We start from the raw sequence: 72,089 nt of genomic DNA on the forward strand, positions 1-72,089 counted from the left end.
TGCAACTCTAGGGTCTGAAAGTAAGCTCAAGTGTAAATTTGTAAAGAATGTTCACTAAATTTGGAAGGTCTAAGCTCAGCAAAATAAAAAAAAATTATAATGGTTCTAATTATCTTGAAAAGAGTATTGTTATTTTTATTTTAATTAAGAAATACTCTATCCAATAATGATTACTGACACGATGATATAAGCTTATACAGGTACAGTTATCTCTTTATGATGATAGTAAAAATACAAAGAAAATCAAGGCCATCACTGCAGTTTGAAGGAGTTTTATGTTTGCTAAAATAGCAAAAACTTGTGACTGCCTAAAAATAAAAATATCTAAAATATAAGAAATGCTGTCACTATCACTTTAAACAATTATCAGTAAATTTCAGGCGAATAGTAAATATTTTTAATAAAATTCGCAAAGAAAATTAGAATTAAGAGAGTCTAATAATAAATGGTTAACCATATGAACTTTAGAAAGCCATATGGAATTAATTGGGGGGGTCCATTTTATTTAAACTATAGGTAATAGACAATTTTAATACCACAATAATATTTCATAATGTAAATTACAGCCAATGTTTTTAAGCCATAGAACCAGTGTGCTAATGACCTCTAACACGATGATTGCCAAGCTGGGCCAGACCTCTCCAGTCATGCTTTTATATTTAGCTGCTGAACATGAAGCATTTGTGTTTACTTACTCTACGAAACTGAACCAATAAGAAATAATCAGCCAAAGGCTGGTATTAAAAATGAAAGTTAGCACACTTGAGAAATAAATATAAAAAATAAACTCAAAATTCTTCTTTCTTTATTTATTTATTTATTTTGGCCAGGGCTGGGTTTGAACCCACCACCTCCAGTATATGGGGCCGGCGCCCTACTCCTTTGAGCCACAGGTGCTGCCCAAAATTCTTCTTTATTTATTTATTTTTTAAAATTTTTTATTAATTTTAAATCATAGCTGTGTACATTAATGCAATCATGGGGCACCATACACTGGTTTTATAGACCATTTGAAACATTTTCATCACACTGGTTAATATGGCCTTCCTGGCATTTTCTTAGTTATTGTGTTAAGACAGTTATATTCTACATTTACTAAGTTTCACATGTACCCTTGTAAGATGTACTGCAGGTGTAATCCCACCTATCACCCTCCCTCCGCCCATCCTCCCCGCTTTCCCCCAGTCCCCATTCCCCAAATTCTTAGGTTATAACTGGGTTATAACTTTCATATGAAAGCCAAAAAGTAGTTTCATAGTAGGGCTGAGTACATTGGATACTTTTTCTTCCATTCTTGAGATACTTTACTAAGAAGAATGTGTTCCAGCTCCATCCATGTAAACATGAACGAGGTGAAGTCTCCATCTTTCTTTAAGGCTGCATAATATTCCATGGTGTACATATACCACAATTTATTAATCCATTTGTGGATCAATGGGCACTGGGCTTTTTCCATGACTTAGCAATTGTGAATTGGGCTGCAATAAACATTCTGGTACAAATATCTTTGTTATGATGTGATTTTTGGTCTTCTGGGTATATACCTAGTAGAGGAATTATAGGATTGAATGGCAGATCTATTTTTAGATCTCTAAGTGTTCTCCACACATCTTTCCAAAAGGAATGTATTAATTTGCATTCCCACCAGTAGTGTAGAAGTGTTCCCTTTTAAAGCCTAGTGTCACAGACTTTTATTCTTTATTTTTAGTTAAACAAAACACCTGTGACATATAATTTCTGTCATGTCCATTTAAAAACATTGCTGTTAGTATAAAAAAATACATAGACTACACTGTAAATACATGTAAAACACGATTTTAAGCATTTTGTAGTATATTATCTCATTTATACTGTCACTCACAGTTAGATATCTGAATCTCCATTTTAGAGAATATAAAACATTGGTTAGTGATGTTCGATTTGTTTTTCAAATTCACCAAGCACACAGTCAGCCTGGAAGTTTATAAAGTTTTAGATGTTGTTACTACAGCTCCCAGGTTGTCAGGATTACACTATGACCCCCCTTAGATGATTCCATTCATCTAGTAATTTTGCCTGAGTTAATTATTTCATGCCACAGCAGAATACCTGGGACCGGGAAATGTGTAATGAACATAAATTTATTGGCTTAAGGTTCTAGAGGCTGGGTAGTGCAAGATTAAGGTGCCAGCAACTCTGTCATGCAGTGTCTCATATTGAGGAAGACAAAAGAGTGAGAAGGAGCAAGGGGGGACTCAGCCCTGTATAATGACACTAATCCCACCAGAGGGGAGGCCTCGTGGATTAACGGCCTCACGGAGGCCCCTCCTCTTAGTACTATCACAGTAGCAATTAGGTGTCGCTGTGAGGCTTGAAGGAGACAAACCTCTAAATGCTAGCATGTACTTATTTTTATAAATCTTCAATTGCAATAAAATACACATCATAATGTTGCAGTCCTCCAGTCCTTGTCCTAGCCATGGGAGTGAAAAAGCTTCCACGATGACAATGACTTTGCACTGAACAGTCTGCCTATATGCTGATGAGGGAGCCCAAAGCCAGAATCTCATGGCCATGTCACAGCCAGATTCCTGACCTGCAGATGATGTAAAAGTTAATAAACTGGCTCGGTGCCTGTAGCTCAGTGGTTAGGGTGCTGGCCACATGCTCCGGGGCTGGTGGGTTTGAACCCAGCCTGGGCCTGCTAAACAAACAAGCAAAAAAAAAGTTAATGAACTATTTCTGTTGTTTGAAGCCAGAAAATTATGGGGTGATTTGTTAGATAGCACTGGGAAGCTTCAGAAATCTCTCACGTAAGGTGGTCACGGGACAGTAATGCTTGTTTGAAAGACTGGGGAAGTCAGGGAACGATGAAATTCTCAAAAGCAGCTGAGCAAAACAAAAGCCATTCTAAGATCAGTGAGTTCTTCACGTCAATGAACTTCTCACAGTATTGTCTCTGCTCGTGTGTGTTTACTTCTCCATTTGAGAACCTCTGACACTTCATGTCGGGACAAACCAGAGCTATTGGGAATAAGAATGACCTGGCAGTGAAGTTACATTGAGAGAAGGCAGTGGTGATTGTTGAGTAAACCGAGCATCCTCTCACCCTGCGCTGTGTCAGAGTCATCAGCTCCCAGCCACAGGGCTGTCTGTGATATGGGATGGGACGACGCTCAGGCCTGAGACCAGTCCCCAGTCTGAGAGGGACTCCAGGGAGTGTTCCCAGTGCAACAAGTGGAGCAGATCCATTCGCATCTTCAGCTATGAAACTGAAGGGTACAGAACGCAGCGACCATGCCACGTTGGACAGCCTTAACCACACCACCTGGGACAGCCTGACCATGCCACCTGGGACAGCCTTGACCACACCACATAGGACAGCCTGACCATGCCACCTGGGACAGCCTTGACCATGCCACATGGGACAGCCTTGACCATGCCACCTGGGACATCCTTGACCATGCCACGTGGGACAGCTGGACAACACCACCTAGTGCATTCTTGACCATGCCACGTCGGACAGCCTTGACCATGCCACCTGGGACATCCTCGACCATGCCACCTGGGACAGCCTTGACCACACCACCTGGGACAGCCTTGACCACGCTACATGGGACAGTCTTGACCACGCCACCTGGGACAGCCTTGACCATGCCACGTGGGACAGTCTTGACCATGCCACCTGGGACAGCCTTGACCACACCATGTGGGACATCCTTGACCATGCCACCTGGGACAGCTTTGACCACGTCATGTGGGACAGTCTTGACCACACCACCTGGGACAGCCTTGACCACACCACCTGGGACAGCCTTGACCACGCCACGTGGGACAGTCTTGACCACGCCACCTGGGACAGCCTTGACCACGCCACATGGGACAGTCTTGACCATGCCACCTGGGACAGCCTTGACCACACCATGTGGGACATCCTTGACCATTCCACCTGGGACAGCCTTGACCACGTCACGTGGGACAGTCTTGACCACACCACCTGGGACAGTCTTGACCACGCCACGTGGGACAGCCTTGACCACACCACCTGGGACAGCCTTGACCATGCCAGCTGGGACAGCTTTGACCTTGCCACCTGGGACAGCCTTTTTGCCACTGTGGAGCGTGACTTATGGCCAAGGAACATCCAACTCTAAAATGAGCAATCTAGTCTGCAGAGTCAGAGATCCGTCCTTTCTTGGCTTAGCACGCACTCAACCAAGTCCCCTTTGTGGCTTCAGCACTACTATTACTTTTAATCAAGATTCTGAAATAAAACAAATAGCATCTATATGTGGGAATATTCCCACAAACCAATCTTTGTGAGAAGTGCTTTCATAAATGTAACCTCATTTAACCCCAGTGACAACTATTCGAAATAAGTTTTACTGTCACCTAGCAAATACTCTTAGATAGCTGGGTACACAGGACTAAACAGGATTAAGAAGCCAGCCACACATGCAGTACTTAGTCAAACCAGATTTAAGCATGGATAGCTCTGACATTGGTGTCCAAGATTTGAACATAATAATAGCGATTCTGCACAATAGATGAGGTCCCACCTGATTACCCTCCCTCCAACTATCTCCTCCTCCCTTGCCCTCATTTTCTCTCATTCTTTCTGGGCTGTAATTGTGTTTTATCTTTCATTTGAAAGCGTGGGTAATTATATATTGATTTCCTAATCGTATTGAGTACATTGGGTATTTTTTCCCACTCTTGAGATACTTTATTAAGAAGAATATATTGTGCATATTGCAAGCGTACATGACAAATATATTAATAGTAGAGTATAAATGTCTAAAACAACAATTAAATAAATGAGGTGAATGATACATAAACATTTGATGTAAACATTCCAAAATGTACATAAAATCAGCACATTGTACCCCATAAATGCAGTAATGTACACAGTTATGATCTAGTAAAATAAAATAAAAAATAATAGGATTCTGAGTGTGAAACAGGATAAAATTAATATTCTGGAAGTATAAATGAAGAACTGAAAGCTAAGTGGTGAAAGAACGCTTCATAAGCTGTGCACACAGGCAGAGTTTTTAAAGATCTGTTAGAGAGACTGGACATGCTTTGCACTCACCCACCAAGTAAATTCCACATGATACCCAAAGAAATTTCCAACGCAAGTTAACAGCTTACATACTAACACTTAGAAAACAGCACAAAGCTGTAAGGTCCTGCATGACCCAGGGCAAAAAGAAAATGGTGAAAATACAATTACTGGGGCTCACATGAATTAATAAAGTCGGTGGTTTCTGCAACACTCCTCTGCCTTCCAAAATATTTTCCTTTTTTGTACTTCATTACTGTATATTTTCTTAGCATTTTTACTACCATATCTCTACACCCAGAGAAACAAAAAGCCCTATTTTCTCTTACTTTATTCCTTTGCTTTTCCAACTCTCTACAACTTTTGTTGTAATAGTAAACCCTAATTTCAGGAAAATAATAGTACCCTAACTACAAGTTAAACTACACTAAATCAGGAAATGGTAGTAAGTTTGGGGAATATAGTAGCCTGATAAGGAAGTGGTCTTGAAGAAATGATGAGGATTTATCATTGTTCTTTCAATGAACAGTCTGACACTTGTTACCCTATTTTAGAGAAAATTTAAGAAATAAATAAAACTCAATCACCAAATTTTGCAAAATGGGACTGCGCTCTTCTTGAGATCAGAATCAACTTACCCTTTACTCCCCTGTGGGATTTATGTTTTCTGTTTATTTATTCTTTTATTTTTTCTCTCTTCACAAATCAGACATGCCAAAACACTGTTATAGTTTATTATCACTGTATCAGAGCAAATAAACTGTTTAGCAAGTGCTGAAAATGACGTTCTAAGACCTTCAAGTAAGTATTTGGCAAAACCTCTGCTCCTTTAATTTAGAAAATATCAGTATTTTAAGGAAATTTTAATGTTTCTTATTGATTTATGTTCAAACATTAAAAAGCAGTTTTTGTCAGAGCTGTTTGATATATTGAGCTCTCCATTAACTTTCTTTGAAGATTGTTTTTCATCTTGGAGTATTGTTTGACCCTTGAAGGGACAGGAAACAATACCGCACATTTTGTCAAGGACACCAAGCCTGAACATTCTGAGTTAGTTATAAACTAGTCAGACTCTGCTCTAAATCTTAACAGACTTATGAACAACAAGAGAAGGCCGTACACACAGCATAATGGCTCCAGAAAAATGAAAAGTATCTTAATATCAGAGAGTTTCTACCATTTAAAACTTTGCCTAACAGGAAGCTGTCTGTGCTGGTTACAATCTTTATTTAGCCAAGATTACAACTGGTAGTAATTTGAAAAGCTACTTCTGAAGTCATTTATGTAGCACGAACAAATCTCCATCTGCTGTCACCGCCAGTCTGATAAAATATTTTTTTTTTTTTTTTTTTTTATTGTTGGGGATTCATTGAGGGTACAATAAGCCAGTTACACTGATTGCAATTGTTAGGTAAAGTCCCTCTTGCAATCATGTCTTGCCCCCATAAAATGTGACACACACTAAGGCCCCACCCTCCTCCCTCCATCCCTCTTTCTGCTTCCCCCCCCATAACCTTAATTGTCATTAATTGTCCTCATATCAAGATTGAGTACATAGGATTCATGCTTCTCCATTTTTGTGATGCTTTACTAAGAATAATGTCTTCCACTTCCATCCAGGTTAATACGAAGGATGTAAAGTCTCCATTTTTTTTTAATGGCTGAATAGTATTCCATGGTATACATATACCACAGCTTGTTAATCCATTCCTGATGGCACAGGTACACAAACAGGGAAGCTTATACAAACACCCCTCACTCCTCAGCCCTGGCCAATCATTCATTTTCTTAAACTTGAAGAAAATTTTCTGTTGTTATTTTGTAGAATGAGTGTAAAATATTCCATCTCAGGTAGAAGTGTGAGTGGAGGTCTCCAAATTCCCAAAGAGCACATCCAGCCAAGCAAACAAGAAAATACTGTTTTTTTTTTTTTCTATCCCCGATAATTCTGATCCACCTGGGAGCCCAGCAGAAATTGAGCTATGAGTGGATTCTCACATTGATTATGACTCCAACCAGCAGTGAATTGAAACAATTATATTAAATGAACATATCTTTTTTATATTTTACCAAACAAATATTACCATTTTAAATAATTTTTAAAAAATTAAAGAGATAATTGAGTACACCCTCCGTAACCCGCAGGCAGGCGGTAAAGACAGTCCCATCTGTACAGGCAGGTGGGAGAGGAGACAGGTCACCTGATGGACACACAGCGCCCAGGAAGAGTCTGGGCATCTGGTCCTGGCTCACCTGCTACTAGGACTAGCTAAGGTCTAATGTAACCTGGTTAGTTAATAGCAGAGTTTTGCCAGAACCCAATTTTTTTTACTCCAAATCCAGTATATTATCTACTCTTTCATTGCAAGTTTTAATCAGAAATACCATAGTGTTGTAATATGTTGTAAGCTTGAGTAAAATTATTTTAGTCTCTTTTAGGTTCTAGTGCAGAGTTAACAATCATCTGAAAGACTTTGAGGAAAAAATATTTCAAAAGGTACTGATTAGGTCAAATTTTTATCTTTTAATTCTTTATTAAATCATAACTGTGTACATTAATTCATTTATGGGGTAAAATATGCTGATTTGATATACAATGTGGAATGCTTATATAGAACTTATTAACATAACTGTCTCCTTGCTTACTTAATTTGCTATGGTAAAAACATTCATACTCCATTCTTAATAGTTTAGAAATGTACCATTGCATTATACACATTAGGTTGGATCCCCCCCAAACCCTCCCTCCTCCCGGGGTCCCCCCTCCCCTCTCCTTCCTTTTCCCTCCTTTCTGGACTATAGTTAGGCTTTACCATTCCTATGATTGTGTAGGTGATTATATACTGATTTCATAGTAGTATTGAATACATCGGATACTTTTTTCTTTTCATTCTTGAGATATTTTACAAAGAAGAATATGTTCCAGCTCCATCCAGGTAAACATAAAAGATATGAAGTCTCCATCTTTTTTATGGCTGCAATAATATTCCATGGTATACATATACCACAATTTGTTAATCCATTCATGGGTCAATGGGCAGTCGGGCTTCTTCCATGACTTGGCTATTATGAATTGGGCTGCAATAAACATTCTGGTGCAAATGTCTTTGTTGTAAAATGATTTTTGATCATCTGGGTAAATACCTAGAAGATCATAATTTTAAGGGAGCTCCTTTGTCACCAGGTTTTTAAAATTTTATGCAAATAAATCTGCACTGCCTGAAACAATGGCACATAATTCAGAAAGTAATGTTTTGCCTATCATCATTATTTTACTTAATTGCTGTGGCAGTTTCTGTATGAATACAACTGACCAAGTTTGGATGCCACGACTTCCTCCTATAGCATATCATTCACAAAGTTTTACACTTAGTACCTCAATAGTGTAGGAATTGTGTTTGAAGGACTTAATATTTTCTGGGAAGAAAAGGGAGGATGGAATAAGGTTGCACATGAACTTCTGGTTCCTCTCCAAAACAAGGGAAAATAAAATAAACACCACAAATATCTTATAATTACCATAATAAGACATAAATGTAAACATTAAATAAAGAGAATATCAATGATATTTATGTGACTTCTGAAATGTTGTGAATAGAAAATTAATTTCTGTTCATAGTCACTAATTTACCAACAATATTTCAGTCTGTTTATGAATAGCTAGTGTTACTAAACTTATGGATAATATAGCATTTTTGATTAAGATAATAGGCCGTGACTCAGACCAGTTTGAAACCTAGATGCACTATTTACTACCTCCTATATATAACCTCAGGCAATTATTTGATTTTTTTAAGTTTTAGTTTTACCACTTGTCACGTAGAGATTACACGAATACTAACTCTTGGGTTACTGTGAGAATTTAACAGCAGTAAACTGTACTTTCAGTGAAGTACCTGATACGGGATAAGTGGCCTTACATCGTATAATCTTGTTATTGTTCACAAATTTATTTTCCTATATTTTTTCTTGAATATCTGGATGGCAAATTGGATAGAGAAAATAACAAAAGGATGTATGATGTCATTTATATCAAAGCAAATCTCTGAGACCCTGTCACACTGTGGAAATGACACATGGCAGAGAGCTCTTCTCATTAGAAGTTGAAGGGAGACAATAGTAATGATCATAAATGTAATGATCACAATAACTTTATAAGTAAAAATGACTAACAATTTACGAACAGATATACTGTATTCAGGTGTGATAAATTCCGTGCGAAAAGTGGCATTTCTATCAGGTTCACTGCTACACCTTGCAGGGTTGGCACTCAGTAAGTGTTCTCAGTAAGTTACTGAGTTTACACTTGGAAACTCTCTCAGTGAACGGGTGTTAAGTTTGATCGGGATTTATCTGTTTACAACACTAACCTTGTGACCGATTATTAATGGTTGTGTTCTGTCTTAAGAGATCAAGTTACCATAATAAAAATAACACAGACCAGAGTGATTGAAACAACAAGCATTTATTCCTTACAGTTCTGTAGTCTGGGAAGTCCAACATTAAGGTGCCAGCTGATGTGCTGCCTGGAGAGGGCTCTTTTCCAGGGTTGTAGATGGCAGCCTTCTCACTGTGTCCTCATGCGGTGGAGATGAGGGGAACAAACTCTCTGGTGTCTCTTCCTGTAATAGCACTAATATCATCATGATGACTTCACCCTCATACCTCATCCAAACCCCATTTCCTCCCCAGAGCTCTATTTCCAAACATCCTAACAAAATATTACAAACTGAGCTATTTAAGCAACAGAAATCTATTGTAAGGGTACAAGTCAAATCTACCAAATATAGAACGTAAATGTCCTAACACAATAATTAAGTAAATGAGGTGAAAGCTATGTTAATTAGGTGGATGTAACCATTCCAAATTGTATAAAAAAATCAACACATTGTACCTCACAAATGCATAAATGTATTCATGATCTGTGTGTTTATGACTTAATAAAAGGAAAAAAATAATAAAAGAAGAAGAAACTATTTTGTTTCGAGTCTACAGGTCAGAAGTGTAACCCCAAGGTGCTGGTGAGGCGAGTGTCTCCTGAGGCCTCTCCCCCTGGTTGCAGACAGGCCTGGTAGTTATGTCTTCTCCTGGTCTTTCCGCAGGGCATGCACATCCCTGGGAGCTCTGCCTCTTCCCATACGGGGCTCACTGTAACAGTCTTGTTTAAACTTAAGTAACCTCTTCAAACACCTTTATCTCTGAACATGATGTGGAATGAGGGTTGGATTTTAGTATATGAATTTTGGAGGACATGATTCAGACTATGACAGATGTAATTTCCATTTTTGGTTACTCCCCTACACGCAAATAATATAAATCCAGTACATGCAATTTCATTATACATAGAATTATTACAGTTTCCATATTTCTGTAAAATGTTCTGATCTGAAGAAAATATTTTATTTCTATATTATTTCTTCCAGTTTATTTGAATTGATGAGAAACTATTTTTGGAGGATTCTAATGAGTATCCCTAGCAGTCGTTCCACCACACACAAAAAGGTATTAAGTTCTTAATATATTCAAAGGATTATTCTAGGTGCTGAGTCTATGGCAATAGTCAAAAAGAAATAAGTCTTTATAAGTTTTTAGAATATGTATTACATTGGCTATTTAAAAATCCTGACTTTAAATTCATTATTCTAAATAATGTGAAATTGACATGAAAAAATAATTTAATTTCTTTAAGTCTTTGTTGCTTCTCAGTTATAAGTGGTATTATCATTTTCTGAATTACAAGGCTGGGATGATATTAAAGTGAAATGAAATAAAATGATAAATGTGAGATTATTATAATGCATGTAAATCTGTAGCCCAACCAATACATTATTTTCATTAGACCAGAGTCAGAAATGTTTTTCAAAGACATGATTCCAGTAAGGTCAGATAGCAACTGAAATTGCTTATTCCTTGGAGACATTTGTCTGTTCCTTTGGCTTTAGGAAGCCACATGTTTGAGGTACAGAAATCAAAATCTGATACTTAAGAAATACAGAAAATAAGCCGTAAAAGCTTTCGTGAATCTACAGCCAGTTGAAGAGCCAGGGGAGATAGACACATAGACTATATGAACTTGACCTTACTGGAGAAAAAAAGAAAAATAATCCCTAGAAATTGCTGGCCACAAGACTACTTTTGTACTACTCAATTCTTGGAGATAGAATTGAATTTAATTTTATTGTCCTATAAAAAAACAAAACAAAGTATTAAAGTGGTCCCAAGATAATAGCTATCTGGCAGACACAAACCTTCCTCTCTAGAGGAACATTTTCTATAGCCAGTTCTCAAATGATTCCCACAGATAAAGTTCCAAATAATGGGAACACACTATCTAAAGATCACAAATGACCAGGGCAACCAGCCACAATAAGCAAGTTAACAGGATTTTAAAAAGTGGTCAGATCAGATCAACTAAGACAGAAAATTTGAAATACTCAAGAATATAAAATAGACATGTTTAAGATGCTTCATCAAATTTAAGAGGGAAACAAAAACTATCACTAGAAAGAAAACACAAACTATCAAAAATAACCAGATTAGTTTGATATAGAAAGTAAGATTTATGAGATAAAGTTTATTAGATAAAAATTTTTTTTTTTTTTGGTAGAGACAGAGTCTCACTGTACCTCCCTCGGGTAGAGTGCCGTGGCCTCACACAGCTCACAGCAACCTCTAACTCTTGGGCTTACGCGATTCTCTTGCCTCAGCCTCCCGAGCAGCTGGGACTACAGGCGCCCGCCACAACGCCCGGCTATTTTTGTTGTTGTTGTTGCAGTTTGGCGGGGGCTGGGTTTGAACCTGCCACCCTCGGCATATGGGGCCGGCGCCCTACTCACTGAGCCACAGGCGTCGCCCCCAAAGAATCTTTTTTTTTTTTTTTTTTGTGGTTTTTTGGCCGGGGCTGGGTTTGAACCCGCCACCTCTGGCATATGGGACTAAATCAATGCAAGAGTTAATTGGCCAGTGAGACAATTATTGAGTTTGAAGATAGATTAGTAGATATTGTACAATAGAAAAATATAGGAAATGTAATAGATAGAAACAGGGTCTGGTATGATTGGAGTTCTAGGAGGAGAGACCAGAGACAAGGAAAAAGAGGCCATATGTGAAGCTTTTTAATGGAAGATTTTTTTCTGGAATTAACTGCAAAAATCTAAGAATTAGAAATCTCAAACATGATAAAAAGTTACTCAAAATATATAAATCAGACTAAACACAAATAAGAAAAATGATTTCTGTGAAACAGCCAGTTAGAAGAAAAAGTTACCATTAAAATAAGAACCTGGTTCTCAAAATTAACTGATAACCAAAATCAATTTCACAAATATTACCAGTAAAAGTTATATATCAAGAATCTGTACACTCTGAAATTGCTTCCAAAATAGCAATAAAAATGACAATTTTAGGTAAGCAGCAACTTACTATTTTTTTCTAATTTACCTTCATTCAAAATAATTCAAAGGGATATGTCAACAATAAATTGTAAAAGAAAATATTAGCACATAATATATAAACATTGTTTTATAAAAATAATGTATAGCTTATGGATTTAATATATATTTAATACTGACGTGCTAGACATCAATCCTTTTCACAGGTATGTCTGCCAGAGGATAATAAATTTTTTTAAATAACTTAAAATTTAAGGAAGGAGGTATGTAATAAATTAAATTTATTAATTTAAATATGTATTCACTGTTTTCAAAGTAAATGCTGAAAGGATAATGATAAAACATAAAACACCTAACCAATAGGAAAGTAAAATGGAATATTTTTTACAATAGTAAATCTGAGTGCAAACAAGAAAGATAAATACAAAATTTGAGAATTGGGGGAAAACACAAGCTAAAATTATACTAAAAAATCCAGATACATCCCTAATCACACTAACTGTAATAAAATAGGCAATTTCATTTCAAGTCATGAGAAATGATTTGTAGCAGATCAAAATTGTGCTAAGAAGAAAGAAATACTATACAAAATGCACAGAAATTTGTTTGAAAGCAATGAACAACTACCAAGGCAGCCAGGGCTCCAATCGAGAGATCAGAGCAAAGGGCAATAACGTGGTAGAGAAATGACTCAGCCTGGTACCTGGACTGTTTTGTCACTCAAGACATTTGAAACTTCAGAGCAGTCCAAGGGGTCCATAAGATTATAAGCAAGTGATCAATTAGAGGCTGACAACTCAGATTGAGCCATAGGGAATTCCATGATGCTGTGAGATAAAAATTAGATGCAGATCTATCAGAGGAGAAGAGCCCTGATAAACACCCCTGGATTCAGTTGGAATCTCTGAAAGAATGTGACATAGTCAGGCTGAAGACATGAAATGTAACACAGACACAAACCCAACCTCCAAAGAGTCAATGTCCGAATTAATACTCTCTGCACTTAACTAAAGAAAATGCGTTCTGGAAGAAGATATTCAGACTTCTCTAGTTTATTTTATGAAAAATATCAAGGACTTTATAAAAAAAATCATGTGATATCCAAAGAGGCAAGAGTAAGAGAAAAAGTCTAAGTGGTCTAGTTATTAGAGGTATCTGAGACTTTAAAATAATCACGATTCAAATGTTCAAGGAAAAGTAATGGGAAAGATGAAGAATTCCCCTGACCACTGAAATCTCTAAAAGAGATTCTAAAACATACTATAAATCAAGAGTAAAATCATAACAGGTGGATTTATCAACATAGTTGACTCCTCTGGAGACAGTTAGTAGAAAATATCTAAACTAAACATGGAGAGACAAAAAAGGAAGGTAGGAAAAAGGGAAAAGTCTAAAGAGATATGGAACATTATGAAGAAGTCTAATCTTTTGTGATATTGGAGCATCAAAAAATACAGACATGAAACAGAAAGCTCATAAATGTGACAAGAGGACTTGTTCTTAACCATGTGTTCCTGGCCCTTGAAGACACTTGTTGAATAATATAACACCAGGGCTTTACTCTGTTTAGCTATAAAATCTCTCAAGTAAATTAAATCTTGAGTTTGAATAGGTACTGTTAAGAATTTCTAAAAAACAGCTGAAGAAATCAAGATACACTTTCAAGATAAGCCATGAATTGTAAACAGGATAAATATAAAACAATTTGGTATATCATAGTAAAACTTCTGAAAATTAATAAAATGAATAAATTTAAAAAGTGAGTCTTCTTTTGACCAATGCCTGTTCAGTTCATTTGACCATTTTTTAATTGGATAGCTTGTTTCTTTGCTGATGAAATGTTAGAGTTCCTTGTATGCTGTGTATATGAACTCCCTGTCAGATGAGTAGTTTCCAAATATTTTCTTCCAATTTATATATTGTCTTTTTACTCTGTTGGTTGTTTGCTTTGCTGTGTAGAAGCTTTTTAGTTTGATATAATCCCATTTGTTTATTTTTGCTTTTGTTGTCTGTATTTCTGAGTTCTTATTCATAATATCTTTTCCCAGAACAATGCCTTTCAGAATTTCCTCTGAGTTTCCTCTGAGTTTTGTAGTTTTGGATCTTCTCTGTATCTTTGACCCACTCTGAGTTAATTTTTATAGAGGACGACAGGTGGGAATCTAGGATGATTCTTTTGCCTATGGATATGGAGTTCTTCTAGGACCATTTATCAGCCCTTTCCCATGAGTGTTCTTGGCACCACTGTCAAAAGTCAGCTGTAAACACTAATCATCAATTTCTGGGTTCTCTGTTCTGTTTCATCAATTTATGTGTCTGTTTTAGCCAGTACCATGTTGTTTGGTTACTAGAGCTCTGTCATATGTTCTGAGATGTGGTCATGTGACATCTCCAGCTTCATTCTTGTCGCTTTGGCTATTTGGTTTATTTTGTGGTTCCATATAATTTTTTTTTCTATGTCCGTAAAAATATCAGTGTTTTGATTGTGGGAAATCTTTAGATTATTTCTAACGTACTTAGCTTCCATATCAAACTTATTAGGAGTTTTTATCATGGATTTGAATTTTACTGAAAGCTTTTTTCCTGCCACTGGTGAAGCGGTCATACTTTTCTGTCTTTCATTCTATTGATGTGATGGCCAAAAAATAGGCGGAAAAAAAATGCACAGCATCACTACTCATCATGGAAATTCAAATTAAAACCACAGTGAGTAATCATCTCCCCCAGTTACTATGGCTACTATCAAAAAACAGAAAATAACAAATGTCAGTGAGGATGAAGAGCAAGGGGACTATAAAGTAGAACGAACACGATGGGGAACTGTGTGGAGGATTCTCACAAAACTACAAATTAAACCACCACACAACTCGGCAATCCCACCACCAGGATTATCCATGGCTAAGGAAATCATTAAGTTGGTGAGACATCATCACCACCCTATAACCGGAGCATTATTCACAACAGCCAAGATATGGAATCAACCTCAGTGTCCACACCACATGAATGGTTAAAAAAAAAAAAAAAAAGTGGTGTTTGTGCATGATGGAATGTTATTCACCATAAAAGAATGAAATCCTGCTATGTGAGGCAACGTGGATGGAATTGCAGAATACTAATTAAAAATAAGCCAGGGACATAGTTGAACCCTGAGTGTTCTCTCTCCTATGAGACCATTAGTGGGGAAACTAGAGAAAGTTGATCAAATAGAACTAAAAAGTGGAACAAAGGATACTCGAGGCTCAGAAGGGAAGGGGAAAGTGAGGAGCAGGTAGAGGTTTGTTAAAGGATGTGAAATTACAGCTCCGCAGGGGAAACATTTTAGCATTCTATGCCACTGTGCAATGGCTATACTTAACAATAATTTATTACATGGTTCACATAGCTGGAAGGAGGATATTGAATGTTCCTTCCCAACACAAAGGAATAACACATTTTTGAGATGATAGAATTATTATTATTTTTTTTTTGTAGAGACGGAGTCTCACTGTACCGCCCTCGGTAGAGTGCCGTGGCGTCACACGGCTCACAGCAACCTCTAACTCTTGGGCTTACGCGATTCTCTTGCCTCAGCCTCCCGAGCAGCTGGGACTACAAGCACCCGCCACAATGCCCGGCTATTTTTTTGTTGCAGTTTGGCCGGGGCTGGGTTTGAACCCGCCACCCTCGGCATATGGGGCCGGCGCCCTACTCACTGAGCCACAGGCGCCGCCCGAGATGATAGAATTATTAATTATCCTGATCAGATCGCTATACATCTTATGCCACAGAGATACAAGAGATCATCTCTGAATACTACCAGAAACTCTATGCCCAGAAATTTGAAAATGTGAAGGAAATGGATAAATATTTGGAATCACACCCTCTCCCTAGACTTAGCCAGGAAGAAACAGAGCTCCTGAACAGACCAATTTCAAGCACTGACTTGAAAGAAACGATAAAAAAAGCTTCCAACCAAAAAATGCCCTGGTCCAGATGGCTTCACACCAGAATTCTATCAAACCTTCAAGGAAAAGCTTATTCCTGTACTGCAGAAATTATTCCAAAAAATTGAGGAGGAAGGAATCTTCCCCCACACATTCTATGAAGCAAACAACACCCTGATACCAAAACCAGGAAAAAAAAAACAACCAAAAAGGAGAATTTCAGACCAATTTCACTCATGAATATAGATGCAAAAATTCTCATCAAAATCCTAGCCAATAGATTACCGCTTATCATTAAAAAAGTCATACATCATGATCAAGTAGGTTTTATCCCAGGGAGGCAAGGCTGGTTTAACATACGCAAGTCCATAAACGTTATCCACCATATTAATAGAGGCAAAAATAAAGATCATATGATCCTCACAATAGATGCAGAAAAAGCATTCAATAAAAATCCAGCATCCTTTTCTAATTAGAACACTGAAGAGTATAGGCATAGGTGGCACATTTTTGAAACTGATCCAAGCTATCTATGACAAACCCACAGCTAATATTTTACTGAATGGAGTAAAATTGAAAGCTTTTCCTCTCAGAACTGGAACCAGACAAGGTTGTCCTCTGTCACCTTTACTATTCAACATAGTGCTGGAAGTTCTAACCAATACAATTAGGCAAGACAAGGAAATAAAGGGAATCCAAATGGGAGCAGAGGAGGTCAAACTCTCGCTCTTTACTGACAACATGATCTTATACTTAGAGAATCACAAAGTATGAATCCTATGTACTCAATTTTGATATGAGGATAATTAATGACATGGTGGGGTTGGGGAAAGGAAGAGCAGTCAAGATGAGAAGCTAATTAAGGACACAACTCCCTTCACCATAGCTTCAAGAAAACAAAATACCTAGGAATATACCCCGTGTAAAAATGGGTGAAGGATTTTAATAGCCATTTCTCCAAAGGCATGAATGACTCAGAAGCATATGAAAGGATGTTCTACATCTTTAGACACCAAACCAATGCAAATCAGAAGTACAGTAAGATACCACTTCACATAATCTAGAAAGGTTATACTAAAAAAAACTAAAACGCAAACAAAAACAAGTGTGGGTCAGGATGCAAATAAACAGAGGCCCACACGAACTGCTAGATGGTGTGACATTCAGGAAGATGTAATTCCTCAAAATGCTTAACATAGAGTTATTACATGACCCAGCAATTCCACTGTGAGGCCAAGAGAAATGTAATCATCTGTGAACACCGAAACACGTACATGAAGTCAAGGAAGGGGCACAGTCTGAGCATGTGAGGACTGATGAATGGATCAACAAAGTCTGGTGAGTCTCGACAGCAGACACCAGCCGGCAGTGAAAAGACAAGAAGCCGGCAACCGTGAACCTGGGAACTTGGTGCCAAGCGAAGGAAGCTGGACACAAAGCCCCCGCGTTGTGTTGAGTCCCTTTATAGAAACATCCAGCATAGGCTGACGTCCAGGGGTAAATGATAGACTAGTAATCGTTGTTGGGTCCACTGAGGATAAAACGGAAAGTGACTGCGACAAGTTTTCTAGTTGAAAAAATTATTTTAAATTATGTCATGGTGATGGTTACATAATTATATTAAAATCCATTGAATTATAAGCTCTAATTTCCAGAAATGTAAATTGTATCTCAATAAAGCTGTTTTTTATAGGTAAAGTAAAAAGCATATAAAAATGTACTCTCAAAATCTGAGACAAAAATGGATATATAAAAAGTAGAAATTAGAAAATCTATCATGCCAGAATTTTTATTGATTTTGTCAATAACTGACAAACTAACACAAATTTTAAAATATTTGCAGCAATACCATTAATCATCTTGGTACACGAAATATACACACAGCCTGCAGTGATTGGAGAGTTCATATTCTTCCTATGCACACAGGAACAGTTAGGAAAATGGGCCACTTATTAAAACATAAAGCGACATTTCAAAGGCACTATTATTCAGAACATACTCTCTGCTTTAAAGATACATTTTTGAAACAAATAATATAATGATTCTTTAGTGTACGTGAGACTCTCATGGAGGGCTGTTAGGAAAACATTTTTTGGCCCCAGTGCTGGCGTCTCTGCCTATGTACAGAGTAAAGTCTAGCATGCTTTATGCTTATGTCGTTGGTCAAGGAAGCACACTTTGAAGGGCAGAGCTTTCAAATATATACATTGAAATTTAAAAATATCCTTCTAGGTACCATAGAGCATATGTGAAATAATTGAAATTAGAAATAAATAATAATAAAAGCGGTAGAGGCCACGAAAGGAAGGGACACCACTGGGTAGTGTGTGAAGATGTGTTTAAAGCAAACATATTGGGCAATAAGAAAGCCTGCAAATTAATCAGCCAAGCATCCGGTCAAGGAAGTAAACGAAATAGCCACTGAACAAATTCAAAGATGCAGAAAAAAGGAAGTAGTATAAGAACGAAAACAGAGATTCATGAAATGTAAAAACATGGGTAGGGTAGAGGCCACACAGGGACAGATCTGTTGTTCTGAAAGCCTTACAAGATTGGCCGACCTCTGGCAATGCTGGTTGTGGAAGAAATAAAGAGAAAATGTGCAAATAACCCATATTGGAAATGAAAGTAAGGAATTATCATTACATGTAACAAAGACTAAGAAGAAGATAAGAGACTATTATGAAAATGTGCCAATGAATTTTAAAACCTGGGCAATAGGGATAGTTTCCTTGAAAAAATGTGAATCTCCAAAAATAGTTCAAATAACAGAAGACAACACCTAATAAAAACTTTTCACAAACCACAAGAAGAGTGTTTTCATAATCTGATAAAGGAATTATAGGACAGACACATCCAAAATGATGAAAGGTTAAAAAAAGTATTAATGTCATCAGAAGCAATACAGCGTCAGCAGTTCTGTTAAACAAAGGTCTCTAGTAAGCAAAAACAGAAAAGAAAAATGTATAAACTACATGTCTATTTTGTACGTAAATATATATAATGGTGAGAATTGAAAAAGAAGAAAATAATTGTCATTAATCACAAATTATATGATTGTCTAAGTAGGAATCCCAAAATGTTCTACAGACAAATCTCTAGAATTAATGTGGAAGTTGTGCTAGCTCGCATAATACAAGATTAACAGCTAACGATGATATGGTGTTTATACTCTATATACTGCAAGTTTGATCTTTAAAACAGAAAAACGCATTTGTAACTAACAATATATTTTCAAAACACATGTAAATCCCTACGGAGAAGCACAAAGCTTTACACTGAACACAGTGAGGAAAGCCCCTAAAGAGTGAAAGGTAAGCATGTTCACAACGCGGTGGAAATGCCAGTGTCCCCAAATTAGTCCCTGGATCCAACAGCGTTCCACAGACGCTCTGCTTGTTTTGTGGTTTGTTTGTTTTTGTTCTTGCTGTTTGTTTTTATTTTGATGGTGTCAGGAACCTGATCCTAAGACAAAGCTACCACAGTAAAGAGGGGTCAAAGCATTTCCTCTCTGGATTCGACACCCTTATCCTGGACCTCAGGAGTTTGCTTCTTCCAAACCCAACACACTTCCTCCTGCCGTAGTGTTCTGCCTGAGGATGAAGGGAAGCTTCCTGCATTCTCCTTTCCTGACCTCCTTTCCAAGATCTACCACCTGACTCGGTGGGCAATGGCTGTTTCCTGTCTTCCTGATCATCCCTGCTTGATGATGACAAAAGCTTTCTGCAGAGAGGCCACATGTAATCATCTCCGAATCCTTCATAAAGGCCTTGCCCCACGCATCCTCTTCTTAGCTAGTCCCCCTACACTCGGGCTTGGTTCCGAGCTCTGGGGACAAGGAGTTAATAGGCTGATGAGGCTGCTCCCTCATGGCCCAGATTCTTGCAGTGGTCACTAAGTAAATGTGTAAAGATTGAAGGGATACAGATATTTAAATGCCGAAGAGTGAAGACCATTTTGTTCTAAAAAGTGTGAAATCAGTAAATTTAATGAAACATATAATAACTATATTTCATAGAAAGTATTAATATTAAATATAATTAGAACTACAAAATTTTATAGTCAAGATATTACCTAAGAAAATAATTTCTGTTTTCAGATGAGTAAACAAAGCCCTAAAGATTTCAAGAGGATTTGTTCTGTTTTAGAGAGTGCTGAGTCTGGGTATTTCTCTATTTGAGCTGGATCTATTTTATGGGAGGGCTGCACTGAATAGTTAGTACAGTCAGATAATCAAATCTTTTGCAAATGCAAATGAAGTATTGAAGTTAACCTTCAGTGTACATAGGATAGTCCATCCTATTGCCACGCGAGGCTGCAGTGTCTGGTGCCAAACTGAGCAGATTCAGAAAATGAAAGGACTTTCCTTCATGCTGGAGTAGTAACTTCAGAAAGCAAGGATGCTGTAGCTTCTTTGAAATCAATGAAGAAACAGAAAAAGTGAGGATTTTTTGATAATATCTAGATAGGTGTAGTGGCACACAGGTGCAATCCTGCTACTCAGGAAGCTGAGGCAAGAGGATCCTTGAGCCCAAGAGTTCAAAACTGTGTTATGATAATGCCTGTGAATTACCACAGTTACTCCAGCCTGGACAACAGAGCCACCACTGTCAAAGGAAAGGAAAGTGAAATGAAAGGGAAGGGAAGGGAAGGAGAGGAGGAAGGAAGGGAGGAGAAGAAGGGGGAGGGAAGAGAGGGACGGGAAAGGAAAAATGCAATATATCTCTGAAGGGAGGGTATAAGAACAAAGGCTCAGAAAAACGACCTAACTTAAATGGAATCTTTACAACCTTGTCAGAGTTCAAGCAGGACAGGGGCAGCCCTACCTGGGTCAGCTGAACAGAAGAGAAGCCTCTCTGGACGCAAAGTGCCTATTTAGTGGATATTGTGAGAACTAAGTAAATCAGTAAGAGGGTGAAACCAGTTGTAAATGGCTTGTAGAATTTGTCCTAAACTGCATCCATTTATTTTATTGACTATCTTATCCAGTTCCTAGTGCAGATGAAAAACCACCTAAATATTTGTGCAGAAAAATAATCATTTGGTTTTAAATGTTGACTTATTATGGCATACACATCCAGGGAAAGACATCCTTTTGACTTGTTCTAATGTGCTACTATATATTTCATATACAAAGTTCTTTGCTTTGCAATATTATATGAGAACAGTTAAAGTGTCGTTAAGGTAAATTAGGAGTAGAGATGTGTCATTTCCCAAATCAGGTGTAACAGTCGTCAGTTCTTATACAAATTGTTAGTAAAGAGCCTGGTGAAAAGTTTCTCATAAAGAGCTCCCGATCCTAATTTATCTCTGGGCATCATATATTAAAATGAGATCTCAGTACCAAAAGTGACTAGGCTTAATTTTAAAATATCTCATTAATTTGCAGTAATGAGACATAAAGAATATTTATGGAAGGTTTTATCTGTACCTATTAATTTTCCATGATGTGTCGCTGGTAAACGAGTCCTCCAAACCGAAACCAGGAGATGTGAATGTGAAAGGCAAACAGTGCTCAACATTTACCACTTGAGATTCCAACATTGAGTGTAAAAAGGTAACACGTTTTCTGCACGTGAAAGTTCAGTGTATAATTCACTGAACACACCACAGGGAGTGAAGTCATGTTCTCCGCACACAGACGTCGTAACTTTTAAGTGTCACTGTTCTCCATTCCCGTCTTACTTCAACAATAAGGCAGAAAAACAATGTTTTTCTTCAGAAGAAACCAACTGCCTTCACTTCCAGATACTGGATTAAAATTGTTTGGATTATGGATCAGAGCAAATGGTATGTGACTCTTGGGCTATTTTACTGGAGGGTCTGGTTCCACATCCACTGGGTATTTTGGCTGCCGTATGTCTGCTGAATGTGGCTGGTGCTGTCCGGGACGTTACCACAAACTGATGGGCACTTAGCCATTTCCACCGTACAGTTTCTTAACGGTACCTTAGTTTGCCTGAAAGCAGCATATTATAATGAGTTACTTACTCATACCTTCATACAGCAAAGTAAATTTAAACATGCTGGTCATTTGCCAGTTTTCCAAATGATGAACCATGAAGAAAATTCCTTCCTAAATATTGTAGTTTTAATCCTGGCTGACTAGTTTAAAACAGACTAGAGTTCAGATACGATTTGAATGCCTCAAATACCATTTTAATGCCCTAGCAAATAATCGTATCCATTTTCAGAAGGTGCAAAAATTTATAACAAGAAAAACTGTGATATTCAGGATGTAAACATTGTAACAGAGAAATTTGCATGGAAGTCACAAAGATCAGAACTACTGATTACAAAGCAAGAACATTTCAAAATCATTAATTTTTGCAAATTACAGGATCTGTATGCTAATTTATTTTTGCTTCTGAGCAGGAAAAATGTAACCAATCAGAAAGAACTTTGTGTTAATTTTGAAAAGATATAAAGTGTTTTAATTTTGAAGTATAATTAAATAATAAAAAGTTATTTTGCATTTTCTGATAAAAAGATAAATATATTAATTCATATGTTGACAAGTAGACACTTTAAGATTGATTGTATAACTAAAAAATAATAGAATTATGTCTGGGAGGCCAAATAGAAGGCTCACTTGAGGTCAGGCGTTCAAGACCAGCCTGTGTAAGAATAAGACTCTGTTTTTACAAAAAATATAAAAACTACCTGGCCTTGGTGGCACCCACCTGTATTGTCCCAGCTACCCAGCAGGCTGAGGTAGGAAGATCACTTGAGTCCAGGAGTTTAAGGTTGCAGTGACCTATGATGTAATTGCTGCACTGTCACCATGGTGACAGAGACTTGTGCCCGGAAAAAAAAAAAAAAGAGAGAGAGAGAGAGAATCATAAGTCAGTGTAGGAAATGGAATGAGGGAGGAAAGATCATTTCAAACTAAGGTAAGATATTTTTAAAAAGAAGAAAGAAAAGCAAAATAAAAAAAAATTAAAATTAAAGAAATAAAATTGGAGAAACTTGTTCAATATTGCAACTGATGCAAATAAACTAATCCTCCTACTAAAAGGAGAGCTGGGTAGATATATTTTAACATAAAGAAAAAGAAAAGAAGAATGAAAGTTACCATGGGCAAATGTAAATAATAATAAATTCAAAAAAAGAAATGAGTTTTATAAATAGGCACATTGGAATTTATAGCTGAAAAACCAATTGGGGATAAACAGGAATATTTTCCTAATGATAAAAGTTTCAGTAAAACCCAGAAAGATAAAACAATTATAACCTTGTAGGCACTCTTAAAACACATGTTCTTATCATGGGGTAGAAAACAGAGATCATTTCTAACAGCAATAAAAATAATTTAAAGATAAAAATAAATTTACAAATTTTTTTTGTGATAACATGAAAATGCTTTTAAAAATACAAAAATAAACTAAAACAAATGGCAAGCTAACACATATAACAAAAATAATATGTTAACATTAAAAAGAGATGAGATTTCCATTGTCAAAGAAAAGAGCAGGTACAGATTTAGCATCAAAGAGTTAAGAAAATACCCTGAAATGTTAAATTTCAAATGTAACTTAGATCTCAGGAACTTTTATAAAAAGTAACTCTCCTAGCTCTCTTTGCTGAAAATTTAGAAGCAGTGGGAACCAATTATAAACCATTGTTTCTAAACACCCCTTTCCATTAAGAGAACTAAGAAGCACTGGAGAGATTATAGGCTGGAGAGGAACAGAGTTAGTGTAGAATGTTTTGTCCTAAAAACAACAAGGTAAACAAAAGCTGGGAGGGTGTGTGCCAGGACAGAGGCTTTTGATTGAAGTTGCTCCCACTGGCCAAACAAGGGACAAACACATCACCAGAAACGCCCTCTCACTGAGTTTTGGAAACAGCTCTGTGCTCAGGACACACAGGCTTGGGTTGGGAGGAGAAACCATAGCACTTAGCATCACTGTTGATGGCATCTGACTGGTTTTCCTGAGTTTTAGGTAGAGCTATTGTAGTTCCTCCCCAGTTCATGAGGGAAAGTTTCTCTTCTCAGAAAAGATGCAGAAGGAGCTAGAAAACACTGTTTCAGCGTCAGGGAAATAATTGATTCAGTCAAGAATCATCAATCACTAATGGACACTAACGCCATTAGTTAAAATTTGTTGGGAAGGATATCTCCACAGGGCCGAGGGTCAGGCCCAGTAATCACTTGTTAATTGAAAAGAAAAGAAACAAAACAAAACACACTATTAGAATGGAGCAATCCGATATTAACCAAGTCATCAAACTCAGGACCATGCATAAGGAGACATGTGACGGCAAGAGCCTCCAGACGGGACACACTGTGCCACACGCAGCGTGAGCTGACTTGCTAGTGCTCCAGGGCTGCCTTAACCACATGCCAAAGATGGGGCTGCTGCAGATACGTCAAGAAGCGAGATGCCAGCACAGCCCCATTTCCTCTGAGACTGCAGGGTGGCCAGCTCTCCTGCCCTCCCTGGCTGGGGGTGGTCGGCCAGCCATCCCGCTGCCCCTGTTGGCAGCTGTACCCTCTAATCTGCCTTCACCACTCCTGTGTTCTCTTGCTGTCTTCACATGACTGTTTCTAGGGAGGACACTGTCGCACTGGACAGGGGCCCAGCTACTCCAGCATGTCCTCTTAGTTACTAACTACATCTGCAGTGACCCTATTTCCAATTTCCAAATAAGGTCATGTTCCCGGCGGGTTAGGACGTCAACACATCTTTTTGGGGGTGTAGACATAATTCGACCTAATCCTGCCCAACTGGATCAACCTGATCCCGACCACGTCAGCTAACTTCTACCTTACAGGAAATGCAGGAGTACAGAAGTAGCTACCAAAGCAGCAGAGAGAGACCCAGAATTTTAAATGCTTTTCAAGATTATAAGCTCAGGTTCTTCAAATTCCATGTTTTTCAAAAAATAATTATAAAAAAAATACAAGAGATTTTCTAAACTAAAAGAGAAAAAAGAGAAATAGCAACCAAATGAATTAAATGAAATGTTATTAGACCCTTGTCTAATAAAAAAGCCAGTATAAGTGATATTTTTGGATAATTGGAAAATTTAAATACAGGCTGAATGTTACAAATTATAAAATGATTTTCGATAGTAGTACACGGTATAAAAATGGTACTGGAGTTACTACAGGAGACTTAATTTTGGGCATTGACTGTCATTATATGTATAATTTGATTTCAAATAAGTGAGCAGAGAAAATACATATAAATGAGCAGAAAAATATGTATAAATAAATCAATACATAAAACAAGTATGGAAAAGGTGAAAAAAATATTTTGAGTCTGAGTAATAGGTTGCTTTGTATTTATGGTAATTTTTCCCTTGACTTTTCTCTTCTTTTTTGAAAATTAAAAAAAAAAATTTGTTAAAAAAGAATTACTAAAACTCTAATGCTTATGAAATGGATTTATGCTGCAAATAATGTAACCATGACTGTTACTCCGATGAGACACGTGAGGGAAACAATTACTTCTACGTGATTAGTTTTATTTGTATATTTCTGGGAAGAAGACAGTGCAGGTGCGTCCTGGGGTCCTCTTACATTCTACCTCTTTGCTTTGAAGACACGATGGTCTCTTTTCACTGACAAAATATCTAGAGTATCAAAATAAGATATGAAACTCTCCTAGGCTGGAGGAAAGCTCAAAAACAGAAGTGGAGAGTTTGCTAAGTTATCATTTTATGACCGTTGGGGAAAGAGGTCACCTCCAGACAAGACTCTGCCATATGCTATTCTAAGAATTCTATCAAGGTTTCAAGTAAAAATAGCTACACTCCCAAAAGTTAAAATGATAGCAACTTCTTTGTAAAATTGGCATGTGTTTAAATAGCAGGCTTACTTCAAAGGTGTCACATCACAGACAGTCTTGGTGGTTATTTTACAATAGTACACTTAGTAAACATTTGATTCAGCCACATTCCCACCCTTATATTTTTCTGCACTTTGATGTACATTTAGAAGCCAATATTTCATATTGAGTAGTCTTTTGTTTACCTAAAAAGGAAATTTTCTTTTTATTTTTTGAGACAGAGTCCACTTTGTTGCCCTCAGAAGAGTGCTGTGGCATCACAGCTCAAACTCCCAGGCATCCTCAAGCTTTTTAAACAGGGGGCCAATTCACTGTCCCTCAGACCGTTGGAGGGCCGGACTATAGTTTAAAAAAAAACAAACTATGAACAAATTCCTATGCACACTGCACATATCCTATTTTGAAGTAAAAAAAAAAAAAAAAAGGGGGGAATAAATACAATCACACTGCATCATGTGGCCCACAGGACCACAGTTTGAGGACCCCTGTTAGGCTTAAGAGATTCTCTCCTTTTTTTTTTAAATTTTATTATTAAATCATAGCTGTATACATTAATGCGATCATGGGGCACCATACACTGGTTTTATAGACCATTTGACATATTTTCATCACACTGGTTAACATAGCCTTCCTGGCATTTTCTTAGTTATTATGTTAAGACATTTATATTCTACATTTACTAAGTTTCACATGTACCCTTGTAAGATGCCGCGTAGGTGTAATCCCACCAATCGCCCTCCCTCTACCCATCCTCCCCCCTCCCTTCCCTCCCTTTCCGCCTTCCCCATGTTCTTAGGTTATAACTGGGTTATAGCTTTCATATGAAAGCCATAAATTAGTTTCATAGTAGGGCTGAGTACATTAGATACTTTTTCTTCCATTCTTGAGATACTTTACTAAGAAGAATATGTTCCAGCTCCATCCATGTAAACATGAAAGAGGTAAAGTCTTCATCTTTCTTTAAGTCTGCATAATATTCCATGGTGTCATAACATTCCATGGTGTACATATACCACAGTTTATTAATCCATTCGTGGATCAATGGGCACTTGAGCTTTTGGCTCAACAGAGTAGGGCGCCGGCCCCATATGCCAGAGATGGTGGGTTCAAACCTAGCCCTGGTCAAAAAAAAAAAAAGGCCTAAGCAATTCTCTTGCCTCAGCCTCCAAGTAGCTGGGTGCCCGCCACAATGCCCAGATATATTTTGTTGCAATTGTCATTGTTGTTTAGCTGGCCTAGGCCAGGTTCAAAACCACCTGTACTATAGGCACCAAGCCTAATAAGGAAAAATTTTTAAAAATACATGGCTAAATGGATTGATCTTTTTGCCAAGATTAACACATTTCAGTAGCAAGTATGTTGTGAGTAGTCCTGCTTTACCCATGAACCACCTGGCCTGTTTGATGATTTGGCCCCCATCCCACATTTGACGAGTTCATGTACAAACTCCTGTGACCTGGGCATTGCTCAGCGGGGGGCGCATGAAGTTAAGGGGTTTAAACGAGCCTTTATAATAGCAAAAAGGTGGATCTAAAGACGTGTTGTGCTCAATGGATCCTGAGAATTTAAGAAATGATAGAATCCTTCGATTAAACATAGACTAATATTATGTGTTGATTTGACTAGATCATGCTACCCAGATATTTGGTGAAACACTATTCTGGATGTTTCTGTGAGAGTGACTTTAGATGAGATTAACATTTAAATCAATAGACTTTTAGTGAAGAAGATTACCCTCCACAAATGTGGATAAGTCTCATTCAAGCAATTGAATGAACAGTGACCCTTACAAAGAGGAAAAGAGGGAGGAGGGAATTCTGCCAAGCAGAAAATTCCACCAAAGGCCTCGAACTGCAACATCACCTGCTCCTGGGAACACAGCTCGTGTGCTGCCCGACTTGTTGGCCTCCGCAGTCCTGGGGGCCAGTTTCTTAAAATGAATGAGGGTGTGTGGAGGGAGAAGTTCAACACATGCTACTAGGACTGTTTCTCAGGAAAGCCCCAGTACTCTGCACATCCTATTCACTGAAAAAGAAAGAGAAGTGTTTTCCACAAGTGCTTTCAGATGGCCACCTCTCCTGCTGGATGTCGGTGCCTACAGCACCATTGACACAGACAACATCCTCATTTTGTTCGGACTCATGTAACTGGGGCCTGAGCTTCACAGACAACACAAGCCCCTCTGTTGTACTCATTTGCACCTGAAAGAAAGACTAGTACCCCACTTCAGGTATAAATCAAATGGTGATTTATTGCACCTGCACAGGTGGGGCTCTGCCCAAAGGCGAACGGCCCGAAGAGAAAAGCAGCTTGCCGTTTATATCTTTTTTGCTGTCATGCAAGCCAGCAAAAACAAAAGCAGAACGTGGCAGTTAGCTGAGGCGGAGTTACAATTATTTGGCTCAGGGGGTTACATCGTGGCGACTGCATGGTGTGCTACATGGTGGTTGGCACGGGGACAACTTGGGGGATACGGTACCTTGAGAACTTTGCATAGGTAATTTTTTTCACCATTGTGTAAGGGGTAAGTTCTACCATTGTTTTACCTATTGCTAGGAGTTCTTGGGAACTCAGGGAACTTCCTTGTTCTATTCTGAAACCTGTTCTCAGAATTAACCCAAGGTGGGGTTTGAGACATGCGGTGACTCAGGCTGAGACAGTTTGGGGTCTTTAGGGGTCATTTTTCTGGGTACTACATTCCCCACTGATCTTATGGGGAATCAAATCCTTGATTCATCTGTGTCACTGGGAAGGAGCTGATAATTGGTATGTATCAGACTCCTATCTCCAGGCATAAATTCTCTGAGCTTCAGTAAGGTCATGAACAAAGCAGTTTTAAACATTTTGGATGGCTCTACTCTGACTATGGAGTGCACACCTTAATCCCTTCCCTAAATAACAATTGCAGCAAAGACCTAATAGCCCGGAGACTAAGTTTGAGCAGGGAAGACGGGCACACTTACACATCCATTTCACCCCATGAATGGAGAGAGCAAAGCCTCACTTATTGTTACTTATCTTAGTCATTCGTTAAGCATTCATATGTATACAATTCTAACTCGTTTTTTAACCAGGGCAGCCTTGACTTCCCACTCGAGTTGCCATTTAGTCATAGGAGGTAAACCAACACTGCCCTAGACCCTGTGAAGGGAGGTCTAATTCCACACTTAGAGTTCTCTCAGTTACATTATACTCATACACTTTTACATATTTTTTAACAGACCTGCTGGTGATCTAAGGTCTAAGGAGTTGATTTAGGGTCTCAATATCAGTTTGTCTCTGCAGGTGCTGATATTTTAGCACTGAGGTCTTAGGGACTGTGACTCTTCTTGGACTCTCTACTCAGGCCTTAATAGTACCGTGGTGGTGGGCTAATATATTTTTCCCTGTGATATTTTCCTCTTTTTCCCTAAGTCCAAAAGTTCAATTAAGACAGTCCCTCAAGGAGTTTTCTCAGACTTCAGCAGTGCATTGACCAGCCAGTTCTCCGTATGTGGCCAGAGCAGAGCATGTTGACTGTCTCTAGATGTCATCTTTTAAGCTCAGGCAAGTGGGCCACTTGGCTTTGGCCAGCAGCAAACTCAGCAGAGTATACAGATTAGGCACAGTAGGATACGATGTTACAGTTAAATATAATTACTGTATATAATTTTATACTTTCTGACTAGTCTCTTAGCCCCATTTTAGATTAGTTTAGTAAAACAGTTATGTCTCATTTTATGAGTTGACATTACAGACGAAGATGGGATTTAATACAGGTAGGTTATAGCCTTTTCTCTTTGAACCATTTTTCTCTCTCTAATTTTTTCTCTTTACTAAAAACAAAATATAGCAAAACTAACTTAGTTGCTAAAATAAACTGCACTTTCAGTATACTGGTTTTAATTATTTGCATAAAGTGCAGTAAGAATAATTAATAGCCATCTAGGCTCTGCTTTAAAGTTGGCTTTGCTGGAATCTTTTATAAGGAATCTCAGTTAGAGTTTCTTGAAAGCCTTTCAAGAACCCAGGTTTCATCTGTGCCATTAGATACCTGTATGTATTGGGTAAATTCCTCTTTTCTTTAGGTTCCCAAGCAGATTTCAATTCCCAGACCCATCAGCAAGCAACCTTCGTTACTTACCACAGATCAAGAAATGTTACTGACCGGTAGGTATCTGGCCAGTTTTCCAAAGGGCTTTTTATTGGCTTTATAAAGTCAACGTTAAGTCCTTAGTGCAGTCTGGATACTTCTGGAAATGCTATTTCAGCCAAAGCCTTGGTAAAATAACCAGTGCCTTTATCATGTCCTCTAGAACAAAACAGATTCTTACTAAACTTATGCAAATAACTGTATTGTCGGGAATTAAGAATACTTATAATAGCTTTTAAACTCTGGAGAAATCAAAGAGAGAGAAAAAATATATGTTTCAAACTTTGCTCACAAGTACATTTGACTTCTGGAAAAAAGAACACAGAAAGAATCAATAATATTTTAAACAAAAAGCCATAATAAACTAGCTCAGTTCCACATGACTGATTTCTGTTCTGTTTAAAGTTAGGTCAGCAATACTCATAGACATGTTAACTTTCCAGTGAAAGTTCTAAAGATAGTAGGAATAATGTATTTTTTTAAGGATAAATTTTGAATTCAGTCTTTTTTAGATGAATTAAAATTATTACTGACAATATGTGTTAGGAAAGACCAATGCTTTACAATATATAACCATAACTCATACAAAATTAGTTACTATTTTATATTTGACAATGTTTTGCTACAGGTGCTAAGCTCTAAATTTAGAGTTTTAACTTTGTAAGTTTTGTCAAATATTAAAGGCTTAAAAGATTTAAAGGAAATACAGTTAACTGGATTACATGTAAACTTCTTTCATAAGTTGTATTTAAACTGTACAGGCATTTTATAAATATTTTAGACCTTTTTAACCTTTGTCTTGCCTTTTAATTTTTTATATAACTATTTTGTTTCAGGACAAATTTATAAGATATTTTATGAAATTATTCGTTTCTTTATCTTTCCTTACTAAAATTATATCTTTATACTCATGTCTTTTTACACATCTCTCTCTTCCCTATTTACCGGTTCTTTTTATTCTTAATTCCAAACTCGGAAAAGGAAAGTTGTATATAAAGTTTCAGTAAAGTTTCTCTAAAAGTCTGTGATGTTAGAGGAGTTAGGTGTTTAACTTAATCCTAAGATTCTGTACGGACAGTGGGAGAGGGCAGTTAAATTTCATTTTCCAGAGGTGAGGACATCATGGAATACACAGGGGGTTGTATTTTACTTTTTCAGCGATGGAGTTAACAAAAAGTAGATTCATTGTCAGAGCCTGCTCTTCCTCTGCATGTTTATTCTTCTATTGGTGGGCTGCTGTCACAGAGGACCACCGTGGGACCTTCCTATCACCTTGCTGGGGCCCTCCTCTCCATGTTATTAGTATGGGAGGGCTCTTAGGAAATGGTATTAGTCAGGGTGTGGGGGAGCACTCTCATCAGGGAACCAGAATGTTGTAGAAAAACATTCTGGTTCCCTGATGAGAACCCAGTGAATTAAAACAGACAAACATTTATATTAACAATATAGAGGAAGAAACCTCTAATTACTGGCAAGAACTAGAACTCAGATGTCTCAAGGCATAAAACGCTGAGTTCTGGGGAATCTTTTAAAACTTTTATACTTGTTTCATTTCTACACAAGATTGTTTCAGGCCAAGACTAATCCTTTAATAAACACTGAACAAATGACATAAAATGACACGGCAGACATGGGCCTGACATGAACAATGTCCAAAAGTTTACATTTACTCTCACACTCTCATGTTCTTAAAACCAGAACTAGAACACCTTCTCATACAGTTTTTAATAGGCCTACAGGTGATCTAATACCCTGGGGGTTGATTGGACACCTGCTTTCATTTTAATGGTGTTTCTGGTGACTGGTGCCAACACACCTTTTTTGGGAGCCCCCAACTGACCAGTAGGGTTGAGGCTTCTCATGCTTACAAAAACTTTTGACAGGCCAATAGCCCAGCAACCTGAGGTCCCGGTCTCTTTGGCCTTCCCTCAGAGGCTCTATACACATTACAACAATTGAATTTAACAAACAGTTACATGCTTTTCTGACAATTCACAACAAATAAGCACAGCAAAAATATCATGAATAATTATATTAATGTCTGCAGACACTAGTTATAATTAGATGTTGAAGTGGCTTACCTCCGGAGGTGGACTTACAGGTGAATTTAGGACTGATCGTCTGCCGGTCTCCAGAGGGCTCCAGGTTCTCTGGGGACCCTGGGATGTTTTCCAGGGGGTGCCTCCCATCAGAGGGACACAGCCTGCCCCTCTCCTGGAGGTCACCTGAGGATTGGCAGAATAAGAGCCAAACAGAATAATGTTAAGCGGCTACAGTTTTAAAAAGGTAAAGAGGACTGTTTTTTTGTTTTTTTGTTTTTATCTTTAGTTCTAAATGAGTAATTGACTTTGGGTTTTTGCTGAATGCCAGCACCTTATCTCAAGACTATTTGTAATATAGCAACCACAGTTCTTTGGCAGACAAAAAGAATAGCTTTATTAACTTTGCAGTAACTCTTTAATTGCTGGAAAGAGAGGGTTATTATTATTTTTTTTTTTTTGTAGAGACAGAGTCTCACTGTACCGCCCTCAGTAGAGTGTCATGGCGTCACACGGCTCACAGCAACCTCTAACTCTTGGGCTTACGCGATTCTCTTGCCTCAGCCTCCCGAGCAGCTGGGACTACAGGTGCCCACCACAACGCCCGGCTATTTTTTTGTTGCAGTTTGGCCGGGGCTGGGTTTGAACCCGCTAGGTCAGTGGGAGACATAGGGGATAATACAAATTGTACATTAACACATTGACAAACAAGAAAACAGAGATGTTGACACCCAAACTTGAAATTGACTAATTCTTTAAAAGGAATTCTGACAAACCATTGGAAACAGCAAACACAAATTTGACAAACAACTTGTACACACTAGTTAAACAAAACGAAGACCCACTCTCTGTGAGTCCTAAGAGGAACAGAACGAAGACTCACCCTCGGTGAGTATAAAAGAGAAAATTTAACAGATCAAAGACTCACCCTCTGTGAATCTAAAGGAGAGAAACCAACAGACTTACTCTCTGTGAGTCTAGAGAAGAGAGACCAGACAAAACAAAGACTCACCTTCTATGTGTCCTAAATGGAAAAAACTTGAGACAGATTAGAGACTCACAAACCTAGACAGACTAAAGACAGAGCAGGGGCAATGAAGACTGATAGGTTTCACATAATTTCACTGACATGGTAGACTCACCCACTATGAGTCCCAAGAAGAAAAGAGACAAACAGACTCACATTCTGAAGAGGAGAAACTAACAGACTGGGCATGAAAAAGGACTGATAAGTTTCACACTCATTCATTCATTCACTCAGAGACCCAGGGCTCATCCCCATGAGCCTCACCAGATCTGGGGCCTGAGTCACACCAGAGACCTGGGGCTCACCCCATGACCCCCACCCCAAGACAGACCAGAGACCCACTACAGCATCCTGTGGGGGCCCAGACGGGGAAGTTAATGTCACATCTGACCTTCCCTCATCTCCCAGATACCAGATGACTGCAGTTCCCAGACAGAAGCATAGAGCCGGCGTTTTCTTACCTCCGGAGGTCAAAACACTTAGCAAGCCTAATGGTTCCTCCCCCAAATCCCTAGAGAACAGATAGATTGTACAAACTCACCTGGGTGTTACTGATTAATCACCAATTCAGAAGTTTTGGAAACTATGCCCTAGCTCCACACATCTGAGTTCTCTGGGGCAGAGGAACATCTTCTCCGAGGCCTTCCCCTAGAGCCGACGAGCGGCAGGCGTTGGGCCTAGGTGGGGGTCTGGCGTGGCAAAATCTCGCTGGGGCTTCAAATGTTGTACTCATTTGCCACCTGAAAGACTCGGACCCCACTTCAGGTATAAATCAGACGGTGATTTATTGCACCTGCACAGGTGGGCCGCCGCCCAAAGGCGAAAGGCCCTGAAGAGAAAAGCAGCTTGCCTTTTATACCTTTTTTGTTGTCATGCAAGCCAGCGAAAACAAAAGCAGAATGTGGCGGTTAGCTGGGGCGGAGTTACAATGAGTTGGCTCAGGGGGTTACATCATGGCGACTGCATGGTGTGCTACATGGTGGTGGCATGGGGACAACTTGGGGGATGTGGTACCTTGGGAACTTTGCGTAGGTAATTTTTTTCACCATTTAGCCATTGCTAGGGGGTTGGGGTAAGTTCTACTATTGTTTTACCTGTTGCTAGGAGTTCTTGGGAACTTGCTTGCTCTATTCTGAAACCTGTTCTCAGAATTAACCCAAGGGGGAATTAGAGACCTGCGGGGACTCAGGCTGAGATAGTTAGGGGTCTATAGGGGTCCTTTTGCTGGGTAATACACCTCTAGAGGGCTGGCTGCAGCTGGTGGTACTCAGGCACTTCAGGAACCTTCTGGAAGGGGTGCTGGAGCCAAACTGCTGTAGCCTGAAGTCACCAAAGCATCCTTTTAAAGCAGAGCCTCTCAATTCTCCTGTGCCCAGTCCAGCGAAACTGGCTCTGAGGATAAACCAAGGCATTTTGCTTTCAAAACACTCAGCCTCCCTTCCTTTAGCCCCAAGCCCACCTAGTTGAAAGGCTGTACATTCCAGGCAGGGTTGCTTGACGACATAGTTAATTCCATAGCATCTAGCAAAATGCTACAATTCTATTATTTCCCCTGCCCCTGAGCCTGGGAGACTGTCTCATTCGTTTCAACTGAACATAAAGGAAAACATATACATAAAAGTTCACTTAAAAATACACTTAGCTCAGTCTTTTTGTTTTTTAAAAACACTGACTGTAACGGGTGGAAAGCTGGCTCCCGAGAGTCCCACAGGAGAGAAATGAGCAAAGCGGTGGCGTCTCAACTGCGGGCTCTCGGCCTCCGCAGACGGTCCCAAGTCTCCCCAGTGGGTCTAGTAAACAGTATCTCAGGGGAGAGCATCTCTGCGGCCCAGAGGTCAAGGCCACGACTCCTCTCCCACCACTCATGACCTAGAGGAGTCTCTAGAACGAGAGCCCCAGAATTCCAGTTTGTAAAGTGGGAGGACGACTCCCACCTCGGATGGGGGTTAACGAGAACGTCTGTGCGGGGCTGTGCGCTGAGCAGGTGTCTGGAGCTTCAGGGCGCCCTCATGTCATCTGCTGGTGACCAACAGCACAAGTTGCAGCGTCATTTCCCGTCTCTCAGGGAAACTTTTCTTAAACAGCGACCGGAGAAGGATGTTGTGCAGGCGTCTCATCATCAGTATGAGGAAGCCCAGGTTTCCTAAGTGATGAACGTCGAGAAGCGGGGTGGTCACAGAGGTGGCCCGGGGACCCGCTATTCTGTGCCACCTGCCGGGGGACGCTTTCACACCATCAACGCTGGAGTGCTCAGGGCTACTGAGATCTGTCACAGGTGCTCCACCAGGGCTGGTTGCTGTAACTAACGTTGGTGAACTTCCCCTTCCAACACAAGGGGTTTACGTGCAATTCTCAAAGAGGGCACGGCTGCTGCAGATTCTGCTGGCCTCCTGTCGGAGGTCCGTAAGCCTCTGCTGCCCACCACTGTCCCTTGGTAGGCTGGGGACTGATGCCAGCCACAGGGGTGAATCCTGACTGGCTTTATCTATGGCACTAATTCCATTTCCTCTCCTGGGGCTGCTTAAGAAATGGGCATTGGATGCAATTAGGGTTAATAGCAAATGAGAAAACGTTCTGATGATGAAGGAGGAAGTGATGGTTGTGGAAACAATTTGCTGGCACTGAGGAAAACACACAGGAGGAAGCAGCCTCTCTAGTGGATGGCTGCTATGTGAGGACTAGCAGTGAGGGACAGGCCGGAGGAAAAGCCAGCACCAAAGGATGGCAGGGTAAAAAGAAACCCAGAACAAGCTGTTACTAAGCTGCAGAATTACACTGCTCTGAGATCCTAGTGTCGTCAGACAACATTTCTTATGACAAAATTCTTACATTTTCAAGCCACTTCCACTTGCTTCCCTGGTTGAAGCACTCTCTTCCATGTCCCCCACTGTCCAGCACTCACTGTGCCAACATTATGCACCAACTGTGTATCAGGTATTGTAGCAGATGCCAAAGCAGGAAATGGACAGCATGTAATCCAGAGTCTAACACAGGGGTATCCCACCTGCAGGGCCACATGTTGACTCAGTGAGGACAGTTTTGCTTCTCTGTGGTGTCTAATGTCACAACAAGTGTGTGTGGACTATTTTTTGATAGCGGCTTTCCTTAGCGATTCTGTATTTAATGTGTGGCCCAAGACAACTCTTATCCAATGTATGGGGGAGAAAACAAAAAGATCAGACCTTTTCTGTCCTAAAGAATGCTTATTGACTTTTTTTGTTTGATTTTTTAATTTATTTTATTATGTGACTACTGTGTGCAGAGGACACTGCAATACACCTTTAACCGGTTCCCTGTCTCTAACCATTACCATCTCCAGTTAATACCCACACTCCTTAACTAAATTATCTTTTAAGGACTTAGGGTGTATCAAGCTATTCCCCTGATTTGAAATGTATTTCCCAAGGTAGTGGTTCTCAAACTGCAGCGGGCATGAGAATCACCTGGGGGGGGTAGTGGGCTGCTTCCCCAGCCTCTGACTCAGCAGGTCTGCAGGGAAGCCCAGGAATTTTCCTTGCCAGAGTGCTCATAAGGGCTGCTGCTGTTGCTGGTGTGATAACCACATTTTCCAACCATGGATGAGTAGGATCAATGCCTCATTATCTGGTGAACCATACCTGTCCCGGCTCTATGGGTCAAGTTTCTGCACCTTTTCAAATATTTATCCCTGTAGCTCGAATGCATTTTCCCACATTAGTCAAAACCTTAACTCTTTCCCAGTCTAAAAGTCCCTGACACAATATGTTTTATTTAGTGTAGATTCCCCACTCCCCCTCCCTATCCACAGGTACAGACCCCCTTGATGTCTCCTTGGTTATTTTTCACACACTTCTCACACCCCATTGAGTGCCACAGTGGTGCTGGGCTCTGTCACCTGTGCGTTCCAGTTAACAGAGAATCTACCTCACATGCTACATTAAAACACGGGCATTTCTTTAGAATAAGGATCATATGGAGTCTACTTTTGTACCTTGAAATCTAGGGGTGAGGAGTGACACACGATCATGCTTAATGTTTGTAAAAAGTGATGAATAAATAGTGCAGGTCAGAGATGAAACTGCCTTCACTTCAAATTCCATTTACAGGTATAAGTGAAATATTTACAAAAATGTTTAAAGATCCATTTTTAAGGTCACAATAGAATACCAAATTTTTGAATCTATAATAAATTAAATCATGGACCAAAAGCATTTATACGCCGCTCTAAGTGGTATTAAAAACATCACATTTAACGTGAAAGGCTTGCTTTTACTTAGTTCATGACGTTTTCTGGCAAAGAGATTTTAGTTTTGAAGGTCATCTGAAAGAATTTCGTTTTCTCATTTTGAAACATCTCACTTTATTCTTTCAGCACTATTCAATAATAATGTGAAATTTATTTAACAAGATAGCATCATTTTTATCCATAGTTAATTTTTCCAGAAGTTAACAGTCTCCAAAAGCTAATGTGCTCAGTGAATCTTACATAAACTGTGCTTGATTAACAAATAAATGCACACATTTGTCTAAACTGTTATAATTCAATTACTTGATGATTTTAATTTCTAAGATAGTATTGCTATATAAAGCTTTTTAACCATGCAAATGCGTCCATTATCAAGGATCATTACTGTTGCCCCTTCCCTGCTAACAAACAAACAAAAGCAAAAATGGATATGAAACAGCCAGTGAGACAGTCACCTCCTGATTCCCTGTCTCTTACCTATATTTATTTCACACAGTGCTTCCTTCCAGGACTTCTCTCATTTACATGACTAAAAAGTTTAAACTCTCTGCTTCACAGTTTTTCCTTCAGTAAATAAAGAAAAAAGTATCTCTTACATGATTATTGTGAAGATTAAATGATGAGACAGGCTAAAAATAACAATGTTAGATGTGAAAACAGTGGTTGTTCAGAGCAAGGTCTGAAAGCTGTAGCCCTGAGCACTGTTTCTCATGGATCTGCATTAAGATAAGGAGCCTTCCCCTGGGCCAGCCAACTGCTCCCCAAGCAATTTGCTCAGCTCTGGACACAAGATTTCTATAGAAGAGCTGTGTGAACCAGGCGCCTCACTGATTCTTTTTCTCTACCAACCTCCCCTGGCCATCTGGCCCATCGAATAACATGGCTTTAAAGGAACAAATTCAAAACCAAAATTTTAAAAATACTTCCATGAGTGGTATCTTCAAATAATGAAATACTTAACGTAAATCTAACAAAACATATGCAGGATATACATGTTGAAAACTAATAAAACGAGTCAAAGGAGACCTGAGCAGGTGAAGAGAGACACAGTGTCCATGGATGGGAGGCTCCAAAAAGGTCAGATGTCAATCTCCCTGAAATTACTCTGTAAGCTTAATGCATTTCGTGTAGAAAATCAAAGGACCTAGAACAGCGGTTCTCAACCTGTGGGTCGCGACCAACAGGAACTGTATTAAAGGGTCGTGGCATTAGGCAGGTTGAGAACCACTGACTTAGAATAAACAAAACAACTTTAAAATATAATAAATCACATTATCTGATTTTAAATATTAATATTACGATTATAATAAAGTGTGTAGTGAATACATGTATAAATAAAACAAACAACAAAGTCCAAAAATAGATCGCCTAATGTAGTCCACTGACAATTCAGTTAGGAAAGAGATTTTGGATAAAATTGGGCATCAATATGACAAAACAAACAAACAAAGAAAATCCCTTAATCTAAACATCTTGCCTAATTCGTAAATCAGTTGTAAGTGGCTCATAATTCTAAATGTTATACAAAGAACTGTCAATGATTTAGAAGAAAACATAGCATAAAAACTCCTTTACCAGTGAGTTACATGCAGAAACCCTACACATAATCTTTATAGTACAGTAAGCACAAAAAGGAAAGATTAAACTTTCTTTAACTAAAATTTAAAACTTTTTCTCTAAAAAACATTGTCAAGAGAACAAAAATAGAAGCTACACATTGAGAGACAAAGTTCTTTCATCCATGATATATAAAAATCTCCTAAAAAAACAAGCCACTGATAAAGTAGGGAGAAATTCCTAACAGACACATCATCAAACAGATACAAGAATAAAAGTATAACCACAAAAATATGCTCAACACTATTAAGCATTAAGGAAATAAATACTAACCTGTAATGAAATACAACACCCACCCACTAGAAAGGCTAAAATTAAAAACAAAACAAAACAAAAACAACTCAAACTGACAGCGCCAATGGCCAGTGATGATTTCAAGGAACTTTGGTACATTGCTGATGGGGATTGAGAGTGACACGGGGATTCTGGAACAGTTTGTGGATTTTCTAACATTTAAACACAACTCACTTACCATCCAGCTAATCCATTCCTGTATGAATTGACTTTAAAGACATGAAGACTTAGTTTCACACAAAAATTCTGTATTATAATAAAGTAATAATAGTGTAACCTCTTAAGTAGCAACTGTACAAATAGTAAAATAATCCAGTTAACATTTATTCTTGTGAGCGAAATCATTGGAAAATACAAAGTTTGAAATGAGGTTCTCAATTTCACATACTATTTTCCCTTACATCTCATAGTGTTTCCAATATTGTCATTATTATTATATTGAGTATATATATGGCGACTGATCTTGGGTGTTACCGTTGTAATTATTTTGGGGGTGCCACGAACTATGTACATGTAGGACAGAAAACCCATAAACGGCATGTGTGTCCTGACATCTCCTTGGCTGACTATTCCCACCTCGCTCCCTTTTCTCAGGCCTCCCTATTCCCTGAGACACAACAATACTGAAATTAGGCCAGTTAATAACCCTGCAATGGTTTCTAAATGTTTACGTGAAAGGAAGAGTCACATGTCTCTCCCTTTAATTAAAACCTCGCTACAGGAAAGCTTAGTGAGGAAGACACTTCAAAAGCTGAGGTCAGTGAAAATAGCCAGTCCCCTTGTGCAAACAGCCAAATTATGAAAAGTTCTTGAAGGAAATCAAAAGAGCTCCAGAGAACCCACAATGATAAAATAGCAAAACAGCTTCACTGTTGGCCTGGAGAAAGCTTTAGTGGTCTGGATAGGTTCTTAATCAGCCCTAACAGTCCCTTAAACCAAAGACTCATCTTTGATTCTGTGAAGGCTGAGATAAGTAGGGAACCTGCAAAAGAACAGTTGACAGCTAGCCGAGGGCATTCATGAGGTTTAAGGAGGGAAGCCATCTTTACAACATGAAGGTGCAAGGGAAGCAGAGACTGCGAAGGCAGAAGCTGCAGAGAGTTCCCCGGAAAATTTAGCTAAGATCATTGATGAAGGTGGTGACATTCAACAACAGATTTTCAACACAGACAGCACAGCCTTCTATTGTAGGAAGGTCTGTCTAGGACTTTCATAGCTAGAGAGGAGAAGTCAGCACATGGCTTCAAAGGTTTGAAGAATAGGCTGACCCTTTTCATAGGAGCTGATGGAACTGGTGAATTTAAGTTGAAGCCAATACTCATTTACCATCCTGAAAATCCTAGAGCTTTTAAGAATTATGCCAAATCTACTCTCTCTGTGCTCAAAAAATGGAGCAACAAAGCCTGGATGACAGCCCACCTATATATAGCAGGAATATACTAAGTCAGTTCCTGAGAGCTACTACTCACAAAATAATTGCTTTCACAGTATCTCTGTACACGGACAATGCACCCAGTTTATGGAGCTGGATAAGAAAATTAATTTTTTTTCATAGCTGCTAACATATCATCCTTACTGCATTCTATGGATCAAGGAGTAATTTTGACTTTCAAGTCTTATTCTTAGAAAAATACGCTTTAAAAGGCTATAGCAACAAGAGATAGTGATTCCTCTAATGGATTTGAGCAAAGCCAATTGAAAACTTCTGGAAAGGATTCACCTTCCTTCTTGGATACCATTAGGAGCACTGAGGGCTCTTGGGAGGAGGTCAAAATGGAAACCTTAACAGGAGTTTGAATACGTTGATTCCAAAGCTCATGGCTGACTTTGAAGAGTTCAAGATTCCAGAAGAAGAGATGGGAGTGATGGGAGAAACAACAAGGGAACCACAATGAGAAGTGTAGTCTGAAGAGGAAACCCAAGTGTTGCAATCTCATAATAAATCTTGGATGGATAAGGAGTTATTTGTTATGAGCAGAGAAAGTGTTTTCTTGAGATAAAATCTACTCCAAAAGAAGATGCTATCACATTGTTGACAGGACAACAAAGCATTTAGAATGTTACATCAACATAGTTGACAAAGCAGTGACAGAATTTTATAGGATTGACCCCGATTTTGAAAGAAGGTCTACTGTGAGCAAAATACTAGCCGACAGCATCACATGCTGCAGAGACTCTGCCACAGAACAAAGAGCCAATGCATGCAGCAAACTGCATGTTTGCTTGTCCTGTTTTCAGAGACTGCCTCAGCCAGTCTAGCCTTTGGCAACCACCAGCATCAGTAGTCAACAGCCCTCAACATCAGGGCAGGGCCCTCCACCGGGAAAAGGATAACTTGCCCCAGGCTCAGATCATCATTAGCATTTTTTAGGAATAAGGTATTTTTAAATTAATACATATACATTTTTTAAACATAATGCTCTTGCATGCTTAATAGACAGGAGTACACTGTATAACTTTATACTCACTGGGGAATAAAAAAATGTGTGACTCTTTATTACAACATTTGTTTCAGTCTGGAACTGAACCAGCACCATCTCTGAGGCATGTCTCCATATTTATCAAGTGCTACATGATACTATGAAATACGTGTACACTGTATAACTGCTAAGGACTAATTAACATTTGCATTACCTTACATACCTGTCAATTTCTTGTGGTAAAAATAAAAAACTTACAGTCATTTTCAAGAGTATGATACATTGCTATTAACTCTAGTTACCATATTGTACAAGGCAGTTCTCCCTGAATTTATTCCTCCTGTGAAACAGATTTTGCATCCTTTGACCAGCATCTTCCTAACCACTCCCTTCCCCTTCTGCCCGGCCACCAGTGAATTTCCATTTGATGTCTGTTTCTATGAGTTTAAACTTTTAGATGCAACATATAAGTGGTTTGTCTTTAGCACCGGTTTATGTTACTTAACAAAGTGTCCTTCACATGTACCCACACTGTCACATGTGACCGGCTTTCGACCTTTTTACAGCTGAGTAGTATTCCATTGTTTAATCTACATAACATTTCTTCACTCATTCATCAGTCGATAGACACTTAGACTGATTCCTTACCTTGGCTATTGTGAATAGGGCTGCAATCCACATATTATTAATATGCATTGGTGCAGCTGTTACAGAGCAGTGTGGAGGTTACTCAAAAATTTAAATACAGAATTACCATGTGATCCAGCAACCCCACCCCTGGATATATATCCAAAATAAATAAAGTCCATATGTCAAGGAACTGTCTGCACTTGTCAGAGATCTCATAGCATTAAGTCGCGAGCTGGCTTCCCCTCCTCTGAGCCACCGGTACCTTTCCCTCCTGTACGGTGGTAAATTCACCTTCCCTGAGTTCTTCCCCCTGCTCCTTGAGAGTCTGTCACAGTGACTATGTCAGCTCACCCAGGGGAAGTGATCTCTTCTACAACTCTGTTTACATTTGATTGACTCACTTTTGATTTGATGAAGGACTTTCGTGTTTGCTCTCCCTCTTCTGATGATCCATTTTTATGAAGGTCCACACAGGTTTACTGCTGAGGAATGAGGAGGCAAAGTGAGGACACATTTTCCTGCATGTGCAGGGACCAAATCTCACAGATGCTCCGTGGACGAGGAGGTAGGAGTGAAGCTTGAACTTCATGCACCTGCTCAATACACAGTGAAAGGGACCTGGAATCATGCTTTGGGGATCAGTGTCCTTTAACTACACTGTACTGACTAAGATTTGTGCACATCAGGGCCACACAAAGTAAGGAAGGCCTATATACAGGGTGTGACAGAACAGGGGACATAAAATTCAGGATGGCGGAGAGAGAAACTGATGTGGAAAAGGGGTGGGGGCTGCTGTAAGTGTACACGTAATTTTTACAAGAACAGATCTGTGAGGACAAACAGCAAAACTATATAATTTTGTAAAGCTGCTTTGTGACTTGACAGGTAAAATTATAAGTTCCATGAAGTGTAATAAAGTTCACTGCGTTCCTTTCTGTACCACAACAGGGACATAGAAAATCTGAGTAAATACTATAAATGAATGAATGAGACTTATACATTTTAATTATTTTGCAATGTTCAGAGACCATGGGCAAATCCTTACATCGTAAGTCCTCAAACCAGTCACTATCATCTGTTCTTTGAATAAGAATTCTGAATCCAAGGGCTTTAGCCTCTCCATACCAGGAACTTAGGCCCAGGCCTTATCAGTGGAAATTCATGTTTCTTTACCTACCCAAATCCTGCCTAAACTCTAGGCATGGTTCTTGGCCCACGTCCAGCACAATGCAAGCCCTTTTCTGCCTTTCCCCTCACTGACTTTTTCCTTCTGCAGAAACGAGCAAATTGTATGACTTCACCCTTTGGGTACTGCAGACTATCCCCCAGGGAAACTTCAAGTTTCAGGGCATAGAACAGAACATAGCGTGCAAGACTTCTAAAAACTCGGGTGTAGCTAATAATAAATCCTCAGTAAGTTGTGGCTGAACTGGAAACTTTGATTTCAGGTAATCCACAGCCTACCTACAAGTTATTGGCAAGAAGTATTTCATTTGTCCTGGAATATTTCACCCAACCTATGTGGACACCAATTTCTTACGGGCCTACTTGAATACAGAATTAATTCCCTAAAAATGCCCTTTTCAAAGAAGACTGACCCTGTGTGTTTAAATTTAATTTAAGTACCTGGGAATTCCATCTGCTAATATTACTAACTTGCTTACTTTCAGGGCTTGGCACTGTTATGCAAAAGAAATAGATGACAGACTATCTTTTGTTTTGCTTTGTCTAATTAAGATATTTTTTGTAAAAAAAAAAATCTGGTTATAATTTACTTAGGCAAACTAGTGAAATAAGTTCATATATCTTCATTAAGATTAGGTGCTCATTTAATGCCCATTCAACTATTAATTCTCATTGCTGTAACCGTTTCTAACATCTCTGTCACTATGTGTAAAGCCTGATCCCAACACCAGCCCCTCTGGGTGTGCTTCTCCGTGCTCACTGTTGGGTACACTCTTGCTCAGGGTCTTCCAGCTGCATGTGTGTTTGTGAAGAGGATCAGTAGCTGCCAGAAGGCACAGGCCAAGCTGCATACTTGTCCAGATGCCCTATTTTACCTTGCCTAGCGTGTTACAAATAAAATATTATAAAGACTGCACACTAATATATTTTCTGAAAGATTACAAAATAATTTACTGTTAGTTTTAAAAAATATATAATTTGAAATTTCACTGGAAGAACTAAGCGGGATGATCCCAAGACTGGAGTGGGATAAAATACCTCTCAGCTCCTGGGTGCTCTAAAATTCCACAACATTTTCACTCTTAGTGTCTGAGCATCAAGACACTTGGCAGGTTTCCGGGTACTGCATGTGTCTGTCCTTGTTTAGCTTTCACTCACATTAATGCTCAAAGGTTGTTAAAATGATTCCAAGTTTACCTAGGTCAGGACCTTCCAGTTCCCGAGGACAGAGGTGAGTGTGGTGAGAATCCCGGCACAGGTCTACACAAAGCACACTTTCAACCACGGGGGGAAGGAGGGGGCAGGCAATTAAAATCCACTGTAACGCTTGCGCTGGATATAATTTCTAGATTCAGCCAACTAAGTGACTACAGTAAAATTTTTGTGATATTTTGAGGCATGGAAGAGTGAGGGAATTCACTGTCAACACTGAACAATCCTCAAGTCTCCAAGCACTCTACCTAATGGATTCCCTGAAGTATTTTTTGCAAATTCCTTTTCATCCTCCCATGCCAACCAGAAATATCACACTTTCTCTGTAGATTTCCCAGACCAGGGTGGCCAACGCTCACTTGTTGAGTAAACAGCATTGTCATCCACTGGGGAGGTTCTGAGTTTCTTCCTCCACCTTCCTTCCCAGAGGCCTAACACTCCTTCATTCCACGTCACATGCGGTGTCCGCAGGAGAGCCAGCCGGGTTTGTAACTACCTTGACACAGGTTGAAGCATATGCACAAACACAGGTGTGCCGCTGGCCCAGATAACTGGGGCAGGGGAGAGAGGAGGGAGGGCAGATCAACCAAACTCACAGCTTCCCTTCATTCTCCGGACTCCTCACCCAAACCTATCAACTCTCAATCTACTGCCGCCTATTTTCAGAAAAGCCATGTACAGGTATCTGAAAGTCTTCCCAGATATCACAGGTACATAGGATGCTACAATTTATTTTATTTTATTTATTTTTATTTTAAGACAGTCTCACTCTGACACCCTGGGTAGAGTGATGTGACATCATAACTCACAATAACTTCAAACTCTTGGGTTCAAGAACTCCTCATGCCTCAGCCTCCTGAGTAGCTGGGACTACAACTGCCAGCCACAATGCCTGCCTAGTTTTTCTATTTTTAGTAGAGTCAAGGTCTTGCTCTTGCTCAGGCTGGTCTCAAACTCCTGAGCTCAAGCAATCCACCCACCCAGCCTCCCAGAGGGCTAGGATTACAGATGTGAGCCACCATGCCCAGCTCTACTATTATATTACATTTTAAATGTAATATCTGTTGATGAAACTCAAATAAGAAAATATAATTTTCTTCACACAAGTCACTAAAGATTATATTATTCAGCTTCATAAAATGACAAAGTCAGATAGTGTTACTTCTACGATTAAGCAGTTCAAAATCAGGAGGTTCTTGGTGAAACTTTAGCAATGCATTTTTATAAGTTTTAAGAGTAAATAAAATGCATCCGGAAAAAATAATTGCAGAAGTCAAAGTCAAGAAATGTGGATTCTTGACCTAGTTCTTCCCCTAACTCTGATATCTTGGTGAAGTCTTTTGGCATCTGTGAATTTAAGCTTTTTTACTTGCATAACTGAATTCCTTATGTAAACAGAGAATCTGTGTTTGTTAAGTTCCTTTCTTCACCAGGCACTCAAGCCTTTGCCCAGGGGATACAAATATGAGTTGACCAGAGACTCTGCTTCTCGTAGACAGGAGGGAGATAAACCCCACATAATAGTGATGCCATAGACCAGAACAGATAACATGATGGAAAGGTTCAGAGAAAGAAAGAATGTCTCCTGGGGCAGAGGGAGGACACGTTTTATAGATTAGAAGAGAAATGAGAATGTTGGAGTAGATAATCTCCAAAGTTTGTTCTACCTCTTAGAGCCAATTCTGTGGACTCCTGGGAAATCTTAAATCAAGATCGCCCAATGGACATTTCTGAGAGGTTGTGTCTAAGCCGAGATAGCTGGGCTTTGAAAAATGACATCTACTCTTTAATTTTCAACCCCTCCCACGTGTGCAAAGATTTAGTCTGTTGAAAACAGAAACCATTATCACAAAAACATTTTCACTTGCTTACAATTCCCCAACATAATAGCCTTAGATAAATTAGTGTCTATTCTCACAAATGATAAAATATAGCCCACAAGCAGGACTGAAGGAGTGTATAGTGTTCGTGGGTACAACTGTTGTCACAGAATTCACATGGACAGAATGGGCCATTTGCTTATTTGCAAAAGAACATGGGGAATACATCTGTGCAATTTTATTCCTCAGGGCATCTTCACACAGACCACGTTTTAGAGGAGTTCATTAACATTCCCTTTATCTCTTCTCATAAAACTGTAAGCTCTACTTTCACACATGCCTAATGAAAATATCTTCAACACTAGCATAAAGAAAAAAGTTAGGACAAAAGATTCAGTTTTAATTGCAACCTTCTAGAATGTACTTAAATCTAGCAAATCATGGACACTGAATGTACATTAGAAAGTGGGATGTTAGAAAATGGAAAGCCTTTAAACGATGGGCTGTCAACTGACCTCACTGCAGACGTCTCAGAACAACCTGAGGAAGTGCGGACGTGCCCAGCGGCTGCACACAGAAATACCGCCCCACGAGCCTTGCAAGTATCTGGTTAAGCCGTGTACAGGAAATTAAAAATATATTTTATAGAAGTCTTATTAATTATTAATAATACAACATAGCAATGCCTTCGGTATTGAGCCATATCATTTCTTAAAATTATTTTAATTGTTAATTGTAATAACCAATGAAGGCTCTAAAAAAGACCGAGATAAAAAAATGTGTATGTTTGAAAGAGTTAAGTCTGCCAAAAAAGTAGAAATTGAAAAGTAACAATTCCACCTTCCAGTGCTTATTCTAGGGAAATGGTGTTCAGCTGTGCCACACAAGTGCATAAAAGTATTTTTTCTATGTGGTCTCAAAAGTGCCTAAGTACTTCTCATTATTTAAAAAAAAAAAAAAAAGGAACACTCTACTGATACTCCCAACCTGGTCCTATTCTTCAAGGCCAGGGTCTAGAGGAGAAGCTGCTGTCGGGGGCGTGGCCGTCTTGGGGGCGTGGTCGTCTTGGGGCCGCCCACTCCTGATTCTGTCCCCCGCTGGGCCTGCTCCAGGCTGAGCGCGCTCAGGCAGGGAGCCCAGGCCCCCTGCCGCTGCTCGGCCATCTTTTGTAAGCTCTCCACCCTTCCACCTCTGTACCCTTCCAACTTTGCCGCTGCCCCTCCTTGGGAAACGCCCTCTTTCTTCTCCCTGCCTTCTCCTGGTTTCTCCCCAAGACTCATTTCTAGCCCCGTCCTCAGCCTTTGCCCTCTTCCTGTCTTGACACGTTTCACCAGGGTCTATCTTGAGCGCTTCTTTCTCTGTTCATACATTTTTTATTCCATTCCCATCCCTCACCCAAGACCTTCATTCTCTCTCCCTTGAATTATTGTAATAGCCTTTTTGTGAATAAAAATGTAAAAACTAGAAAAATCACCCTCAGGCAGGAAGCTGAAGGACATTAGAAAGAAGGGCCTGCCTCCTCTTCCATTCGGCCGTGCAGACTTGGAGTGAGTGCCTGACAAACGGAAGGAGGAAAGCTAGTTGGTTTTCATTTTCTCTTCCAAAATCACAACGGGTCGGCAGAAGAAATCTGAGGATGCTTCACAGCTGAGCCCAGCTCTTCATGTTCCAGACAGGACTGAGGGGACGCCTGGTTCTAGGCGCAGATCCTAATCCGTAATCCAGGGAGCTGTCCTTTCTGAGCCTTAGACCCATTTTCTTTAAAACTGAAGTGAGACCCGTAATCTCTGTCATTCTTCTCTAGTGCTAAATTATCATCACAATGGAAAAAACGGAGGAAATGTTGTTAGAAGCCAGAATAAAAAATATGTACCTTTATTTAAATCTATAAGATAATGGTTTAAAATCATACTAATAACAATATGTTGGGTGATTGTTAACATATAAACAGGTAAAGTGACTGGCACCACTATTATAGCGTGTGAGAGGGCGTTGGGAATGCTGTGTCATAAACACAGACCCAAATTAGTGAACAATGTGTATTGCAAGCTTGAGTGCAACCTCTTTAAAAAAAAAAAAAAGCAGTACTAATCTATATGCTAAGATAAAGATAATTGGACACATAGAAAATATTCAGTTAAAACAGAGAAATTAGCAAATGAGGGGTAAAGAACAAATGAAAAACAGGTGCAAACATGGTATTATTAATCCAACTATACTCCTGATTACCTTAATGTGATCTGCCTAAATACACCAACTAAACGTCAGAAAGTTTTAGGATGCATTAAAAAAAGAAAAAGAACCCAACTATACATGGTTTGACAATTAAGTCTGTGAACTCATCCTAGAAAAAGTGCTACATACCTCATTGCTGAATATCACTATGGCCACCAGATGGCCAAGGGGAGCACTTTGAAGATAACTATAGTCACAAAATAAATTATAAAATATTCTTAAATACATAAAATATAGCATTGAAAATTGGGAGGGGTAGTAAAAGCAACAATCATAGGGAAATATATAGCTCGGCATGCATAATGATAAAGAAGTTCTAAAATCAAATATTTAAGTGTTCGCTCTAGGGAATGAAAAGAATAAGAGTAACATAAACATGAACTAAGTAGAGGAAAAATAAAATAAGACATAGCAGAGCAGAAATCAGCAAAATTTATGCATGAAAAAACAGAGAAAATAAAACTAATCTGTGGTTCTTTAAACATTAAATATAACTGATATGCTTTTAGCCAGGCTGAACAAAGGGGGTGGGAGAGACAAAAGACCCAAATTATTAATGTCAGAAATGAAAGAAGGGTTATCACTGTTTATTCCATGAATATTAAAAGGAAAATAAAGCAACACTGCGAACAACAGTAAACCTGAATACAACAACTGAGATGAAATGAAGTAATTCTTCAAAAGAAACAGCTACCAGAATGCAAAGAGAAATGAATAATCCAAATCAAGCTATATTTATTAAATAAGTTAAAGTTATAATCGTGTTTCAAAAAAGAAAACACCAGCATTAGAAGGTTCTCTAGTGAATTATACAAAACATTGAAGAAAGAAATGATACCAATTCTCCTCAATCATTTCAAAAAGACAGAAAAAATATAAAACAATTCTTAACACGTTCCATGAGGCCAGCATCATTCTAAGCCAAATCCAGATAAATATAAGAAAGGAAAACTACAGACCGTATTTCCCATGAACATAGAAGCAGAAATCTTCAACAAGGTATTGGCTGATTATTCTAACATGCGCAACAAGAATTATATACCGCAAGCCAGGCGTAGTGGCTCACACCTGTAATCCCAGTACTCTGGGAGGCCAAGGCAGGTGGATTGTCTGAGTTCACAATTCTAGACCAGCCTGAGTCAGAGAGAGACCCTGTCTCTAAAAATAGCTAGGCATTGTGGCGGGGTCCTGTGGTCCTGGCTTACTCGGGAGGCTAAGACAAGAGTGTCACTTGAGACCAGGAGTTTGATGTTTGCTATGAGCTGTGACACCACAGCACTCTACCAAGGGAAAGAAAGAAAAACAAAGAATTCTACACCACAACAAATTTGGACAGACCCGGTTATGCAATGCTTATTCATCAGTTGAGAGTCAGTCAATAGGCGAAAGAAGATAAACCATATAATCATATTATTTGATACATATTAAAAAGTTTTCCAAACTGAACATCATTCACAGTTAAAACTCTTACTAAACTATAAATAGAAAGAAATGTCTTTCATTTGGTGAAAAACATCTATTAAAAAAATAATAAACTACAGTTAATGTCATAGTTGATGACAAAAAACTGGATTCTTCTACCTTAATTCCAGAAACAAGGTAAAGATGTAACATCTCTCTCCCACTCATATTTAACATTTCATTGTATGTGCTACCTAGTAAAATAAGATGAGAGAAAGTAAGAAAGTACTACCAAAAAATAAAAAAAAAAAGAAAACAAAACGCCATACGATGGGTTGTATCAAATGAACACAGCCCATAAATATTCTAGCCTCCAACAGCCAAGCTAGAATAATTTGAGGAATACAATAATTAGAAGAGTACTGGATTCTACCTAAGAGTATAAAACAATATTCATGAGTCAGTACTTACCTAAATAAATAACCAAATAAACAAACAACTGGGGGGGGAAAAGACCTATCTGTGTAGAAGAATAGTTTATGTAGCTCCAAATAATTTGTGTAGCTACTTTGCTATCAATAATGAGGTCGACCACTTGGTATCATTCTCCATTCCTTAAATACAGACTTTAAGTGACTTTATTTCACAGAAGAAAGTATAGAAACAAAGGTGAAAGTAATAAGTTTACAGTGGAGAGACCTGATGAACATTATCTCAGCCAGGTGATCAAGGTCAGTCTCCATCATCCATGCTGACAGTACGCACTTTTGATATCGTATGATGAAGCCCTCCGCTGTCTTTCTCCCAGAACCCATAAAGTATTCCAATTGAGAGGAAAATGTCAGATAAATCCCACAAGACACAATCTACACAATATTTGCCCAGCACTCCTCCACTACCACGTATCAAGTTGACAAGAATAAGGAAAGGGTGAGAAACTGTAACAACTGAGAGCCTGAAGAGACCTAATGACTAATGTGATGTCCCAGCTGGGACCCCAGAGCAGAGCCAGGAACCCTGGTGAAGTTTGCACTTTAGTTAATAACAAGCATCAATTATGATCCACTAGCTGTGTCAAATAGACCGTATGAATGTAAGATGTTACTAATAGTGGGTAACAGTGCTGGGTTTATGAGGAATCCTTGTAGTATCTTTCAATTTTTCCATACATCTAAAACTATTATAAAACAAAAAGTTTATCAGAAAAAAGGACAGTCACAAACAAATGAACAAAATCTGTGAGATCAAATGGACAGAGAGACCAAATGCAGGAATGTAGCTATATATAAGGGGCGTGCCAAAAACTGTATACACATTTTAACATTTTAAGAAAAGAAAAACCTGTATTAAAATTGCAATACTCAAGTCACATTTGATTTCTCCAATCACAAGAGATACAAGATACACTATTCAAGATAACAATTGTTATCAGTATATACTGACTATTATAATTTTAATGAAGTTTTTTCTTTTCTTAAAGTGTGCATACAGTTTTTGGCACCCTCTGTATAGGTCACTTGATTTACACAGAGGCACTAGAGCTTTAGGGAAAGGTTTCTCAAATAAATCTGCCTAAGAGCAAAACCCTATAAAAATAAAACACATAGACCAGGTCTAATAGATGGGCATACACCCCAAGACAAACTAAGTAGCACCAAGAAGTTATTCCACTTGAAAATTGTAGAATTCCCTAGTTTTGAAATCTTAGATCTTTTTAATATTTTAGTATTCCCTATTGAAATGCAATTATTCCTAAAAAAATCAACACCCTAAGTTATTATATTAGCATATGTGAATAGTACATGACTGTGGGATATTCTGAAATCACACATGCAGGCATAAACACACACACGCACACAGGGATTAGAAAATGTCCTAGATTAAGGAAAAGTTCAATATTGGTTTAACAGTGTTCTCAAGAAAGTAGATTAGGAAGACTGAGGAACTTGGAATCTGGATTCGGAGCAAGATCAGATAAAACGTGGTGTTAGATGTGCAACAGAACCTATGGAGGTAGGAGAAAAGATGGTGGGGATGACTCAGCATGGACCAAACACCACATAAACACTACACAGGCAGAGCCAATGGTGTGTCTTGGACTTTGAAAATATATTGGTAAATCTATAAATAATTATTAACAAAAATTGCATGAATTATTTCCAGGGGATCAACTCACCCATTGTCCATGTGAGCAACACTAATGCCATGCTAGTCTAGCAAGCATCTAGCTCCCTCTTCATTCTCCTCATACCAAAAGGAGCACAGCAAGTATGAACCTAATTCTGGACCCATCTGATCTTTTGTCTAGAATGATGAGGCCTTTATAATTAATAAATTGCTTTTTTGGGGGGGAGAGGGGAAAAGAGTGCTTCACTTTGTCTCCCTCAGAAGAGTGCTGTGCTGTCATAGCTCTCAGCAACCTCAAACTCCTGGGCTTAAGCGATTCTTTCTTGCCTCAGCTGGGACTATAGGTACCCACCACAAGGCCCAGCTATTTTTAAAGATGAAGTCTCGCTCTGGCTCAGAAACTCGTAAGCTCAACCAATCCACCCACCCTGGCCTCCCAGAGTGCTAGGATTATAGGCGTGAGCCACTGCACCCAGCAATTCTTAAAATATTAAGGAAAAAAAGAGTTTACTTTTGTGTGTGTGGTGTGTGAACACTATTCCATTTCAGTGTTCTTTCAACATCTAATACAAGTGATAAGAATTATAATGATGGCAATTATAATGGTGCCCACAAAGATGAGACGAGCCCTCTGGTGATAATTTTCCACATTGTAACTTGCAATTTGCCCTCCCTTTGCAGTGGGGCTGTAGGATCTCAGGGATCTATAGTGACACATTTCACAAGAGAAGAGCACGCAAGCTTCTCGCACGTAAGCTCTTTTTTGATAACATACGCTTTTACATTTCTCACATAATTCTTAAGGGGATACTCTGTTGGAATGATAGAAAGGTGAAAGACACTTGATCTACACTTTAAAACTGTGCTATTGTTTGGATCCTCATAGTTTTCAAAACAGTGTATCTTCAGGAAGCAAAGTTTCATAGGTACATGAGAAAATTACAATGAATTCAGAGCTAGGCAGAGAGATTCAGAGCCTTGGAGCAAAGTCTTCTGTATCTACAAGAACTGACAGCTTTATTTTAACTTCTACTGATTCAGAACTACAGCAAAAAAGGATGTCCTGAGTCCTATGCTGAACCCTGGGTCATGCTCACAGGGACAGCTCTGGTGGCTACTGAGTCTAGAGAAACTGAGTTGTCCCCTTTGCCTTCTTGTTTCAAATAGCATGACCTAGCATGGTCCTGTGACTGATTCTAACCTCTCTAATGTGGGAGAAATGATGTGCATTCTGGAACTCCAGGGCAGCAATTGTCAACTCTTGTGCCCTGCGAGGATCTTAGGTGTGCCACAAAAATTTTTAAAGATCATTAATTAAATTATTTTTGAAAGTATATTCTTCTCTCTCTCTCTCTTTTTTTTTTTTTGATCAACATAATTGAAGTGTGCTACAGAAGTTTAACCATAGGTTCAAGTGTGCCATGAGATAAAAAAAAAGGTTGAAAAACACTGCTCTTGAGAAACAGGCTAGAAAGAACCTTTTTCATTTTTTCTTTTCTTTTCTTTTTCTTCTCTCTTTCTCAAAGGGATGATCTGCTCACCCATCCATAAGCAAAGCACTGCTCTTGTCACACCCATGTGCATAGAGAGCACACACCACAGGACTGGTGCACATACCCAGGACCACAGTCACAGAGAGAGAGAACTGCTCTCTGTGGCCCACAGATCATTTATTGGTGGCTGTATTTTTAGGGAAAAACTCTCTCCTAGTTCTGTCTGTTTTTCTTTTTTAAGGGTAGGGAAAAGTAATTGGAATGAAGAGATTTTGAAAGTAAGGCAGTGAAATCAGAAGCAATGAGAAATCTTAGCATTGTGGTTTACAAGATGTACTAGGCTGTGCCTCTTTTTTTTTTTGAGACAGAGTCTCACTTTGTTGCCCTCTGTAGAGTGCTATGCTGTCACAGCTCACAGCAACTTCAAACTCTTGGGCTCAAGTGATGCTCTTGCCTCAGCCTCCTGAGTAGCTGAGACTACAGGCCCCCCCCAAAATGCTCAGCTATTTTTAGAGATGGGGGTCTCGCTCTGGCTCAGGCTGGTCTTGAACTTGTGAGCTCAGGGGATCTGCCCACCTCTACCTGCCAAAATGCTGGGATTGCAGGCATGAGCCACCACGCACAACAAGTTGTGCTTCTTTTAATAAGAATATATATATATATACACACATATATACACATATATATGTCTATATACATATGTGTATGTATTATATATACATATGTGTGTGTGTGTATATATATATGTATATACTTTAAGATAAAATATAAGCCTTCAGCATGAGACAAATGTAATGGAAGTATTGATAAGAGCAGCAAGACTGCCATGTTCTAGGCTCCTTCCAGGATACTCCAGAGTGCCCTCCGATCAGTAAGCACTGACCAATAGTGCAAGCAGGAAAGCTGAGGCAGTGCTAAGTTCTACACACTATTTTTTTTTTTCAGCAACTAAAGGTTAAATATTCTCTGATAAATCCAGGTTTCAGAAATAGGGTGCTCAAATTTCTTCAGACTGGGAAATGCTGGTAAAATTTTAGACTAGCAATATTTTTTTATTGTCAGTTATTTGAGAAGTTCACCTTTATTATATGTTGCATTATGGTCATTTCACTTTAGGCTACAGAGGGAAGTCCAGAAGTCCAGGGGGAATGTGCAGCTGATGATTTATACAGGACCCATTACTACTTATAGAATAAGTAAGAAGAAACTTTTGAACACAGAGTATTCCTTGGATATAACTCAGCTCCTAATATCGTTTTGGAAACTGAAGCTTGAAAAACAGGCAACTGCTGAACCTCCTGCAACATGCAGCCTCTTCCCCTCCCGGTACACTCCTCTACTCGGTGTGCCTCCCGCTTCCCAGCATTCCTACAGATTGTCACACATCAGCCCCTTCCCAAACTGCAGAACCAAAGTGTGATCCCTTACACTGCCACAAATGAAAAGAAGACTTAGACCATTCTCTAACAAATTAACTATATTAATATTTAGTAGAAATTGCATATTTTAATATAAATAAGCCTACGTATCAATGAATAAAAACTTCCTTAATTAAAATAACAGCTAAGATCCAAAGTATATTGAAAAACATGTTTAAGAAAACTGAACTATGAGGAGCCCTAGTAAACATACTTAGATGAGGATGACTTAGAAATTGAAGTAATGATTAGCACTCAAGTCTACATATCACTTCAGAACACTGCGATACAGTGGTAGATAGGACTTCACAAAACGGAAAAGAGAACAAGTACATCGCCAATGGTTGCATGCGACCTTGTAATATTATTGAACATATTAACTTCAGTTTCTAACAGCATGTTGCAAGCTCCTATTAGGATCCTAGTTTGTATAAATTCACACATGAATGCTTCGGCACTATTTCTAGGATTAGGAACACTATATTCCTTAGTGTAAGCCAGGATGATTTAGTGGCATTTATTTTTTTTAAGTTTTAATAGCTTCATTGGCTGACCCTCTGTAAACAAAAAGCCCCTTATAGAATGTACATTCTGCAATAGTAACTCAAATTTTTATTTTTTCTTTCTTAGAAGAACCCATTTGCACTTTTATTCTGTAAATTTTAACCAACCTAACAAGATTAATTGTGATTAAAATATACACACAGTGAACACCACTTTACAAAACAAATGACCATACCCTGAAAGCTGAAAGCAAGCCTCATTAGGAAATTCAGGGACCATTGGTCACAGACCTCATATCTCCCATACTTTCAATTAATCAACTCCATCCTTCCCATCCCATCTTTTTATTTTGCATGACAAGGAGACACATGACTCTCTGAGCATTCCTCTCTCCCTCCCTAAAGCGGAGGACTGCTAGACTGTACCTGCATATCTGATCCAAGCCCAGTGAGGCACGAAGCTGCCGTGGAAGGAGCCTAGCTGTGCCAGGGACAGATGGCATTTCATCAGTAACTCCCAGGGACCCTGGTGCCTCTCTGTGTTTTCCCTGCTCACATTGCTAAGCTGTAATCTTCACACCATATACATACAATGAGAAACACAATCCCTGTCAGAAAAGCTCTCCAGATAGTTTTAAATGTAAATCAGTCGAGGAGAGCTAGGATAGGGTAGGAGGAGGGAAGGATTCAGGTCATGAAAAGTGTTTTCCTGGGAATCCAGAGACAAAAAGGCTCATTGCCAGAGCAGCTGTTCCCACCTCTCCTTCAAGACGAGAGCTGTGAACTAAATGGAGGCCTGGGTTTCACTTTACCGGGTTCTCCTCTGCCTGTCTGCTCACCGCTGACATAAATATTTCTTCATAAGATGTTCTGAGGTTCCCTCTTAGATATGTGCTCATAAAGTTTCTCTGGGGTCTATACTGGGGAAGCCAAATTGCATAACAGTAAAACCTGAAAGGTGTGCCGTCTTCAGACTGTGGAAGGGGTCGTCCCAACAATAAGCTCTAGCAGATTTCAAAATTTGCTCGTGATACAAGGACAATGCACATTAACTCATATACTAGATACCTTGAGGGGCAAAACCGATGTGTTGCCTACTCCTATTAGACATTCAGGATAATTTTTAAAAATTTTGCCTCTAAAGTATCTTAACTATAAAAAACACACAACAGTGGCATCTTACCTATCAGGGCAGAGACAAGGAATCAGCTCATTAGCAGGGAACACAGGTTCATCTTCAATAAAATATTCCTTCCTTCTGATACCCTTAACAACTAAAGGGGGCAGAGAAAATAAAGCAACGTTTTAACTTAGGCTTCAGGTGTTTCTAATAATTGTGGCACCGAGGCATAACTATGAGATTCTAGAAGAAACTAATTCTAAAATCCTCCCAGGAAACATCTTAGAACACCAAATGGAATTGTGGAGCGTAATGAAAGCAGGTGTTCATCTGCCTCATCTTTGTGTGTGCGCACTATACACACACACATACACACACACACGTGTAGTTACTTATAAATACTGACAAATGGCATCTTCAGGCATTGGGAAGTCACATTTTACAAATTTCAGCACTGAGCATTCAGCACTGGAGAAATGAAGTCAGGGCCAATGTCATCATCTTTGGATTCAGACATCAGGTGCAGCTCAGCTGCTGCAGAGGCAGCTTCTTGTGCTTCCAGACCCATCTGCACAGCAAAGACCACCTGATCATGGGAGGGGACAGCCTTACAACTCTTGGCCTCATGTGAATATTGATTTTCCTGCATTTGTGAGAATCTTCTGCATCAGAAACTACAACTGGGCAGTTCCCCGAAGCCCAAGTCTGCTATTCAGAGTTCTAACCAGAAAAAAACTATCTCCTATTATCTTGGTTTTCCTCAAAGATGAAACCAGTGCCAACGCTTTACTAGAGTCCAAGTTTACCCGAACACTCAAAATCACAGCTTTCCTTTTTCTCTCATGTGAATGAATCACTGGAACACAAGCCCAGGATTCTGTATGAATATTTCAACAACTAAAGTGTTGCTGGCAGCAAAATATGCAATTCACAAGCAGGAGATGTGAGTCCCTCTTAAAGGAAGGACACATTTCATCCCAGCCCTAAAATAAAGGAAATGCCGGCTCTTACTCTAGAAAATTGACTTGCACATTGAATTTTATAAGCTTTTGTCAGTGTAAGTGGCTCTTATTCCAAAAGGTCATTCTCTGAGGTATGAGTCATTCTCCAACATAAATAAATGGATTTCACTTTAAAATAAAAATCATTTCAGTAAATTTTCAATTAACGCTAAAAGAACCCTGTTTTGTATCTAAAGCAATAACTGGATGATAGAGATAAGTCCCTCGAACGCATGCTTGGAATTTGTGTTATAGAAAATGTGTGCATGGCTCAGGCAGAACGCCCTGATTTTCTCAGTAATTAGATACAGAGACGTTGAAGCATTTGTGCAGCCAACAGATACAATTCCATTAGTCAGAGACTACATGCAGATAGCAGGTAAAATCTAGGACTTCAAGACTTATCTTATGAATTTAATTCCTTTTTCTCTCCTAATTTGCTGGCATCTGGTGAATTTGATTAATGAAAAGTAAGGTAACTGGTTAGATATTTTTAAATTGCTACAATTTCCATTTAAGGTGATTAGTTCTCAGAGTTAAGAGAGAATTCTTAAGAGTAAGTGAAGGGCAGTGAGATAAAACTAGCAAGTATCATGTACCAGACTTTGAATAATGCTTTCTCACTTACTGTTACTTCCTATAATTTTGGCAACAGACCAGAGAACAGAGATTTATATCCAGGTCTGCCTCTCAGGGTGGGGTCCACAGGAGAGTTACTTGTTTATAAAGCAAGTATGTTTACTAAGTGCCCACTAGGTACTGTTTGGGAATGTGGGAACATTAAATAAGACGAATGGTTTCTAACCTTGGCCAAAAATCTCAAGAACTTAAGACTGAGTCTGTTGAAAATGCTAAATCTTTATCAATTTCTAGCCAGAAAAATACCAGAACTAGCCAAGAACATTCATAATAAAAACATAAGTAACCTGTTCCATGTATATGATGTGGTGATTGGGAGCAGAGAAAGTCTCACTAGATATAAAGGTTACAAATAAAGCTTTAATTAATAATCTGGGACTAGTTATAAATGTACTCTTTAATTAATAATCTGGTGCTAGTCTATGAAAAGGAAAACAGAGCAATGAACTAACAAAACATTCAGACACAATCCCACATATACATTGGCAGTTAGTAGACATAGAAATCAAAAAGAAAAAATATCTATTATTTGATGAGTGGTACTGGAAGAAAACCCAAGAAACCTACAAGAAAAGGCCACATGTGCTATCTCATTGCTTACATCAAAAGTTGGCTCAATCAGCAATTTTAACAGTAAAATGTAAATCTCTGAAACTACTTTAGTAAAAAAGTGGGTTTAGATTTGTACATATATTTAGAGTGAGGAAAATCTTTCTCAGACCAAAATAAAAATAAATAATAATAATAGTAATAATAATGATAAACTTGACTATATAAAAATTGTACCAAATAACATCATGAAGAGAAGCCTTCATGATGTTTCGTAATATATAAAGAGTTTCATAATATATAAAGAGTGTGGAATTAAGAAAAAATAACTCAAGATCCACAACTTAAAATGAGAGGGTTAAAAGTGTATATATATACATATGTGTGTGTATATATGTACATATATATATAAATAATGTCTATACACACACACACACACAGAGGGTGCCCAAAATGTATGTATATTTTAAGTAGAAAACTGTATAAAATTTTTGACAGTCAAGTTATGTTTGACTTCTGTGATTTCAAAGGGTGCTCAATGTAACTTGTACTCATCTTTTGTTATCAATATATATTGAGCATTGCAATCTTAATAGTTTTCTCCTTTCTTAAAATGTATGTATATATATACACACACACATATACACACATATCTATATCTCATATAAGTAAAAAGATAAATATATGTCTTATAAACATTTGGTAAGTTATAAAACAATACTCAATTGTGAAAATGCAAATAAAAACAAATGATATTTTACAGAAAATCAGAATCAGTAAAATTTCACTTTCATATTTGGTAAGTGGTTTTGTATTTGGTATACAAGCTTTGAAAAAACTTATCTATTAGAAATTAATACACATGATTTAAAAATGTATCTTGGGCAGCACCTGTGGCTCAGTCGGTAAGGCGCGGCCCCATATACTGAGGGTGGCGGGTTCAAACCCAGCCATGACCCAACTGCAACCGAAAAATAGCCAGGCGTTGTGGCGGGCACCTGTAGTCCCAGCTACTCGGGAGGCTGAGGCAAGAGAATCGCTTAAGCCCAGGAGTTGGAGGTTGCTGTGAGCTGTGAGAGGCCACGGCACTCTACCAAGGGCCATAAAGTGAGACTCTGTCTCTACAAAAAAAAAAAAAAAAAAAGAAATGTATCTTATTTATGAGGTTTTTATCCAATGTAATGTAGAAAGTACATGAAAACCATACAAAATTCACAAGGTATAAAAGTAAGTCCAGTGGGAGTAATTTTTTAACTCACTCTTTTTTCACATAGTTATGTTCTTTAGGGACAGCCTGTATGTCTCGTAGTTTAAGTCTTTCAGTTTCATAGGTATTCTCTGCACACATAGGTATATACCCTTAAATTGTATCTTTCACACAAGTTGACAGTATCCTAATTGTAACGTATTTCCATATCCTTTTATATTAATCTGTGTGGGGGGTTTATTTACTTTAAAGACTGTGTTGGCTTTAAACTTGTAATTACATCATAAGTTTGAAAAGGATTGGCATAAGTTTTTAAAAAAAAAATCATTTGGTAGAATTCACCTGTAAAACCATCAGTTCCAGAGCTTTTCTTTGTTGGAGACTTTAATTACAGATGCAATCTCCTACCTATAATTTATGGTTCTATTCAGAATTTCTGTTTCTTCATAAATTAGTCTTTGCAAGTTTTATGTTTCTAGCAATTTGTCCATTTCATCAAGGTGACACAAATTCTTGGTGGATAATGATTCATAATGCTTTCTTACAATTTTTTTTATTTCTGTAGAATTGATAGTAATACCTGACTTTCATTTCTTTTTTTTTTTTTTTTTGTAGAGACAGAGTCTCACTTTACGGCCCTCGGTAGAGTGCCATGGCATCACACAGCTCACAGCAACCTCCAACTCTTGGGCTTAAGCGATTCTCTTGCCTCAGCCTCCCGAGTAGCTGGGACTACAGGCGTCCGCCACAATGCCCGGCTATTTTTTTGTTGCAGTTCAGCCGGGGCCGGGCTTGAACCCGCCACCCTCGGTGTATGGGGCCGGCGCCTCTGACTTTCATTTCTGATTTAGTAATTTGAGCATTTTTTTTCTTAGTTAATCTAGCTAAAGTTTTTTTCAATTTTTAAAAAGAAACTTTTGGTTTCATTGATTTTCTCTATTGTTTGTCTACTCATTATTTTGTTTATTTCTACTACAATATTGTCTCCTTCCTTCTAATAGCTTTAGGTTTAGTGTATTCTTATTTTTCCAGTTTCTAAATAGTGAAGTTAGTTTGTTAACTGAGGATTTTTCTTCTTTTGTAATACACGCACTACCACCACTACTTTCAATGTTTCATAAGCTTTGGTATATTATGTTTTCATTATTATTTATTTCCAAATATTTTCCAATTTCCTTCTGATTTCTTTCTTTTTTTTTTTTTTTTTTTGTGGTTTTTGGCCAGGGCTAGGTTTGAACCCACCACCTCCGGCATATGGGACCGGTGCCCTACTCCTTGAGCCACAGGCGCCACCCTCCTTCTGATTTCTTAATTGATCTATTAGTTGTTTAACATTATATGGGCTGGGCACCCAGAGTTCAGTGGTTAGGGTGCTGACCACATACTCTGGGGCTGGTAGGTTTGAACCCAGCCCAGGCCTCCTAAACAAACAACAACAATTTCAAAAAATACTCAGATGTTTTGAGGGCTGCCTGTAGTCCCAGCTACTAGGGAGACTGAGGCAAGAGAATTGCTTGAGCCCAAGGGTTTGAAGTTGCTGTGAGCTGTGATACCACAGCACTCTACTGAGGGTGAAAAAATGAGACTCTGTCTCAATAAAAAAAAAAAGAGTATATTCTAATTTCCTTGAATTTATGATTTTTCCATTTTATTTCTGTTACTGATTTCTAACATCCCCATTTTGTTCACAGAAGATACTTTGGGTGATGTTAGAAATCAGTAACAAATAAAACTGGAAAAATCTGTATTTTATATATATATATAAAACACAGAGTTATCTTCTGTGAAGATAGATATATGTATCTTTTTAAATCCACTAAGATTTACTTTATGGACTAACATATGATCTATCCCAGAACATGTCTCATGTCTTAAGTACACTTGAAAATAATGTGTATTCTGTTGTTGGAAAGAATGTTCTGCAAATGTTTATGAGATCTAATTGGTTTATTGTGTTATTCAAGTCTTCTGTTTCCTTGTTGTTCTATCCATTATTCAAAGCGAAATATTAAATTTTCCACTTATTATTATACTATAATAGGTTTGGCTATTTTCATTTCAATTTCCTCAGTTTTGATTTATAAACTTTGATGATCAGTTATCAGGTGTGTAAATGTTTATAACAGTCATGACTCCTTACTATATTGAACGTTTTGTTAATATATATAGTGTTGTTCTGTATCTTTTAATTTTTTAATTATTAAAGTCTATTTTGTTTGATATTAGTATAGCTGTCTTGCTCTTTTTTGGATACTATTTTTATGGAATATTTTGTTTCATGTTTCACTTTTAACCTGTTTATATCTTTGGACCTAAAGTAGGTCTCTTGTAGGCAGCATATAATTAGATCATGCTTTTTGTTCGTTTGTTTTTAGCTAGTCTGTCCATCTCTGTCTTTTAAATGGAAAGTTTAATCCTTTTATAACTAAAATAATTACAGGGGGGTCTTTCCTCTGTCATTTTGCTACTTTTTTTTCTGTATGCCTTATAGCTTTTTGGTCTCTCATTTTCTGAATTACTATATTCTTTTCTGTTTAGCTGATTTCTGTTATGGAAATATTTTAATTCTCTTTTTATTTATTTTGTGTATAAGTTATAGCTATTTCCGAACATTTTATATGTAAATTATGCCAAAGAAATAAAATGTGTGCATTTGTAAAAAAATTATAGATGCTAAAATCTTACCCGACTTTAAGATTTAAAAAATACATGCTAGAGGTATAATCCTTATTTGTTTAATTGTTTTTAGTGTAATAGAATCCCACTGTAAATGTATTAAAAAACACATAACTATGTAATATAATGAATAATACTAATATAGTTTACTCATCCTTAGCATGTGCTTGTTGCTCATTATTTTATGTACTTTATATATAAATATACTTAATCCCCAAAACAACCTATTGAGCTAAGAGCTACTTTTGGTTTCTATTTAAAGGAAGAAAATTAAAAAATAGAATGGTCAATAACTCCCCATCTATTCTCTTGCCCATCATAATCTAGTAGGTGCCAGGAGTGCCCTAAATGTGGAATTGGTTTTCTACTAAACTACTACTACATTCATCTATGCTTAAAATAAATTAATAAATAAACATAGCACCTCTAGTTTTCCCACACTAATAAAAATCACTTGTTAACTTTCAGGAAGGACAAAAAAAATGAAAGCCACTAAAACATTTATCAATGGTACCTGTTTACATAGATTTTATAAATAAAGCCTATATATCCATCCACACAAATGGCTGCCTACCTTAAGCCTGCTTTACCTTGACTCCCAAACTAAGAATGACTTAAAGTTTTAAAAAAGAAAAAAAAAAAGAAAGAAATTAATATGTGACAGATATCTGCTATTACCCCCATTATGACTAAAGTGCTATAACTAAAAGAAGCTGGCCCTTTAGTGAGAAAAGTTGTCAGTCCTGGCTCAAGGTATTGAGTTCATTTCCACTTGTATTTGAACAAGGTGGGATAAGCACATGCATGGACAGGTCTATCTATACAGAGAGATACCCATTAATTTGAAAGTCTGGACTTGATAGTGTGCCATCAGGATGGTCTTTCCCATTCACTGACTGTAACCACAGCCTGTTGCATCTGTCCAATGGGTAGAGTCTATGGTTTTTCAGTATTAAAATGTCGCATTCTAGTTAGCCCCTCTCCCACCCTTTGGGATCAGGAATAACCCCTGGGTTAAGAGGGAAATAAGGCATGCAATTGTCATGTCTCATTCGCTTCCTTCATCGCTGTCTAAAATCAAAAGGAATACCTTTATACATAAACCCTTCTATCGTTCCTCTTCCGGTTTTTGTCCTCTGGAGTAGAGAAATTGAAGGATGGAATAGGAGGGATGACAAAAATTCTGCCTCATAATCACATGCTTCATAAACCAAACTGGTTTCACCCCTATCTGTAGCTCAGTGAGTATCAGTCTGTTCTTCAGGCAGTTACCCTCAGTCAAAACAAGCAAACCACAGGAGCCACCCTCATGTGGCCACAGGAGAGGAGTGCTGCCTTCTCCTTATTGTTGAGGAAGAAGAAGAAGGGAGGGCAAAGAACTCTGGACAGAAAACACACTGTTGTCAATTTAGTTGATTTTCTCCATTCCAAAAAAATGTTCATTAACATAGATTGATGATGTTTGGAGTAGAAAATACTATTTTATATAAGTGTATTTTAATGCCTCCGAGGGATCATTTGGGGTGGTTTAGAGATGTATGTACGTATGTATGTGTTTAAGTGGAGTTATGTAAAGCTTTTGAATCTTGAGCTTTGAATTCTGGGTAATAATTAAGTCAATGATTCCAGGTCAAGGGAGTGAAGAGATAGAGGTCCCACAGAAAATAACAATTTTACATAAATTATCATTGCTAAATATGTCTAGATGGTATATATATTGATGGTAGGTATATCAATTCATACAAGGTATGACAATTCAGTTCACAAACTAATCCTAGAACAAGTGCTACCTACCTCATTGCTAAACATCACTATGGTCGCCTTTGTAGTACTCCCTTTGAGAAGCTATGCATCAACTGGAAGATGTAGTATGCCCTTCAAATCAATTCTGGAACTCTTTTTCTGGAATGGCCATGCTTATTTATGCTGAGATTATATCTGGCAAGACAAACAAAGATTGACAACATAGTCAATGCATTGGAGAACATGAAGGAGCTGGGAGAGCCGAAGCTTGAGGGAGAGATACTTACACCATATAAACTTTCAAACTCCTCAAAATTTTTACGCGTTTTCCTTGATTTTCTATATAAAAGCTGTTAATTAAAACAATTAAAAACTAAAACCCAAGAAAATTGCATTTATATAAAACTAATAAGCTCTGTAGATCAAATTAGACTATCTCTCGATAGTCATTTTCTAAGCCTATGCATGTATTTTGGTAAAAAAAAAAAAAGTGGGGGGTGGTGGGAGAAGGGTGGGTGATTAACATTCCAGGACAATGCAGGATTAAAGACAAGATGAAGTACATATTGAACAAGGAGGTCCTTGGAAAACTGAAAGTCAACCTCCTGCTTAATAAAAAAGAAAAATATGCCAGGATAAGAAAAAAATGTATTGGAAACAATAGAGAAAAGGCTTGATTTTGACAGTAGCTGTTAATTGAATGTTTGGAAATAAACTCTGAGCTCATTAGAAATGTATCTTTTTCAAAAATTAATCTTTGTATCATTTTGAAATATGCTTAGCAATAGGACACAGACCATAAATGGAATGATTATGTCATAGTTTGCCTGGAATGGTCCAAGATCTTATCAGCTGTAAAACTTAACAACTTAAATCATCTCAAAAATAGTCTTATGACTATATGTATTTACTTCAATCTAAGAAAAAATAAAACATTATCTGTGACATCCCTACCCGTCTGATGGAGAACATGGGTAGAGGCAAGGTAATGAAACATCTACAAGATGAGCTCTGACACTAATCTGAGCTGGAGCTAGTGTACAGCAAAGGAGATTGGTTTCAGTAATAAATATTGCAAGGCTAGAGTCAATGTGGGCAGGGAAAACTCAAGTAGGAGAATTTACATACCCTGTTCTGATAAATTACAGAGACATTTCTTCCAAGTAGAGTTAGAATTGGTGCTTCCCATTTTGATTTAGTGGCTATGTATATTAAAATCACCTGATATATTTGTTCAAAATGAATTCAGTCCCAAAGCAGAGTCAGTGAATCAGAAATATCTTTAACTAGATGGACCCACAAATCTATAGTTCTAACAAACTATCTGTGTGACTGTTCTGCACTGTAAATACTGATACCTGCTACTCTAGAGGGATACTCAGAAATATTAGTGGGGTTAGAGAAATCAAATAGCTGTTATGATGTAGAACATTTTGTAAATGGCTCAAAGTTCTGTATTAAGATTAAAAATGTGTAAACAGATGATTGAGTTTCCAAGGAGACAGAGGGATAAATTTTATAAACTCATAAATCTATTAAGTATGACAATTAGGAATTTCAAAATGTGCCTAAAATTAAAACTTTCTCAAGCTAATTTATTGAAGCCAATATAAATTGTGAAAAACATAAATCTACTTATAATTGTATATTTATAATACCTTATTTGCTTTCTATATTAAATGATAACACTAAGAACTCTTTCTGCTTTCGCCTATGACATGGTTATCTTTAGAATGTCTACCAAGAAGAAAAAAAAAATTAAAATTTCTTCTCCCTGTCATTACGGATTAGATAGATTTTAAAGGTAAAATGAAAACTTTTAAATGAAATTTCATGTTTCGTCCAATATTTATGTCTTCAGAGAAAGAAAACACTATGTATTTTATAGTTAAATAATACATCTTTTCAAAACTTAAAGAGTCCCCTGTGAGTATCTAATAAAAGTATACGATGGTATGGCCAAAGAAAGCCTCTGGAAAATTTAAAACCTAGGAACCATTGAATTTAAAGGCATCTGTGCGGGCACCTCCAAAAATTAAACACAGCATTCTACTTCTGGGTATATACCTAGAAGGTCAAAAGCAGCTATTCAAACAGATATTTGCACATTAATGTCCATAGCAACTCATTATTGACAGTAGCCAAAGGCCAAAACAGAATGTCCATTGGAGGATAAATGGATAAACAAATGGGGCATATGCAAATGTTATAGTGTTATATTATAATGTGGCTTTAATGAAGAAGGAAATTCTGACACATTATAACATACATGAACCTGGAAAACATTATGCTAAGTGAAATAAGCCAGAGCCTAGAGGACAAAGACTGTAGGAGTTCACTTGTATGAGAGACCCAGAATAGTCAAGTTCACAGAGGCAGAAAGCAGGGTGGCTGTCAGGGACTGTCTCTGACCTGGAGCGGAGGGTGGGTTTCGGCTGCTCTGTCAGAACAGTGGGGACCAAAACTCATTTGAAGTTATATATGGCAACGAGTATAAATCCTGAGACGAAAGGGAAGCATTTAGGGAAGACGCCTCCTCGGTAACCACGAATGCTGGGGATCACAGCTCTGTACAAAAAACGAAACATTAAAGAAAAATGATAATAATCAAAATAAAGTGGGCATGTCAAAAAGAGATGGGGCCCAGTGATAAGGTGGCTTTCTGCAGCTAGAGATCTGCTGGCTGGAGTCCTCCAGCTCCTGCAGGTGGGGGACGGTGAATTAAGCAGCAAACAGAACAGAATGTCACAAATGGCAAACGGGAGCTCTGCAAGGGCCACAGGTCAGCAAGTGGTATAGAGAGGTGAGAGGTGACAAAGCCGCTGCCTCCCATCACTTCCAGGGCTTGTGTTCATTTTCCAGAAACAGAATTCTCACTAAAGTAATTTCTTGACCTTGAACTGCAGGCTTGCCCATGTGGGGTCCTGAACAGGGTGGGACGGCAGAAGGTCCACTTCTCATGAGGTGGCCTTTTACAAACTGCTGCTCAAGTTTCACCCTATGCCACAAACAGGCACTGGATACAATCTATGGTCCCGCTTCACCAGTAAAACTTGTCTTTGTCGCTTGGTTCTTCAAAAAGAAGCAGTCATTATCTGGTGTCTACTGGAGGCAAGTGGCATGCGTCCTCGACACAGGGCACTGTAGTTGGCAGCAGTGACCTCTCTTCACCGAATGTTGGGTCTTCAAGTTTAGACATCGGCGGCGTTGAACATCACTGAGGGTCGTAGCTTCACACACCTGTCGGCTGCTGCAGGACAGCTGACCAGCTTCTCCCCTTAGAGGTGGGACATGTCCTCTGGGCCACCTGGGCCAGTGAGACCATAACCCTAAGTGGAGACTCTCGAAGCCACGGAACAGCTGCCTCGGTTGTCCACAGCTCAGGAAGATGTGCTGGGATTGACCTAGTCCTGCAGCAGCCCTGAGTCATTGTCCTGGTGCACCCAGCCTCTCAACTCGGATGGAGACGATGTTTGTGGAGTAATAGGAGGGACAGCCTGTTCCCTCATTTCCTGGAAATGCCCACTGAACTGTCTGGGAAATGTAAGTACAAAACAAATATTAACATCATAATCATTTTCATTGGAGTCTTTTTTATTTTTTTTTCTTTTTATGTTTTTTTTCTAGTTTGCAGTTTGCAAAATCACTTAGTTTTACATAGAACGTCATGGGCTATGGAAGCGTCTCCTGGTTGCCTATGCGGCTATCTTTGCCCCCACCCCATCTCCTTTCCTTGCTACCAGACTTGACTTCCCACAATAGACTGCAAAGATCCATCCTCATTTTTTCAGCCTCCCTGGGCAAAGTGGTCTGAAAGGTGAAGGGAATATTCCTGAAGGGGGGTTGGCTTCTTATATACCTTTGAGAGAGAGGGTGGGGGAAAACCCTTTCTGCTTTTGGACACCATTGCGTGGAATGGTGTATCAGGATTCTCCAAAGAAACATGACCAATAGGACATACAGATATATAAGAATATCCTCTTATTTATTATGGGAATTGGCTCACATGATGTGGAGGCTGAGAAGTCCCTGGATCTGCTTTTGCACCCGGGAAGCCATGGAAGATGGTGACGCAGGTTAGTCCAGTCTGAAGTCCTGAGAAGAGGGGAGGGAGTGTATGTATCCCAGAATGTCACAGCCAGAGAACCAAAAGCTCTTGTGTCCCGAGGCAGAAATGATGGCTATGTCAGCCCAGGAAAACAGAGAAAATTCACCTCGCCCTCACCGTTTAGTTTCATTTGGACCCACAACAGACTGGATGACCACCTTCTTTACTGTGCCTACTAATTCAAATGCTGAAAACCCCAAAGCCACACCCAGAGATAATGTTTTACCAACTATTTGGGCCCAGCCCAGTTGATACATACAATTAACAATCACAGACAATTTCTGGAGAGGGTAGTCACTCTGAAACTGAAAGAAAATATTACCATGAGAATGTGACCACTTCTCACTCCCTACCATAGGAATGTGACCACCTCTCACTCCCTACCATAGGAATGTGAACTTTTGTAACTGTTCCAGGAGATAGCCCCAGGAGCTGCAGCAAATGTTTACTATTAAGCAAATATTTGACTGTTAGTCTTGTCTTAAGACAGTTGAATAATGAACCAGAGTTCTTCTTATCTGGTTAGAGCCCCAGCTGTGTCTATTCCCTCTTACTTTATTGTTAGAGCCCCTGGCATGTCTGCTATTCCTGCCTACTTTGTAGTTTTTGCCTTTATAAGCTTGTAAAAACTGCTGTGCGGGGCTTGACTCCTCGGCTTCTAAAAGAGTTGTGGGTCAAGCCCCGGCATGCAGGAATAAAAATCCTCTTGCGTTTTTGCATCAAGCGACGTCTCTTGCGGTTGATTGGGGTGGTCAGAGCTCCGGGCAGAGTGGGGGGTTCTGCCCCAAGTCTTTCAAAACCACGAGAATGGTGAGGGAAGCCCATGGTCATGAACATCAACACACTGAAGACAGAACAAATGGAACACAGGAGCCTCCCATGTTTACCCAACTGCTCTGGAAGTAGTAATTGGCTTTGGGTACGCTATTTCCACTCAGGTATACTGTTATATGCAACTGAAATTATTCTAACTGACACAGGTGTTTGTTGTAACTAATGAAACATCACAGAGATTAAAACAAAAAAAAGATGAAAAAAATCTTTACCAAACCCACTCCCTTATCCCATCCCCTAAGGAAGCTAGCTTTATATCCTATTGTGTAGAATTTAGTAGTTGTCTCTATATTTCTTCCCAAAAAATACATTCATATATAGCTAGATTTGCCCTTCGTATGTTTTTACAAAACAGTACCCTGTACACACTATTCCGTACTTTGCTTTCTCAGTTTAGACTGTTCTACCTCAAGGTCAATAAATACAGAGATAATCCATTTTAAATACCTACATAAAATTTAATGGCATGAATTTAATGACAGACAGTAGGGTTGCTATAAGTTAGGCTTCTATGAATAATGCTGTAACAAACATCCTTATGCATAAATCCTTATACCCAATAAAATCTACATGTATCAGAGAGTTTTCCCAGAATCTTATTTCAGAATCTAAAATACATGTATTTTCAATTTTAATAGTTACTTACTTAAGGCGACATTCAAAGAGCAAGGGATATCATGATCTTCCTGGATTTTTTACTTACTTCTTTTAAAAATATTTTTGTGATTCCCAAGAGAAAAATCAGTCTGTTTCTGGTTTATTTTACTTTCACTGTCTCCTGGAAAACACCAACATGTAATAACTACTGTGACTACTATTTATAACTATCATTATTCATCACCATCACTTATTACCTCATCTGAGTCAACCACTGAAATACATTTACTTCAGAAATTTAAAATAATTTTATTGATATCTCTAAATGTCACACAGCTTGTCAAAAGAAAGTCCAATGTTTGAGACCCACTCTACCCGAAGTCAGAGTCCATCTTTCTTGGTGACATACGAGTATTCCTGTGCAAATTAATCACCAGGGAATAAGGGGAACTAAGCCACGGGCTGCCTCCCCCTTAAGAAAGACTACTCCCCACAGCAAATACAAAAGGGAAACATAACCCAGTTACAACCTAAGAATAGGGGGAAGTGGGAAAGGGAGGGGAGGGAAGGAGGTGGTGGGTAGAGAGAGGGGTATCAGTGGGATCATACCTGTGGTGCATCTTACAGGGGTATTTGCGAAACTTGGTAAATGTAGAATGTAAATGTTTTGGCACAGTAACTGAGATAATGCCAGGAAGGCTATGTTAACCATTGTGATGAAAATGTGTCAAATGGTCTATGAAGCGAATGTATGATGCCCCATGATCATATCAATGTATACAGTTATGATTTAATAAAAAAAAATAATAACAAAAAAAAAAAAGGGAAACAGACCAATGCCTTGCAAGTTTGGCGCTGAGCACTGAAGACGTCCAGAGCATGATGGGAGGGCACTGAACTCAAAGACAGGAAGCAAACTCTCCATTCCAGCCGCACAGGCAAGTAGTTATTAAAAATCTGACAATGTTAATCTCTCTTTTTACATAAGGAAATTTACATAATTATTTCCTTATTTGAAAAATGTAATATCATTTGGAAAATGTACATAATTATGTATTCCTGACAACCTCATGAAGAAAAACTGAGATAACATATTTAGAATTACATTATAAATTATAATGTACTTGAAAGAAAGACCATTACTTAAATTAATTTATTATTAAATCAAATACCCATAAATGTCCTATAAGAAAATTATCTGATATATTAATATGATACTATTGATCTATCATCTTATTGTCAAATATCATCCTCTTACTCTGAATTTCTGACCAAAAAATTTGCCCCATTGAAGTTCATGGTGGTATTTCAGAAGGTTATGCTGGGACCTGCCTGCAATAATGCCATTGCATAAAACACAACAGGAAATCCCACACGGCCATTTTTAATAACAATCTTCTAAAATGAAATTCAGTGAAGACACTTTCTGAAGAACTAGACTAACGATATCAAATCAGATAACATCCCAGTGGATCGGCCCAATTCAGGAACAACATAGATACCTGGAGCACAGAAGGAATTATCTCAAATAATGCATTTTAATACATTGCAGAAAATATATATTTGCTTTCGTCCATTTGACAGAGATAGACAATATTCTCTATAAGATCAGTTCTCTCAGCCAAATATTTGATAAAATATCAATGGAAACGCAGTTTTGTAATCACCCTAAACCTCAATGT

The sequence above is a fragment of the Nycticebus coucang genome, chromosome 4, assembly GCF_027406575.1.
Source record: "Nycticebus coucang isolate mNycCou1 chromosome 4, mNycCou1.pri, whole genome shotgun sequence".
NCBI lineage: Eukaryota > Metazoa > Chordata > Mammalia > Primates > Lorisidae > Nycticebus > Nycticebus coucang.